Source organism: Siniperca chuatsi, linkage group LG3 (genome assembly GCF_020085105.1).
Source record: "Siniperca chuatsi isolate FFG_IHB_CAS linkage group LG3, ASM2008510v1, whole genome shotgun sequence".
NCBI classification, from domain to species: domain Eukaryota; kingdom Metazoa; phylum Chordata; class Actinopteri; order Centrarchiformes; family Sinipercidae; genus Siniperca; species Siniperca chuatsi.
Genome location: NC_058044.1, coordinates 25,369,777 through 25,427,491, shown reverse-complemented (window position 1 = coordinate 25,427,491; position 57,715 = coordinate 25,369,777). Strand labels below are relative to the sequence as shown.

The following is a 57,715-nucleotide window of genomic DNA, read 5'->3' as shown; positions in this document are numbered from 1 at the left end:
ACAATTTGGGATGAATAACTTGTTTTGAAGGGGAATACCGTGCAGTTAAACTATTTATATTGTCAGGGGCAACCCAACCAATATTTGTGAATATCAACAACGCTCCTCCAAGGTCATAAATAAAACCAAAGAGACATGCAACTCTAGTTGTGACAACCCAAACTCTATACCATCTAAGGGAACTTTCCTGTTGCTGATATTGCACTTTGAGATGTCCAGTGAAAACTATTTTTTTTAACCAGGAAACATAATAAAGAGGACTACGATATCATGCAGACTGATTTTGGCATCAGAATCAGTTGTAAGTAATGAGTAGCTGCTAATAAAGCTGATTAGAACTTAAAGCTGGAGTGCAGAACTTTTGTCTTCCCCTTCTGGCAGTGTGAGTAATTACACAAACACTGTTGATGCGTGCTCATGATGTATGCCTACAGTGAGCTGCCTACTCCAAATATTTTACCAACCTTTCCAAGAGCATTAACGTGACATCAGTGTCTGCCCTCAGGCCCTTCTCTCAGCGCTCTCCAACAAGGAGAAGCTAAAGCTGCCCCAGTGGTTATACCTGTTTGTTCTCGCCATTGATCGCTTTCTTTTTTTGACTGTAATTCTTCCTCTGAACACAGAGTTTCTTTTTTTTCTGGAGCATCAGAAACTTCTCGGACGCTTCTTAGGTTTTACTCCTAGTTGCTGTAGCCTACTCTGTCGCTACGGTTGCTCCAGAGCCATGTAGGAGTTCAATTTCAATTCAAGTGGCTTTATTGGCATGACTGCATACAATACAACGTTGCCAAAGCATATTAACACAAACTGTACAATCATAATTAACAAAATAAAAAATAAACAATTCTCAATAATAAAACATTCTCTCCAATGAACCTTTTTTTTTACAGCAATGGCGGATCACAGCGTTCTCTACATGGCTCTTGTTTGCTCCCTGCTTCTGCTGTGGCAAACCAATCACTGCTGGTTGGCTAAAACGCATCATTACCAGTGCGCCAGCACGGGAATGTTGCCACAGACACCAGCTTTAAAAACTCTGGTATTTAAATCCCAGGTTGGGGGCTGTAGTGGCAGGAGTATATAATAACTGTGCTTATCTCTTTGGTGTACCCAGAGGTGTTGCGCAGGAACACAGGAAGAATATGCAAAATCCATGCAGAAAGGACCAAGGCCTGATAATCAAACAGAGGTGACAGTGCTACTGAGCCATCACCCTAATGGCCCACTGTTCTTCCCGTGTTCTTGTGCATTTCCCTGAATGCTCCAGTGTCTCAGTCTCTTCCTTAGGTGTGAAAGTGAATATGTTTGCCCTGGGATAGAGTCCAACCTCTAACTATGACTCTGAACTGAAATAGGAGGATATAGAATATTTATGAATTGAGCATTTAACTGTACACATGGACAGGGCTGGCCCATTGCATAAGTGAACAACAACCACTACAGCTAAGAGACTACAAACATTTTAACAGAAAGTCTGCGTTACAAACTGGGGGTGTGGGGTTTTTACCTCTGTTGTTATTTTACAGTACACACACAGACTCGAAATACACAAACAGGACCTATACGCATGCATTAATGTATGGATAGATGTCAGAGCGAGGGGGCTGCCACATAGTCAGGCGCACCAAGCAGTTAGGGGTTCAGTGCCTTGCTCAAGGGCACATCGGCAGTGCCCAGGAGGTAAACTTGCACCTCTCCAGCTACCCGTTCACACTCCGTACTCACTGGTCTGTGCTGGATTTGAACCGGCCACGCTCCAGTTCCCAAGCCAAGTCTCCTCGGACTGAGGTGCTGCCACTCACATTGGAGTCCCCCAGCTTTATAGAAGTGCAACACTAAATGGCTGGAGAACCCTTTTAAAGAATAATTCATGTTTTTTTCACCCTGTGCAATTTCAATTTTCATTGCTTTCTTCACTGTAGGTGTAGGGCTTTACAGTGCGAGAGAAATGCCCTCCACTACACACACACACACACACACACACAGGGCCAATTCCAAGACTTTGAAAGTTTCCAGTTTGAAGTGATGGAGATGTTGACCCCAAAGCAAAATATCATCAAGGGCTAAAAAAGGCTAAGGCTGGCCCTGCTCATAAAGCGTTTAACCAAATTCATTCTTTAAAAAAAAAAAAAAACATTTGAGGAGAGGGTTGTCAAGAACAATATTACGTGCGTAAGTGCAGACACTGACGCATGTTGCTGTCATATATTCTACATCTGGGTAAATAACTAATTTAACTTAAAATCATGCACACCGCACACCCACACACAACCTTTGGGTGTCCCACCAGACCAGCCAGGGACCAAACGAGACAAGACCTATCACGTCTTCTCTCAGCGAGAGCAGACATTGTTGACTCACTGTAGTCTAGAGGCGCTTAACCTTGCTCCCACCACAGCTATGCACTGTCTGACCAGAGCCTCGGAGCAAGGGTGTGCATGAGTCCATGGATGCATGCAAACATTACACAAACACAGTCATATATACAGGTACATAGACAGTCATGCCAGTCTCACTCTTTCTCCAGCTCTGTGGTTTGCTCTTTAATCCACTCATCAGTCACAACACACTCAAGTACAAGAAAACATGCACTTTCTTTTGGTCTTTCCTTCCTTCAGTTGCGCTGCCAAATTTTAGACTTAAATGTTGATTACTTCATATATCCGTTATGTAGTAATCTGACAGCGAGTGTTTGCTCTTTGGGGATAGACGTTACACCTGTCGGACAGTTCTGCAAAGCCTTTCTGAAAACCACTTGTGTTGAAAGGCTCAGTTTTCTCTCCACAAATCCTCCAACTATGTGCCCTGAGTGTGCCAGACACTCCAGTCTGTCCACAGACATCAAGCCCCAGGACTTGACATCATAGTTAATCAAGTTATGTTTAGGTGTTCATCCCCTGATTCCTCGACCTATGCCTGGATAAACCTGTTAAGGGGCCCCAGGCAAAAATTTGCTGTTAGGCCCCCTTTGGCCCCCCACCTCCCCTCCTTTGTGCTCTGTGTATGTACCCTTTCGCCTCCATAACTTACAGTGCACACAGCAGACTATAAATGGTAGCTTCATTATAAGCCAAAAAACCTAGAAAACAACTACAATCCCTATGTGTGTAAATTTGGGATAATTTAACTAAACACAATTTTATTTAGGAATGTGCACTATGTGAGGACAATATAAAGTAGAATAATTAAGGTCTTAAAGGTCTGCTGCAGCAGTTAAGTCTGCACTTCCGCAAAGTTGGGAGGCTTTCAAGACACACATTAAAGCGGCTATAATCAATACATTTGTATGCATGTATCAAATGACAATGTGAAAACAATGTGACAATGTGAAAGCGGTCGCTTGCAGTGATGACCCTACAGAGAATTATCACCGAAATCTGCAGCTCCCCTCAGCTTTATAACAAGTTTCAACTCATTGTTTGGCTGTCTGGACCACAACTTCACTGTTTTGGTTCACACTTATCTCTTTCATAGTGTCGTTTCCGGCAGGCAGCTGTTTTCAGAGGAAAAAAAATCTTAAAATCCAAAAACAGAGCTAAAAGAGAATGAATACTGGCTAACAAGTTCACCGTATCAACTTAAAAGGTGATGATATGGGGCGCCCCAATAGCTCACCTTTACAGCACGCACCCCATGTACCAAAGCTAAGTCCTTACCACAGTGACTTGGTTTTGAATCCAGCCTGTGGTTCTGTGCTCCTTGTCATACAGTCTCTCTCTCTCACTCCCCACCCCTTTCATGTCTATCCTCAACTGCACTATCCAAATAAAGGCAAAAGCCCCCCACCAAAAGGTGATGATATGTCAATGTTGTGTTCACAACATTTATGCTGCCCCCCCTTTAAAAAAAGGTCAAAATTAAGCAGCAGAGACCGAGATAGCTTGACTGTAAAGGCCCTTTCAGACACCGCAGCTGCGCTTGCCACTGGGTTCAGCGCTAGGTGTTCGGGGAAGTCATGGAAGACAGAGCAAAAAAGTAGTTTTCAAAACTTCTAGTGCTACTAAGTCATTTTGTTGTTGCCAGCAACAAAGATGCATCTGTCCCAGGCTATGTTTGGCTACACATATTGCCTACCTACAAACTACCTGTTAAAACAAACCTGATGTGCCTACTTGGTTGGAAATGTGTTTCCAAGATAGGGCTTTCCTCCCGAGGTCTCGATACAAGTGTAAACTTGTGTTGTGCAACTCAGGGAATTCAGAAAAACACAATATTAGCTTTTCCTCCATTTTTCCTTCCGTGCATGGCTGGATGTCTTGTTTCTATTGCTCGGGCGGGTATTCGTCACTGCGCGCAGCGCTTGGGTGCGGTCAAGCAAAAAGCTGTCATTGCGCGGTGCAATCCCTTGGAAATAATGGGTTTCAGAGCGCAGCGGTGCTGTTGTTGCTTTGTGTCTGAAACATAGACTGTATAAAACACGTCTGAAAGGGCATTTAGTACCAAATATGGGTCAAGCTCCAAAAAACGCTGGATCCTTCATTTCCCATAGTGCAACTCTATAGCTTTAAATTACATCATCAGGGTCATTTTCTTAGACTTTAGACAGCTTGCTCCAGAGCCACAGTTTTTAACTTGGTACTCCCCATGACGAGCACACTGAACTTCATGTGTAAAATCAGTGGAGTGCCCCTTTAAAACTAGATTGTGACCAATGGCCCCTTTAAAAGACACGGCCACAACAATAGGCAATAATACAGGACCCACCTTAGTTGATATTGTGCTTCCTGCTGAACCGCATCCACACGCACCTGGACAAGCCGGCAAGCATGGTGAGGATCATGTGTTTTTACTTCTCCAGTGCTTTCAACACCATCCGGCCAGCACTGCTGGGTGAGAAGCTGGCAGCGATGTACAGGGCTGTGGTGGGAAACTTTGTCTCATGGTGTGAGCAGAACCATCTGCAGCTCAATGCGACAAAGTCTAAGGAGCTGGTTGTGGATCTACGAAAGGCCAAGGCACCAGTGACCCCGGTTTCCATCCAGGGGGTCAGTGTGGACATTGTAGAGGAGTACAAGTACCTGGGAGTACACATGGATAATAAACTGGACTGGGCTAAGAACAATCAAGCTGTTTACAGGAAGGGCCAGAGCCGCCTCTATTTCCTGAGGAGGATGAGGTCCTTCAACATCTGCCGGACAATGCTGAAAATGTTTTATGAGTCTGTGGTGGCCAGTGCCATCCTGTATGCTGTTGCATGTTGGGGCAGCAGGTTGAGGGTAGCGGACGCTAACAGGCTCAACAAACTGATCCGTAAGGCCGGTGACATTGTGGGGGTGGAGCTGGACTCTCTGTCGGTGATGTCCGAAAGGAGGATGCTGGCCAAACTACATGCCATCTTGGACAGTGTCTCCCACCCACTCCATGACGTGCTGGTCAAACAAAGGAGTACCTTCAGTGAAAGATGCATCCCCCCAAAATGCACCACACAGCGCCACAGGAAGTCATTCCTGCCTGTGGCCATCAAACTCTTCAACTCCTCCCTCTAAAATGTAGTCTGTCTGACTCTAAGTCATTAAACTGGACATTGATCATTATATCTATGCAATACTTGACATAATTGTGCAATATCCTGTGTTAATACTCCTGTGCAATATACTTAAATTCCCTATTTATTGATATTGATATTTATTCATACCTCTATTACTGCTGTGCAATATCTTCCGTCTCATTATAAATAAGCTACACTTAACTTGGCAGTTCATGCACTATAACTTTATACCATATTATTATCATCAACCGGTAAACCTACCTTGTACTTCACACGTATTTTATTTTATTTTATACTTATACCCACTTGGTACTTAATTTATTTTCTAACCTGTATTATAGTGTATTATATTTTTTTGCCTAGTACTTCTATTCCTGTGTGCACTGACGTGATAATGAACTGCTGTAGCAGAAGAGTTTCCCCTCGGGGATCAATAAAGTATTTCTGATTTTGATCCTGATTTAGTGGTGCAAATTCTGAAAACAAATGAGCAATTAGTTGAATTACCAAAAGCTAAATTACACGCAGTGAACCCAGGGCTTCTGGGGCCCCTGGAGGTTTGGGTCCCTAGGACAATTGCCCACCTTGCCCTGTTGTTAATCCAGCTTCGCCTACACCTGTGACCTGCACACACACTCACGCAGAGAGGACAAAGGCAACCCACACGTACTGATGTGCAGCCACCCACAGTCAGACAGACAGATAAGGAAACACATAACCGGTGTCTCACCACAAACACACAAAGACAAAACCGACACACCCCTCCATTCACTGTCCTGGCCTTGTTTACTCATGACCATTGCAGCTCTGCAGCAGTCAACCCCATCATTCCACAGATTCCTGCGTCCCAGCACTATTTTAGGTGCATTGCAGAGGGACTTGTCTGTTTTTCTGCTCTTTAAAGACAGGAGTCATATAGGCATTACTAAATAATGCTGACTACTATAATGAAAATGAATGATAGTGACAGATAATGCAGAAGCTCTGCACAAACTATTTTGATTTAAGGCTGACATTTTCACAGATTTTGTTATTTAGGTTTTTTTTGCATTTGAAAAGGTGAAATCTAATTGTTCTGCATGCTGTCTGTCTGTGTTTGGAGGGTCACACTGCAGTGACACATATTTGACTGAAACTGAAATGACAAAATGAAAATTGGGACAAGCTGGAGTTTACAAGGTAAATCTGTGCAACACTGCCATCTGTAGACCACAGACAATGATTGGGATTGCTCAACAGACTCCCTCATTTTCTTCGCTTAATTGCCTTATTGTCAGGTTTAGTCTTACATAACAAGCCTAAACAAAAGATGCACTCATGATTTGTTTGACACAGAAAAGCATAGTGTCTGGCCAAAAGGTAATTTTCTGTATTTACTTTATTCTTTTAAATGCTTGGTTTCCTCTTACAGGCCAAAGATATGCAGGCCAGGTGAACTATGTGAACACTAAATTGCCTGTTAAGTGTGGATTTGTTTATGTTTTGTTATAGCCCTGTGGCTGACTAGTGACCTGTCCAGGATGCTGACCCTGCACAGAAATAAGCAGTTACAGAGACTAGCAAGGGTGGCAGAAGTACTCAGATATTTTACTTAAGTAAAAGTAGCACAGTGTAAAAATACTATGTTACAAGTAAAAGTCCTGAATTCAAAATCTTACTTGACTAAAAGTACATAAGTATTAGCATCAAAATATTCTTAAATTACCAAAAGTAAAAGTACCCACTATGCAGAATGGCCCGTTTCAGAATAATATATATTATATCACTGGATTATAATTATTGATGCATTAATGTGTATGCATCGCTTATGCTGCAGGCGGTAAAGATGGGGCTAAATTTAAGTACTTTATATACTTCTGGGTACCTTAATCCATAATAATATATCAGTTGATTTATATTTTGTATTAATAATCTGAAGCTACAAAGGAACTAGTAACTACAAAAAAAGTAGTGAAGTGAAAAGTACAAAGTAGCATAAAATGGAAATACTCAAGTAAGGTACAAGTACTTTTAAATTGTACTGAAGTACAGTACGTAGTTACATTCCACCACTGGAGACTTGATGGATGATTATACTGTAGATCCCTCTGGGTCCTTCTGATTCATGCAATCCATATTGAAAATAATATTTAAAAACATTATGAAAATGTATTCCTTTTTTTTTTTACTTCATTTACTGTCCCCATAACTTACATAAAATATTTTACGCCTACAGATTTGTTATTTACCTGTTACTTCTATAGACTAATATTATATAGCTCAGTTTATTTGTGAATTTGAGCATTGCTTAAGTCTTTAGGATGAACATTAGAGAAACGTAATGCCATCTAGTGACAAACCCTGGAGCTGCACAGGCCGACAAAATATGAAAAATTAATCAACTGCCACAGTTGGACAGCAGACGTGGTGATTTTACTAATCCGTAGGGACATTTATTTAGCTGTAAAACCATCATTCACGCAGACGCAATTGGATGTAACATCTCACAAAACAACAACAAAAACTCCATAAACTATCAGAGTCAGACAATAATCCACTATCAAGAGACGTATATCAAAAAGTGCCTCCTGAGACTGTTGTGTTTTACAGGCTGACATCATATAAATGTTGCGACTGTTTGTAGATTGCTCATGATGGTGGCAGAGTTGTGCGCGGCGTGACGCGGTTACGTCATACGCCTGCGCCACGTCCACCTTCTGACATTTTCAATGACAGTTTGCACACATTTTTCTACGTTTGTTTGGTAACACAGGTAGTTAAACCATAAACTGACTACCATGCAAAGAGCCGCGCATACAGTTTTATATGACTGGTCTAATGTTGTCGGTCCAGCGATGATTCGCCAGTGTTTAAATTGCAGAGGTAAGCAGTACGTTCATAGTTTACTTTAGCAGCGACAGTTCAGAGCTAAAGTGCTAAAATGCTAAAAACACTTATCTAATCTGGTCGGGATTTAAATGCATCAGACTTGTTAGGTAACTGGTAGTTGCCGCAGTCTTTGAGATTTTGTTTGTTGTAACGTTATAGTAATAATTTCTTTAACACGGGAGATCATAAATCACTAGCTATGTAGCTACAGTAGATTTCCATCAATAACAATTTCTTCAAATGATCATGACACTATTATTTTTAAGCAAAACGCATCTAAGCTTAAAACGAAACACATTTTTGGAGTATCTTATACAGGGTTTCAGGTGTAACAAATGTTTGAGCTCCCAAGACTTTGAGCCTTGAGGTCCTTAAAAGAGCAAAAACTAATTCCTTTATGGCTTCAGTGTCGTTGCGTGTTTGTTATTGTGTTGTAACCATAGACTGTATGTAACAGTGCCCCTGCAGCGGAGCTCACGTGCTTACAGTGTGATCCCGCCCCCACGCGACAGTGAGGAGAAGGAGATGTTGGACCGAATCCTGCGCGTGGACCATGCGGGTGAATACGGGGCCAACCGCATCTACGCCGGCCAGATGGCAGTGTTGGGTCGATCTAGGACCGGACCTCTCATCCAGGCATGGACAGAGTGTGACACATGTCTCTGTCCACTGGCAACAGTTTCTACTTGATTTGTAACATGCATCACTGTTCTTTAACAGTTCACATTGATGGCTCCAAATGTCAAAATATTTGAAAACTGATCAATACCCAAAAATGATGTGAGCTACACAAAGAACAATGTTACCAATGAGGCTGGTTTGGTATGCTTTCTACTGAAGGAATCCTAATGGGTTAGTCTCGTCTTCAACAGAAAGAGAAGTTGCTGTTTAGTAGAAATATGAAATGTGTCCCTTGTATGCTGATAAATGATCTGACACTAGAATTTAATTTGGTCAACAGAGTGAATCTGGAAAGTTGGGTGTATTTTCACTTAAAAATCTTGCCGGTTGTGACTTTAATGTTTCATCTAAAATTATAGCTATTGGACTAAAGAAACGGCACCTTGTTTTGTGATTTAAAAAAAAAAAAAAAAAAAAAAAGAATCATTTGTATGTGTGTTCAGCATGAGTGTAACTGTGTAATTTTTGGCACTCCATGTTCATGTTTGTTTTTCTCTAGGAAATGTGGGATCAAGAAAAGAAACACCTTGAGAAATTCAATGAAATTCTGGCTGAGAACAGAGTTCGTCCCACAGCACTGTTACCCCTCTGGAACATCGCTGGGTTTGTATTAGGTTGGTACAGCCCATAAGCATACAGCAGAGTTTCTAAAGTTATACTTACTTAAATACGTACAATAATAATGGTTTTTGACACAGTTTTGGATTGGCATTCCTTGTAATGTAGCATAGTTTAGTTTGGGTTATTATCATACTTCATTTAACGTTTTTAAAGTTAAAGCTGTATCTGTTCACCTATGTAGGTGAATGCTAAAATGCCTTTGTCTTCATGTTGCATTTGTCCACCCGCATACTAGAACTTGATGTACTGAAAAGTGTAAACAAGTTATTACAGGTTGCTGAGCTTGAATCCGATTTCACTAGTAAGTCTGCAGCAGTTTTTAGGCAATATGTAGTCAGGCGTTGCTTTATTAAATCTGAACTGTGTTTGTCTTTTGTTTTTAATCCACTCCAGGTGCATCCACCGCACTGCTGGGAAAAGAGGGGGCCATGGCCTGCACTGTGGCGGTGGAGGAGAGTATTTCAGAACACTACAACAGCCAGATAAGAGCTCTGATGGAGAAGGACCCTGAGAGATACACTGAACTGTTACAAGTGAGTCAGCCACTGTTTTCTCTGTAACTCTGTCACTTACATTGGCAAAGGCCTTTTTGTGGTGATACATAAAGGACGTTATTTTTAACTCTTGGTATAGTATTACACAGAAACAAACAAGCATCCGAACAAAACAAAGCATACATTTCAAACACATTTATACAGGGGATCAAGAAAATATATAAGAAAGAGAGGGAGAAGTTCTCAAATGAAGGTGTGATTGCTAGTGCAGCACTGTGTTTAGCTTTGTTGCAGCTCGTGTAGGCTGGCCAGGCAAACTTGTCAACATGTGTTGCACAACGTGTTGCCTTTAAAAAGTGTCATGTTATTGTTTGTGGGTTGCATATTTTCCGTTTTCATTGAGCTGGCTCACGTTTGCGATCACAATTATACTGGTTTTAGTATAACTGGTATTTACAAGGTTAAAAAGTATGGTTTTTGCTATTTTGTCTTTGGTGTTTTTGCTTTCACTTACAACACCAGGTGGCTATTGACATTTGTCACCAGGCACTGTCACAGGTTACAATTTATGTCTTTCCTAGTTTGGACACATTCCCCAAGCCACAATAGTGTCTTTAAATTGTAAACATCACAGCACATGACTAATTCTCCATTAAAATGGATTTGTCATTGGATATCATGGGTAAATGGGAAAGGCTGACACACATATTGTCAGAGCTCAACAGTGACTAGAATGCCAAGATTTTTCCCATATGTCTCTGGATATTTTCCAGATGGGTCAAACCAGCACTCAACACATGAAGATAGACCTCCTTCAAAGGGGGTCTTTGAAAGAGTGATTTCATCTGTTATTTTGCCTGATCCAACTACATAAAATATTTGGGCTTCGTGGTTGATTCATGCAATTAATTTGAATGGAAACAGTGAAAATGATTTCAGTGTAACTGACAGTTTGGAGCAACAGTCAATGGTGAACCATTAAAATAAGACAATAAAAAAAAAATAAAAAAAATGAACTGCATAAATGTTCTTGTTGCTGGCCTTTTATTGTCAGTCCTATCAGAATAGCTTGAGACATTTGTCTAGTTAGAGTAGAGCATCGATGCAGTGAAATCTCAATAAGCTCATTTCCTTAATGAATGCTCTTGTATTTTAATAGGTTATAAAGGAATTCAGAGATGATGAGATGGACCATCATGATATTGGATTGGAGCATGATGCTGAAACAGTAAGTATTCTTTTTAAATCATGGTCTGAATCTTGGCTTATTGATAATATTTGTGTGGCTGTGCTTGATGTTTGATGTTTTGGGTTTAGCTTACTGAGATGTGTTATGTATGTTTCACTGCACAATCCACAGAAATACTTTGATTTCACAAAACCTGATCAGAGGAATCCTTATTGTATCAAAGCACACTAAAATCAGTAGAAAACACATAAATATCAATACTCATTTATTTATTTATTTATATTTACTGTCTTTGCAGTTTTTAATGAATGTCATTTAAAGAACTGCAATCTAAGTATGTTTTATTTGTGTTTTGTTTTAGGTTCCTGGATACTGGCTGCTAAAAAATGCAATACAGCTAGGCTGCAAAGCTGCAATATGTGTTTCTCAACGTGTCTAATGTATTTAGAATAATTCCAATTTTTCACCAATGTTTGTTTTGATATGTTAACTTGGTTTGTATAAATACATTTATTTGAATTTGAGTATCAGTTCAAGTTCTGCTCCATTGTAAATTAAACACCTTGTGACTATTAAAAGTATTGTATACAAACATTCGCAGTTATCTACATGAACCTACATTTTACTGCTTTGTACAGTGTATAATACATGGAATGTTTAAGTAGGTGGAATTAGATAGCAGATCTCTACACTGTTGTGCCAACGTAAATCCTGTCTCACGTTTTTGTTGCAATTGTTACCCCTGACAGGCAGCCTGCCTGATAAGTGATGTTAGGGGACTAACCACTTCAATGATTCATTGAACTAATGGGAGTTTACAGGAGAAATACTCCAATCAGCTAACATAAACTATTTTTAATGCCCGTTTTCTTCCTTAAGATACCTGAGTGATCAAAGATCTTATGCTTGCCAAAAGATAAATACCTAAAATACATGTAATGAGGACATATTGTTACTAGCATACACAGCCATCATACCCTTCAACAAACCCTCCTGTTTCATATGTAATAGTTCATATATCAAGCTGAGCAATGACTTGTCACTGGCCTAACTGCTAAGCGCCCTCACACACCTGTTCTGGGAACATTAGGTCACTGAGAAAGAGGGATTGACAAGAGGCTTGTCCAGGGGCCCCTAATGTATTAGGCCTTTCAGCAGGTAGAGCAAAGTGTTCATTCCCCTCCTAGCCAATATCAGTATTGTCCTCACTGTACATTGAGTACTGACCCAAGGCCTTTTTACCCATGGTTTAGCCTTTTCATGCACTTGGGACATGATGATGCAGTGATTTATGGCCAGTGGCGGGGGCTGATAGGATTTAAATGCAATCCTTTGATGGTTATTTGTCTCTTGGCTCTAGCAGGCGGGTGACAAATTAAAGGAAAAACCAACATAATATTTAGTGTCCTAGCAAGGGGTTGGGCCACCACGAACTGCCAGAACTGCCTCAGTCTACAAGCCCGTGGAACCGTGGAGGCATGAAAACACCGTGGAGAACTCTGTCTGACACGTTGGTTCAAAATCTCCCATTGGTGTTTAATAGGGTTGAGATCTGGTGACTGTGAAAGTAATAGTTTATGATTCAGATACGTTTTATCTTTTCCCTGACTTTTCATATAGTGCCACCTTCAGGTCAAAATTTCAACTTGTCCAATACTTTGGTTTATGACATTCCCATCAGCATCAGCTGTTAGTATGTGTTTAATACCAATTAGCAAATGTTAGCATGCTAAAACACTAAACTAAGTTGGTGAACATGGTAAACATAGTCTGCCATGATGGTTATTGTTTTTACTATTTTCTGACATTTTATAGATAAACTTGGTTAAAGATTAATTGGTTAAAGAAAATATCTGTCAGATTAACTGAAATATGCAGGTCTTTACTATAATTAATCACCTGTCTGTACATCTATATCTGTAGCTACTAGAAGTGTCTCGTGGAGGTGAGCTGTTACCCAGGTTCACAGGCTCTGATCTATTTTGCCTCGCATGAGGTCAGAGGAGTTATTTTAGTGGGGGTGGGTTTGCATATCAGATCTGACCTCAAGGGTTAATGTGCCGTATGGCCTCCATTCCTTAAAAATAGGTTCTTCTTTACTATCCAACAGGCCAAGTTAAACAACCCCATTCCCGCCATGTTTGTTGATGGTGGACAATGTGAGCTAATTGTTTAGTGCATCAAATAACAAATAACATGAAACCTGAAATAAAATGCAGTGTATTTTAGTGTTTTAGTCTAGTTCAATGATCGTAGGCTACTCTTCTTAGCATTTCTGCACACCATAAAATGTTGATCAGCTAGTCAAAATTAGTCAGTTCAGCTCTATGAGGGCTCCCTCAGGGTAGTGGCTATCCCACTCCTTGTCTAGTACACCATCAATTTTACATCTACAGTACATTACCTGCCATCGTTGAACTATAGATATAATACTTTTTATATCACTTTTAATTTTAATTTCACTAAATCAGAAAGCTACTTTCTGCCATCAGGAGTTGAATTGTTTAGGTTTTCTCAGAATCACGTCCAAAGGAATCTGCTGAAACACTGACTGAGATATTGGCAACAAGACTTTGAAAAGGGCAATAAAACTCAACTAAACTGGGACTGTCTTGCTACCCATGAATAATTGCAGTTATAAATTTTGAGCAGCACGAATAATACAAATCCCTATAAGTCATAAAAGCTTTCGGATACAGATTGTATTGCTTCTTGGCTTGGAAATATGCAGACTGTCAGTCAGCAGGCCTTTCTGGGGTTTATGGTAACTAATAGGTAGCATAAGGTCCATCTGTAGCATTGAGTAGCCACAGGGGATTGAGTAGATATTGTTTCACTTTAGAATCACCAGTACTGTGATAGTCTCATAGTGATAGTATTCAATTAATGTCTGACAAGTTTCAACATATTTTCTTTCAGATTTTATAAAATCACTAATATACAAGGATTTCATCACATTAGTCTCTTTAAAATGATGGAATACACAGAATCATCATTTAAACAAACATAATCTTTCCTTTTGGGAAGTCAGATGTGAGCTGTAAAACAAAGCCATTATCTCTAGCATAGTTTTTGACATATGAACAACCAATTTAAAAAAGTAATTTTTCCAGGCAAATCAGAAAGGTTGGATTAAAAAAACAGCACACTGTATTGAAGGCCCAGTGACAAAGTTTGAGGACATGATGTACCTTTGTGTCTTTGTGCACTTTAAGGTGAGTGCTTATATTTCTATTAAAACTCATTCCTGCCATATGCTTATATGCGTTGTCCCATTGCAGAGTGGCCTCTGCAACATAAAGAGCTTTTTGAATGTTAGACTGTAATATTAAATAAAGGTTTAAGCTGTTGCTCACTCTGGCAGGATTTAAAGGAATAGTTCAACATTTTGGAAAATACACTTATTTGCTTTCTTGCCGAGAGTTACCACTCTCATGTCTGTACACCAAATATGAATCTACCACCAGCAGTCAGTAACTAAGCTGATTTCTGAGTCTCTATGACACCGCAAGGTTGCCAGACAACCAGTGACGACTTCAGCAAGTTACTGAGCCCGGCCAAGAAATAGCCTGGCACGTAACCCCCTGTAAAAACCATAACATGTTTTTACAATTTGAGTTTTGTACCGTTTAAACAAACAAGATAACTTGTTAGTTAGTCAGGTTTAGAGGTGCTGGTAGGTGGATTTGGTTACCTTTGGACAGAGCTAGGCTAGCTGTTTCCAGTCTTTCTGCTAAGTTCATGTTAAGCTGACATGAGAGTGGTATCAATCTTCTCATCTAACTCTCGGCAAGAAAGCAAATAAGTGTATTTTCCAAAATGTCTTACTATTGCTTTAAGGTACTGGCCTACATCTGCTTGCATTTCCCAATCCCTAGTCTCCCTTAATACAGAATAATGATCTTATTATTACTAATTCATGTCCACATTCACTTTCTCTATTTGTTCTGCCAGCGATTTCATTACTAACCTTGGGAATGACTAACTTTGTATCTTGACATGATATGGCTGAGCATGGATCTAACCTGAACTGATATTATGTTTTGTCTGATGAGCTCAGCCCAGCTGACTGCCTGGGGTAATAAAGCTAACACAGATGCAAACTCATGTCATGTCACCATAACTTTTATGTACAAATCATGTGCATGCTTATTAAACTATGCATTGCCTTGACACTTTAACAAGGGGTTCCCAGAAGTGAGGGGCCATTAACTCGAACTGACTCAGTAGAGCTTTTCATATACTTCTGGTTATCCAGGCCAGCTATACAGCAGCATGGGCTGAAAAACAGCCACACTCAGACAGGCAACTCTATAAATAGTAAACAGTAAACATTTTTATTGTTCTGTGGAATACATATAAATACCTGTAGAGTGATGTCACTGTATGCTTTAGATTACAGTGTTACACAGAGTGGAATTTTGTTCATGGTTTCACATTGTTGTTTTCTTTGTTTTTTGCTTGTGACACATAAGTAAATGTATGTTAAATTGTAGTGCTGAAAGACAGCAATGCATATGTGCATGTTCACATGCATCTAACTACTTACACCCATGATAAATCTTTAAAGTGATTGAGGGGTGTGTGGCCTGAAAGAGCTGTGACCACATGTCCACATGTCTTCACGGTGTGGAGCGACAACACATGATGCAAAGGGCTGACATCACTTCAGCTGGAATCTCTGATTTACGGTCTGTCACACAGTGCCATCTACCAATCGCTTTGGAGAAAGAAAAAACGCACCAAGGTCAGTCTCTGAGGAAGGTTCATCAGTGCAAAATTTCTACAATTTTATTTAATGATGAAAAACTGTGCTGCATCATTTTCATTAAATCACCCCCTGCCCATTTTAACAAACATGCATGCAGAAAATAACCACAACCACAATACACTGACAAATCACTTGGCAAATAGATTTTATGGAGCATCTACAGCATGTATAAAAGTTTTTAGGGTGTAGATTTTAGTTTTATTGTAACGTGAGGTGCATGTAATAAAATCATGACATTAAATTCACAAACAAAATGGCATGTACACACATTTTCTGCCTGATCAAGTTGTCAGTCCACCACTTTAGTCCCAACAAAAATATCTCAACAACTATTGGAAGGATTGTCAAGAAATCCTGTACAGACATTTATGGTCTCCAGAGGATGAATCCTGATGATCCCCTGACATTCCTTCTACAGCTGTAGCACCACCAGCAGGTCAAAGTTTTCACTTATCTAGTGAAATATCTCAACATCTACTGGATGGATTGGTACAAAACTAATGACAACCTCACAGAGGCACTAGTGCGGCTGTCCTTTTCAAGCGTTTAGGGTGTGGAATTTATATTTTACAAAGATCTGAGGTATATTTAATTAAACCATTATATTAAATGTACAACTAGACATCAAGGTGACATTTGTCCGTATCTTCTCATATCAGCTGGGGCTTGTGCAGCTGTTTCCACTCAGTGTTGTGTGATAGTTGTATTGTTGATCAGGTGTGAAGACTTATGTAAAGGACCTATTGTCGAGTGCCGGAGCTGAGCATGGCGTGACCCCACCGCTGGTATCCATCACCGCACTGACAGGCCTGGTGGTTCATCCAGCATGACTCCAAGGCCACGTTGCTGCTCCACTGTGTCATGAGCCTCAAAGACACTTCAAGCTGTTCACTCAAGCACAGTATGCACATTCCCCCCACTTCACCCCCCTTCAGAACCAGTGGCCCACTTAGGCAAGAGAACAGTATTAAAGGCTGTGAACTGAAGCCTGCAGACCACAAGTGAAGTGAATTTAGGATCTTTAATACAAGGTGAACGACAGGTCACGTACCTTAAGTGCTTACGTTTTTGATATATAGGTAGTTATTATTTGGTTTTTATGTGTACAAATTTCCACATGATTAATTAGTCCATTAGAATAATTACAATAAATACATATCAAGTTGCATAACTCCCCCATATGCTATGTTTATTCCCAAAAGTTTCCTCCACCCTGATAGAGAAGGTAACATTTTCACTGCCAAAATTGTTTGGAGAAAAACAGCATATATGCAAGTTGCATGTGATGTGATGCTTTTAGTTCTGTAATCTTACAATTTGTCCTTTACATATCTTTGACTGTTTAGGATTGTGGTTGTGGCATTCATACTCGAGGCTGAACATATTTTGCCTGGATGAAGGTGCGTCTGGCACGCCAATAAGGTGGACAGAACGCATAGTTGGTTGTGAGAGGTTCAGCAGAATGAGCTGCAGCTTCTCGCAGCGCACAAAACTTGTCAGCTATCCTTTTCGATACCTGTTACATCACCCCCCCCCACCCAAACTCCTGAAGCCAACACCTTGTATCCCTGCCATCGACCCCTTCTCCATCTATCACACTGATGCATTGGCAGTCTGCAGAAGGTTACCACGCAAGGCCTCTTAACACCTGGTTTTAGGGATAGTTTTGCCCACCCCACCTGCTAGCCTCCTGCAATGGCCCAGCACTTTACACCGATCCCGCTAAGACCCTGTCTGTCGTCCTTACTGAGTGAATGGAGAGCTCTGGCAGTGTTACTCTGACCATGTCTCATATCTCTCGCCGAAGGCTCGTTTTCATGTGGCTTGCAAAGATGCCACTCTTATCTCCTATTAATCATGGGCCTCTTTCCCCAGCTATGCCCTCCACTGCTGATGACAACATGGATTCATAGCGATGCTGTTGCAGATTGTCAAATTACACGCAACATGGCAAGGGGAGCTGCAAGGCATGATTGTAGCATGGATCACAACACTATAGAAGGTTTTGTTGTTTTATTTTGGATTCAAATAGGTGTTTTGATTAGTATTAAAAGAAGGGTTTGTTGATTGAACCGCTCTATGGTTTGAATCTGTTGTTCATACAGTTGGATTTTGGAGTTGTTACCTGTGAGTCGCAACCTTTCTGCGCTGTAGTGCGTGCATAAGAATCCAGCATATGACTGCTGCTGTCTCTGGCTCGTTGTTCTTTGAAGCTATCAGCCGACAAATATTCTAGCTTGCGGCCGGGCCCTCAGCTCCTGAGGCTGGTGATGACACACATGCTCAGCAGACAAAGTGCACAGACCACACAGGCTTTAGGTGTCCTGACCTTGGAGGTTGGCTGTGAAAAATAACAACACAAGGGGAGAAAGAATGCCTTCTATGCTATACAAGCTGTTGCCCCTGTCAGGGTGAAGTTCAACATGTCTCATGAGCCCCTTATGGGTTAATGTTTGTTTTTCAAAGCTAAAGAGACAAATGTAATAGATTCCAGAAGTGTGTCAGGTCTCACTTTTTGCGTATGTGTGCAGTGATGTGTGAGTGTTTCTGTTGTAGATGCTAAGAGGGACAATGTTTGACCCATGACAAGTTGTGGGAGTTGGATCACTGGAGGTGTAGAACACAAATTCACTTTAATCCATTGATCTGAAGCCTGCTGTGAAAAACGTATCATTCAGTCCAATCCCATATCAAAGAAAAACAAAATAGCAGCAATGCCATCTCTCTGTTCGTGACATTCTAGCGAAATGGTGATAGATTTACAGCAACTTCTTTCGTTTTTCAGCTATTTGAGGTATCTGTTAAACAGATTGTTGCATTGATTTCTGGGAAGACAGATGGTGGTGTGCATGCTTCAAGACAACTGAAGGAATGAAGAATTGTTCAGCTCGGTAGATCAAATTCAGTATAGTGATGTCCTTATGGTACCTTTTTAGTGCACGTAGGTGCATACGATCTCACAGACATATTTTTGAGTAGCTTTGTTTTCTTTCTGGCCATAGTTGAAAGTAGCTAAAATAGCATGAAATGCTTGAAAATGAGACAAAAATACCATTTTTTCTGCCAAAGCAATAAGACAAATCTGTCTGCCTTGTTTAAATCTTTAAATGGTAAGGTGATTATTGCAGATAACAAATTGTATGATCTTTATTTTCTTTTGCCAAAAGGGATAGATAATCCTCAACATACCCATAATAAAGAAAGACATTTTGCTGCCCATTTTACAGTACACCTTTGACCTATTCATAATGTTTTTATGCGTGCCTTTAAAATTGAAATCATTGTACGGCCCTTTATCTGTTTCATATTCAAGTCTGATTGTGGAGTGTGTGTGCTGTTGTCAGTGTGTCCAGTCTCCTAAGGGGGATGTGAGCTGAAGGTTTATTGCCTTTATTATAATGGATTTATTCTTTTCTTCTGTGCTTAACTCATTCTCAGACCTCCTGCCACCCTGCAGTCCTGACAGCCCCAGCAGCCCAAGCAGTCCCATGCAGCCTCTGGCCTTCCAAGCATCATCATTATTTGCTGTGATTGACACGTCGGGATGGTGGGACGGTGTGCATTTCATTGATGAGAATTTTAGAGACCTGGGGCTTGTGATCCTTCAGCGATCAGTGGTACGTCACCCTACAGCCATCCCGGGAGGACAAGGCTGGATTACCAATCAGGCAAAGCAGGCGGGGGCCCCTGGGCAGTTGCCCCAGGTTTACTACATATAATTTGGTTCTACATAATTTGATTCATTTGTTAGAAATGTATTAGTATCATAGAAAACTAGGGAAACCAGCAATTATTCACATTTGAAAAGCTGGTAGCAGTACATTTGTTAAATTTTTGCTTAAAAAATGACGATTACTCAACTATCAAAATTGTTGCCAATTAATTTTCTGTCAATCAACTAATCAGTTAATCAACTAATCATTTCTGCTCTAGAGTAGTGATTGGTTTCTGGGTGCCTGGAGAAATAATGAAACTGTCATATGCAGTGGGGGTCAATAGAGGCCCAACGACAAATATTTGCCCTGTGTCCGCCACACAACTGTAGGTAATCACACACACACTCATCACACACTGCACAAAACCTTTCATTCTGCAGGATATAATTGCTTTAACTTCACTGTCATCCAATCTTTCTGAACTACTGAGTTAACATCCCATTGCAACTCCCTGTTTGAACTACTCAAATTTGGATCCCCAGTGATGAACGTAAGACTAGAATGGTAAACAGGATCTAAGGGCCAAAGAGTGGAGGTAGCAGGATATCTATTACATCCTCATAATCTAGAATGGCTTCAACAATCCTCCTTCAACTGTAATCTATATATCTGGATCTCAGGAACAGCGTGCATTTTATTTTATTTGCAGTATGTACCAGTTTAATAATAGGTTAATAAAAGTCTGAACTATCAATAGATTGAACTGTAATTTCTCAATGGCTTGTTAAACAGAGTACTAAATAATGCCATCTAAAATATAAACTATAAAAATGTATTTGACAATTATGCACAGATATTTCAAATCTTGTTACATTTAAGTTTGTAACATTTTATACTCTGCTGTCATATTTTCTCATGATGTGCAACAGAAACTGATATAACTACCTTAAAGAGCATGTAAAGTATAGTAGCAGGCAAATATCACTCGAAATATCCATAAAACAGGACTAAATTTCAATCTGACCATGCTAATTAGATAATTGCCTAAGCTGGATTTGATTACACATTATTTTATTTATTTATTGTAATTTCAGTGATTAGAGACATGACAATTCAAAGTACAGATTTCCAATTCAAGCGTTTAAACATGTGTGTTACAATGGTGTTTATTAACTCTCATTTTGGCTTCTTCTCTTGTAGTGAAATTATAATTGTATTATGTGAGATCAAAGAATACAAAAAGCTTTTGATTTCAATCATTGTGTATGAATCACACAATGTCACAATGTCACAATGTAATTTTTCAGTTTTTTTATGTGCCTTTAAAAAAAGAAACAAAATCAAACTCCTGCACTTGTTATGCAATGACTGTTCTCCAGTAGATTAACACATAAAGGCTGTTATGAAGAAATTGTTATTTGGCAAATGTCTGTTATTGTTACTAAACAATATGGAAACTTGTTGGGGAATTTGGGGAACATGCATAATGTGCTTGGTGCTGCAGCTAACTAGAGAGTCCACCACCTGTGCCTTGAGAAACTGCTAAATTGTTGACCATGCGGGAACCTTACGGTACTATTCATTCCCGCGCGGAAAATGTTTGAGGTGTGTGCTCCAATGACCTTGAGGTTGCATACCACGCAAAGGGGCTATGCAGTTATGCTGACCACGTAGATGTTTAAATCAAAACACTGGCAATCAGAGGTGGATGGTGGGAGGGAGAAGAAGAGGGACGATACGGGGAAGGAGAGCTCGTTCTTGAGCCATGGTCAGATGGGAGAGAGCTAGGTGGTGGGTGTGTGCAAAGACTTGAAATATGTTGAAGAGACGCGTGTGTTATCTTTTCTCCTCGCCACTGGCCATCCAGTACCTCCCCTCGCGGTGTGTCGTCAGCAGTTTATCTCAGGGCCTGGCAGGAGCTGCAAGGGAAAATGGGAGGAAATCTGATCCATATGGTGGCACTATAAAGCTCACCGCTGATGTGCAGGCTTCATCAAAACCTGGTCAAGGCTTCATCACTACTTATGACTGGCATCCTCCTCTCACACCTGGTTACTGCGCTCTGAACTTCTCACTCTCTCCTCAGCAGCACCAATTATCTGCCTGATCCCAGGGGTGCCTTAGCAACAATCTTCAAAGCTGATTCTTCTCAGAGAGGTAAATTAGTTTCCAGGTTGAAAAGTTATGGATTTAATGTAGACAACAAGTTATGGGCAATTAGATTAGAATATGAGGAAGATCTGGTCCAACTAAGAGTGATTTTTCATGTTTTGAGTATGGATATATGAAGCCAGATTATGAGTGAGTAATGATACACTGCATGTATCTTTTTTTCTTATGACGCCTCAGATATGAAGATACTGGGCCAGGTTGCTTTCTTGCTTTTGCTCGGGGGAATCTGGTGTCAAAACAACCGTAATGCTAAAGCCAGTGGCAAGTCCACCAAGAAGACTGGTGGGAACCAAGGAGGCGATGTTGGCCAGTCTCCCCCCGCGGTTGATCTGACTCCTGGAAGCACTGAAAGCACTGGAGGCACAGCTGAAGCAGGACGGGAAGGTGCTGCAGGAGCTCAAGCAGCTGGACAACAGACAGATGATATGAGGCTGCACTTCCTCAAGAACACCCAAGTTACATGTAATGATGGAACAGCAGCTGGGTGAGATGTTCTGGACCTGACATTTTCTCTCATTTGTTTTCCTGAAACTCTTCATTAAACTGTGATATTTTTGCCTTTTGCTGTCTGCTGATACAGTGATTTTAGGAGCTACATAGAGCATCAGTGTGTCCATACATGCTGCTTTATCTTCACCCTCTCCTCATTCCTGTTTATTTGTGGTGCTACAGGTTTTACCTAAAGGAGTTCAGAGGAAGCCGCCGATGGCTGTTATTTCTGGAAGGTGAGTATTTAAAAACCCAACTGGTTAATTTGGTCCCCAAAGGTCAGCTTGTTTTGGTGTGACGCCCCCATTGGAATTTTTAAGGAAAAGTCATCTTGTCCCGTCATTTTCTGTTTTTCTCTCCTTTTTTGGTTGCTGCCTGTCACTTTGGTTTTTATGTGTTTTATGGAAATGTATGTGGATTGTCCTCCAGCTTGACTTATGTCTATATTCTGAGAGCATAGAAGAGGTGTTCATCACATTTCCCAAACACAAACATTTAACCTGGCTGAAGTGACTTTCTCTAACAGGATTTAGAATTCATGACTGCCTTATTCTGAGCAGTAGAGCCTAATAAATTGGTTATTGGTTTTACTCTCCCCCCATATATCCCATACTGTTGTTGTATTTGGAGGAGAAACCACTTTGCACAAGCTGAAAGTCAATCAACAAATCAGGTGCTGACAGTTTGCAAATTAAAGGAATCATTCGTCTTTTTTGTACAACTCTGAGTGAATATATAGTCTCGTTGGCAGACCAGGTTACAGGTGCATTCCTTTCCCTCTCCATTCCTCACAGGCCTCTGTGATGGGCTAACAAGGGTCTCCCTTGCTGTGCCTGATGTGAATGTCTAATATTAGTCTCTATTATTTTTAGGTGGCTGGTGCTGCCACAGCAAAGAGACCTGTGATTCCAGGTACCAAAATATCCCCCGACTAATGAGCTCATCGGGGTGGCCCCAAACAAAGAGAGGTAAGTCAGCCAGCCATGTTTTAAAATGCATGTCATGCATGTTCCCATAGCGTTATTTGTTTTACATAATCTTTAGTGAGACAAAGGACAGCTGTCTGATCTCTGATTGCTGGATTTACAGGAACTGGAATTTTGTCTTCTCAAGTGGAGGAAAACCCACACTGGCATAATGCAAACATTGTGTAAGTACTTGTATATCCTCACTGTGTGTCTCACTACTGGAGGTGTCACATGCAGACAGTCCTCATTTGTAAATGTTTGTGAGACATGGACTTCTCCCCATCTGTGAAAAAACTTCCTGCTGTGTCTGGAAGAGGTTGATGGGAATGGTGAGAGTAAAGCAAAACAATAAAGTTGCAGGCTGTAAAACCAAAACAATGAGCTTAAAGACGGTAAACTGCTCCACAGAATTGAGGGGAACTGCAGAGTCTCTCTGGGTTTATCATTTTGAGTGTCCTAGTTACACGTTACACATGGTCACTTGATCCAGTGTTAACATGAAAATATTGATTAGTGCAGCTTTAAAGCAATCATACAATCATACAATCTTCCTCTTACAAAACTGAGTTCAAGAGCAATAAAATGCACCCTTACTCAATATTCTACACTCAGGGGGTTTGCTGCTTCAGCCTTACGTGATCTGGTATGATCAGTAGCTTATAGTGGCTAACACAGGTCTGCCAATTGCTGTTATATGACAGAAGAAGTCAGTTGCAGCCTGAGTTGATTTTCATGGAGGAGAGAAGGAATTGTCTTGATGGCCTCAAGCTTTAGTCTAACAAATGTGAATGTCTCCTTTTCTACAGATTCATCCCATACTGTTCCAGTGATGTATGGAGTGGCACTGGGCCTGCCCCAACCCCTCCTCCAAGGCCACGGCAAAGCAGAGAAAAGGAGAGAGATAGAAATGCAAATGCAAGTGAGTTTCTTCAGATCCTTCAAGATTTTGAATGACAAAGCTGTGCCTCCCTTGGTTATGAGAAAACATGATCAATCTAACTTTCTGCTTAGTGTGGTGCTCCCAGTCATTTGGTGTGTGTATCTGTTATCAGCTGAGTACACCTTCATGGGATCCCTGATCATCCGAGAGGTCATCAAAGACCTCGTCCCCAAAGGAATCAACCAGGCCAAGGTTGTCATGCTGTCTGGCACAAGGTGCGTTTGTTTTATCGCTCGCTTTGATGCTGACCACAGCTTTTGGACAAGAGCCTGCATCCTCTGTACCATCTGGACCATACCCATGTCTAACATTAAACAAGAGAAGACCTATTTTGGGTGCATCCTTTCAACAATAACAATGTGTACAGTCAACTGTGAACAACAACATAATGTCTATTAAAGGGCCTTGCCCTGTAATGGTGAACATTCCTCCCAGGTTAGCAACATGGTTGTTAGGACACCCCAACCTTACTGAATGCAAAGCTGCTAAAGTTTGACTTCCCTGCTATTAGCTGGCATGCACCATGTCATTTTGATACCCCTAATGAAAATGTCACTCTCAAATCCAAATTATTTATTGATTTTCTTGGCTCTCCTGCAGTGCTGGCGGAACAGGTGTTTTGCTGAATATTGAGAGGGTGGCCAGTCAGCTGGAGCAGCTCGGTGCAGAGACTCAGGTCCGAGGCCTCGTGGACTCTGGGTGGTTTCTAGAGAGTAAACAGCAGAGATCACCTAACTGCCCCGAGACTATTTCCTGCTCACCTGAAGACGCTATCAAGATAGGACTCAGGTAAAGTCATGCATTCTTCAGTCAGTATATAGATTTTATGTAAAACACTTAAAGGCCCGATATAGAATTTGAAATGATCTCACTTTTGCTATACAGTGCTGTTATGCTGTTATATTTGGCTTTATTGTGTAATGTGTGTGTGACTGAGTAATAAATGTGTGTATTGACAGTGTGTGTTGTTTTCTCAGGCTGTGGAATGGGGTTGTGCCTGATAGATGTCAGCAGCTCTATAAGAGAGGAGAGGAGTGGCAGTGCTTCTTTGGCCACAAACTGTACTCTACCTTGACCTGTGAGTGCTGGCTGATGCCTAAGTTTATCATGATATTGGATTAGCATGCTATATATTTGACTTAAGGTGTTCAAAAGTAATGTGCACTGAAGTGTGAGTTGTGTGAGTGAGTGAAATGTGAGTTTAATTTACTCAGAAGCAGAAAAGCGAACAGACTCTTTGCTTCTGCTTTTGCTTCAGCAGAAGAAGTATGTGGTCTTTTGCAACACACAAGAAAAACAAAAAACAAAAACCTGTGGTTGGCTAAATTCAATTCATTCAATTCCTGGACAGCTGATATTTTGTAGATCTGACAACTGTGATAGTTTTATAGGGTTTTGCCATTATGGGGGGGTAGTCGTGCTGAGCCATGCTGTGAAGGGCCATGAGCAGGCAAGCCATGCTAGCATAACTCGACTGGTTTTTCCATTATAATGTAGTGGTGCGATGAAGGGAGTTGCCTACCTTGCTCACCTTGATCATGTGTGGGGAGTTTCTAGCCACTGACGTAATCAGAGCAACGCATTTCTCCTCTTTGTTAGCATGGAGCTCTTGGTGACTGTGTCGACATGGCTGTGCTGGGGGCATGCGTGGGATTTGACCATTTCTGACTTTGGTGATTCCCAGTGCTAGTATCATAAAAGACACTATGGAGACAGCAAAACAAATTCAACCTGGGAATTTTCTCATTATTCTACAGACAAAATAATAGATTTTTCTGGCCATTTGGGGGGGGGCAGCTCAACAAATTGTAAACACAACACTGACATATTATCACCTTATAAAGCTGATATGGCAAACTTGTTAGCAAACAATTTACACATCCAGCAGACACAGGGCAACATTAACGTTCATTTGGAGTCATGTTTCTGGCCACCTAATGAATGTAAGTCCAATATTCACCCTCCTTTAACTCTGTTTTTGGTCTCCACCAACTACTGAGGGAAATATCTGGCTCTTAGCAGCTAAATGCTCCAATATGTTCACCATCTGGTTGCTAACTTTGTCTGTCTGCTGTTTGGTGCTGAACAGTTAGTGTACAACACGTTTATCAGAGCTTTTGCCCTAAAAACAGTTGCTTGCTGCGTCTGATGAGAGCCATGAGACAGAGCCAAAACAGTAAAGTTGCGGGCTGTCAAACCAAAACAATGAGCTTAAAGAAGCTATAAACCTTCGAGCTGAGGGGAACTGCAGATTTGGGTGACACTTCTCTGTAGGTTCATCACTATGAGCATCCCATTTCACATTACACATAGTCATCATCTTGTTAATATAAATATATTGATTAGATCATCTGTAATATTGAACTCTTTGTTTTCCCTGTAGCCCCTCTGTTTGTCGTGCAGTGGCTGTTTGATGAGGAGCAGCTGAGAGTGGAGAACATCTACATGGGAGGACAGAGTCTGTCTGAGGAGCAGTGGCAGTACATACAGAACCTGGGCAGGGAGCTCAAGAACTCACTGACAGATGTCACGTAAGTTCCCAAAAACCTGTTTGGAAGAGTAACATATATTGATAACAGTAGATCTAATATGCACCAGGTGATTAAAATAAAAGATGGACTAAAGCTTGGAGATGACTGTATTCTTGTGTGTTTTTCAGGGCTGTGTTTGCTCCGTCCTGCCTCTCCCACACGGTGATTACCAAAAGGTAAGAATGGATATTTGACTCTTGTGGTGGTAATGCACTTTTATGTCTTCCACCCTTCATTTTATTCTCGCCGCTACCAGTAGTCATCTCCACCGAGTGAGCTCATGCTGCTGTTTTTGCTCGCTCATTCATCATGTCACATTCTTCATGTCACCAAATGCCATTTCACACTTTCCCTAACCCCTCGGTACCCCTTGAACGCACTCATTATTTTGCTGCACAGATGGACACTGATGGGTCAGTGCAGTGTTAGCAAAGGTTTAAAGAGTCAGGCTAATAAGGTGTGTTTATTGAGGGTGATAATTCTTAATGGTAGGAGCTGACGGTGGCAGTTCTGTGATGTTACACTTGCTGTACCAAGATAATGAGCCACAAATGGCCAAAGCAAATTGCAAACCTTGTGATCAGACCATGACATTGCTGATTACACTTTCCTGGTCCTCAATTACTAACCCCATCGTCTTACCTATCCATTTGCTTTCTGACAACCTGTTTCTTTCTCTGTCTTTGCCTCTGTTTATTTCTAATCCCTACCTTCCTTGTCTTGTTGTTCTTCTAGTAACTGGATGAGTTTCCAAGTTAGAGGTACCTCTCTGCCACGGGCCCTGCACTGCTGGGACAGGAGTCTAGAGGCAACCCGCAACAACAGAACCCCTGCCAAAGGTTGTCCTTTCCACTTGGTGGACACCTGCCAGTCGCCCCAGTGCAACCCTACCTGCCCAGCCTTGGTGGACCAGGCCACCCAGCAGGAGCTCACCCTACTCGAGATGCTGGTAGCCATGGGCCTTGACCTCCAGAAGCTGGGCCTGGATCCCCAGGGAGATGCAGATTCTCTTGCCAGCATGGTCAGCAATGGTGGCTAAGTGTAAAAGTGGATAGCAGCTTAAGAGATAGCCATGCAAAGAATTAATAGAGGAAAGAAATGTGTTGAAATTTTAATGTAACCATAGAAATAGTACAGAAATCTGGTTACTATGTCTTGTGCTGCTCAGCATTCCATTATGCTTCATGTGTCTGTTAAATTGGTGACTTGACTGGTGGGTATGTCACTGCGTCACTGAGTCTGAGTGGTTTGGCTGTCCCTCTACTGGGCTTTGGGTCTAAACCAAAGGTGTTTCAATTGTACTGGTTGAATAGCTTTGAGTTTTGGCAGATGGCCGGACATACCTCCTACAGCACACTTTCATCCCGATCACTCTACATGAAAAGTAAACTTCAGAGCATGGTAGTAGAGTTGAATACTTTTAACGAATAGAGGCTCCCTCAATGTCAGAGGTACAAACATGTTGCCTAGACAGAACTCATAAAAAAGAAACATTTGCACACCATATACTGTAGTTGTTAGCATTTGAAATTTTTAGCACTCTGATTCTGATTCTTACATAATAAAATACAACTCAGAACGCAGAAAAACTGTATTCACACTAACTCACTAATCATTTCTTTGCACACAGTTCTAAAGACACTGATTGTGCTATGCTAACATATATATTACATATTATATATACATATTGTATGTGCATGTAAGACAAAAGTGTGACTAGTTATTGATATTTTTCTGGAGTTTACCTATTTGACATGTGAAGTCTGCAATAAAAAGAAAAAAACTCCCTAAAAAAACAACACTGCTGTGGTTATTCACTGGTCAGTTGTCAGGATGATCTATATCTAGTGACATACATGGACATAATACAGACTATGTATTGCAATCCTTCATTGTTGTCAACATTTAAAACTCATGCTTCTTTCACATGTCATGCTAGTTTTACAAGGCATTTAAAGATGTTACTGTAACTGTCTGGTTGATTTTAATAACTGTGTCAACTGATAAGGATTTGACAAGGGCTGTACCTGCTGTTAATAAGTATCAGACTGAGTTGAAACAGGAAATAAAGATATTAATGGGCTCTGACAACATGAACTCTTGTTCTTACTTTTGTGATTCATCCAATTCTGTTTGTTCATTCTCTTGACATCTTTATTATAACGCAATCATAATCTATATGTGAGAAGGTACAGTGAGAAGATGCATTAGACATGTGCTTTGTCTCTGTCCTCTGGCCTAGTTTTATTTCAGACTGAAATGCAGTGCAGAGCTTCTAAAGGAGCACTGATAACTACCATTTGAGGAGCCACAGAGACTAAATGCTCTCACATGCTCTTGTTTATTAATTATTAATATTACCACTACCATGACATTATTATTATTTTAAAATTATATGTGGAATTTGCATTGTGCTGCTGTATGCTCTGTTACCTCCTGCTCTCTCTCTCTCTCTCTCTTTCTCAACCCAACACGGCAGCCCACCTTTGGGTCTGATCCTGCTCGAGGTTTCTGCCTCTTAAAGGAAGTTTTTCCTTGCCACTGTTGCCAAATGCTTGCTCATGGTGGGATTTGCTGGGTCTCTGTGAATAATATTATAAAGAGTACAGTCTAGACCTGCTCTATAGGAATAGTGCAATGAGATAACTTCTGTAATGAACTGGCGCTATATAAATAAAAGTGAATTGAATTGACTGCAATTCATCCACATCACTGGGTGGCGCTGCTTTAAATTTGACACATACTTACTAAAGCTCCTGCATGTATTTGACAGTGACACCTGGTTCCAAAATTAAGATTTTTATAATTTTGTCTAGTACAGACTAGTCGAGAGGAGTTGAAGGCAGGCTATAAATGTATTAAAATATAGAATTTAAGATTAAATCAAAGTAACCAGGTCATATAAACCCTTGCTGAACAAATTTAAGCCACATTACCGAAAAGTTTCTAAATATGAAAATACTCTCTGTGTCGTTTTATATTGGCACAACGGAGGCACAGTACGTTATTTATCGAAGACATAGGCTAAAAGACAGTAATTTCGTGGTGGCGTGGGTCATCTCGAGTTTAAAAAGTCTCGGATTTTTTCCCCCATATTGCATTGCAGTTTTTTCTACTTCCTCTTTCCGCCATATTGCAGAACCGGTAAGATGCCTTTTTACACTGTCACCTTCAATCTTTTAAGTATCTAAAGCATCTGAACGTCAAATCTTCCATTTATGTGATCATCTTGAAGCGAAAGTGCACGCTAATGACTTGGAGTGATTATCGTCTCGATTGGTGAAACGAGTTAAACACATTTGGGCTACAAATTTCATCGAGCAGTCCCTCTGCCCGGCCCTGGGAATCGGTGCGTTCAAGACGCCTTGATAGCTGTTAGCTTTACGACCACATACTTGTCTTTTGATTTTAAACAAGTAAGACCTGTAAACTGTCCGTTGATGTCCCGTGCGTTAAACATTTTTTACGCGGTCGACACTGCGTTGACCATTCTTCAAATGTTTGGAGATACTTTGCTTTGACAATGTAGTCTGCTAGGCTAGGTAGCTAGTCTGTGTGCTCATTAAGGACCATGCTTTAGTGGGACCCCGTATTCAGTGTAACTCCAGCAAAAGCAGCGTTACCTGCTGCGAGTAAAATTCGGCTTCAGAAGCTTATTTATTATTTATTCAACGTAACTTGCTAATGTTAGCTAAGTTGCTAATACCATGGACGCGTAGTGACTTAATTAGGGCTAACCTGGCTTTGCTAACTAGAGTTCCATTTTGTAAGTAATAAGTACAGGGTTTAAATGTATGTCCTAGTAAAAGTATGATCCAACTTTAAAAGAAACTGCTTTTAAGTCATTAGATGAATGAGGGACATCATTTGGCGATGTGAAAATACAGGCTAGGTTTCCTCTCCATAGTCTGTAAAGCACTGACTGCAATGAAATTGTGTGGGGACGCTGGATAAAGACTCCCAGGATAGGATAGAAACTTAGGCACAGCTTAAGTTATTTTTGTTCAGACTCGCATAAGTCATTCTAAAAACCTAATATTTATCTTTGCATGTGTCTGCAGGCATCATGGTGCGCATGAACGTTCTCGCGGATGCTCTGAAATGCATCAACAATGCTGAGAAGCGTGGGAAACGCCAGGTCCTCATCAGGCCCTGCTCCAAGGTTATTGTGCGCTTCTTAACCGTCATGATGAAGCACGGTGAGTGGCTGTTAGTACTCTGGTTTGAGTGAGTGATGAACCGGTATCGTGAAACGCTTGCCTAATACTTTGGCCATGTAACAGTGGCAGTACTTTGGTCCAGTCAATAAATGTGCTGTTGAAGAGTTAGTAGAAGCATGGTCAAGATGTCAGCATTTAGCTGAAGAGGTTCTGGCTGTTGAGCTTGGTGTCTCAGTCCAATCAAATCTGAGACATCTAGCTCATCTGGTCAAAAAGGTAATAGTTTGAATTAAGTGTTTTACTTAATGATGATCTTTGTCATTTGTACCTCCTAAGGTTACATTGGTGAGTTTGAGATCATTGACGACCACAGAGCTGGAAAAATTGTCGTCAATCTCACAGGCAGGCTGAACAAGGTAAAGTCTATTGGTTGACCCAGCTCTGCAGTTACCACTATACCACTGCTTGTAAAACAATTTCAAATACATGCTCACTGTGTTTGAGCTAGCTGTGTTTGTATTAGGTTTAACAAGAATTACACAAGATATTTTGATTTTGAAAGCTCTTACAGCTGTTGGCAGCAGTTCCCTCAGGTCTGCAAAGAGTTGCTCTTCCAAATGCCTCCAGACTTAAACTATAACACAAAATACATTTTCTAAACAACTGCTTTTGTTAAACTTGCTATTTTAAAGAGTTGGGTGCCCTTGGTCACATTGTCTAATTGGCCAGATGGCAATTTGATGGCATTTTTATACAACACTTAGTTTTATTTTGTTTGGAAAGTGGTAAATGCAACATCATTCTTTCTGAGCTGAGGGGAATACTAAAGCTAACACAGATGGTGCATTTTGTAGCTTTTAGTTCTTGCTTGCTACCTTATGTGTGAATGTGGAGGGTAAACCAGTGTTTCTTTATCTTTCAGTGTGGTGTGATCAGTCCACGTTTTGATCTCCAACTCAAGGACCTGGAGAAGTGGCAGAACAACCTGCTGCCCTCAAGGCAGTTCGGGTGAGAATATACACACATACAAATTTTTTTCAAACTGCACGGTGGCAGTAATGTAGTGTTGAACCAACTGAAAAGGAGAGTTTAGATGTTTTAGTCCTAATGATTTCCAGTCTTGCTCTTGATCAGTTATTACTGCTGTGATGCTTGCTTTTGCTTTGGGCCCTGTGGTTGATTTGGAAAAATGTGTTTTTATATATATTTATTTATTTATTTATTTATTGTTCAAGATTTGAAGATAGTGTTAATGCTTTTATGCTCAGAATCCCAATGTGCTCTATATTTGAAACTGTTTTTAATGTAACAAAAGTTAAGTGCTTCAACTACTGGACACAATTACTTGCCTCTTTTACCAACAGTGGTTAATGGTGTCTTGTACAGAAAAGTTACTGCTATTATTTTGATCAGTGGTTGTTAAACATTGTTACTAAGTCGGAGTAGGTGCTAGTAAGAGGCAGGCTGTAAGTAGTTATGAATGATGGGAAGAATCCCTCAGGCTGTGTATATCATTCTGTATCTGCAGGCAGGGATACAGAATATGAGAGAGAACCTCAAATAAACCACGATTTTATCATTTTGAGTAGAAGTTGTTAATTTGTGTGGCAATAATGACTGGTGTTAATACATTTCTTATATCACTGTAATGCAAGGAGGTTAAATTCATCTTGTATGTTAATTGTGGAGTTGCCTGAACTATGAGCATAATTGTATGTTGATAGCGGGCAATTAAAGTGATTTGATTGTGTACAGAATCATAACATGTAGCTCAGACAGTGATCTATTTATCAATATCAAATTTGACTCATTCATACCATTTATTAAAATTAATGACAGGCTTCTCTTACTTCGAATACACTAAATTGCTGTTTCTATGCAAGTGTTTTAGTTTCTAAACAGAAAATGTGGGATATTGCTGAGCTGTAGAAAGTTTCATTTTTGTGGAGTAGAGCTACAGGAAATATGGTCAATACTGTTGAAAGTGAGTGGTCATTTTTTGTAACTCATCACTATTACAGCAACTATGTTCTCTACACTTATTGACGCTGTCCAAGATGATTGTTTATTATTATAGATGGCCTCATGCAGTCATAGGAGTATTAAATAGTCCTCTGAAGTCTTTACTCTGCAATTCAAGAGGCACTTTTGTTTTATCAGAGGATGTAGCAGAGACAACAGGGTAAGTAATGGTCATGAGCTGGATTGAAGCAGGGTAGCTATTATGCTGGCATTATGCTTAGATTTAAAATGAATTTTGCATGTTCTCTCAAGCCAAGTAGCAGGTTTGTAACCAAAAACCGTTTGAGTTTTTTCACAAATTTTGTTAACTGACCCTGTTCCCTGTAGTTGGTCATGAATATAGTCGTTGGTTCCATGATGCATACTGCCTTACTTTGATAGTTAAACCACTTTATTTGGTTATTTTTGAATTGTCTGGTCCCACCATACTCAAAAAGACAGCTTTTCCATCTGATGTGCACACCATTTAACCAACCCCCCTGGAGTTGTTTTGAGTTAGCAGTTATTTACCTGTGGAGCTGTATATGACAGCTGTAGTTGCAGTCTGAGATGCACTACACGTAATCATCCTTGGAGAGTATACTGCCTGTTGTAACCTTTTAGACTAAGAGCATCACCCTGCATGTTACACGTTTTTTCCTCATACAGTTGAAGTGGTCTTCATACAGTTTTTAAACTAAGTGTGGAATGGCATAGCAGTTATTACTTTTTAAAACTTATTAAAAGCTGTTTCCTCTTAAATGGAGTAGGAAATGAATATATTCTGTGGCTTTTTGAAGTCTTAAGGGTAATGTAGATGTGTTTTGAGAGGCCTCCTTATTTTGCTCCTCTACACTAGCTAAGCTTGACAGTATGAGTCAGGACTATCTAAAAAATGTTAAATTGTTCAATTGCTGCTGCTGTTTGACTTTTTTGGTTTTATTTAATAGATGGTACGTGTTTTTCTTTTTAACAATTCCATAGTACCACTTTCTATCTGATAACTGTATTTATGATTATTTGTGAAAGGTGTTGAATCCTGTATCACACACTAGCTGTCTTAATGCTGTCTTGAACACTTGCGGTTTGTTGGATTCATGTGAGTTGTATGGTGACCTGCTGATTTTTTTTGTGTCCGCAGATACATTGTGCTGACCACCTCAGCTGGCATCATGGACCATGAAGAGGCCAGACGGAAACACACAGGAGGCAAAATCCTTGGATTCTTTTTCTAAAATGTAAACTGCAAATAAAAAACAACCAGGGGAAAGCTGGTAGTCTGCTGTGGTCATTGCTCTTAAACCTGAGAATAAGCAAGAACAAGACTAATCTTTACCAACCTGTATTGCCTTTGCTACGGCTGTAAGTGGCTTTGTGTCGAACTGAGAAAGTGGTAATACATTTGAGTCAACCCACCGACAGCGGCTGTTAAGGAAAAGGGTACATGAGAAGCATGCGGATGCCTATTGAGACAGCAAAACCATTACAGAAACTGTACTACAAGTGGTTGAATTTTGTGACACGACCCGGACGTACACCTCAGAGCAGTCAGGTATATAGTGTTTATGGATGTGGCCCTCAAAGTCCAGACAAACCTCTAATAAGCACATCCATGTTGCAACTGTGGCCCCAGCGGCTATTAAGAACTGCCACATCTTTGCTACACGGTTTCCAGCTTGTAAAAAACCCAGGCTTGCAATCCTCTCACCAGTGTGACCTTTTCTGGGGTCCTCAGTGTATTTTGTCTTGTCTCCAACATCTTTGGAGTCTGGCTGCTGAACTCACATTAGACTCTTAGGAGGAGAGGTAACAGCCTGCTAATGCAACAGCTCTGTCCAAGGGCTCCTTGTGGGCACACACACGGCCTACCTCCCTCATGGGTTCACAGCACTTATAAAAGAAAAAAACTCTTACGCTGCTGCTGTTTTAAAGATCGGGGATACTGGCCAAGATAGCAAGCTCAGAGTTCAGAAGGGCTGCAGGAGTATGGCTTTCATGCTCTGTTAGCAGTGAGCCTCTTGACATTAAACCATATGGGGTCAGCTGTCCTGGCAGCAAGAAATAAACCATATAGCTCAGGTAGCTTGTAAGCAGTTTGATAATACTTGTAGTTTTTGTGTGTTTTTAAGTGGGGAGATGCTGTAAAGTATCAAAGAGCTACTTTAATGTGCAGAGACTTGAAGAAGGAAGGAAGGGGCAAATTCTCCCAAAGAGCAATTTACTGACTGATTTGGTCAAAGGCTCTGACCATATTGTGAGTTTGAAATCTTTCAGGAACCTTGAAAGCCTCTAACCCCCCCCCCATTCTCTGCTGTCATTTTCTTCACTATGAACTTTCTAATAAAGCAGAAATGCCTTTAAAGAGAATCTTTGAAAGATCATATTCTGTCAGAGAATATGCTCCCCTGGGGAGAAATTTGTGAAAATCTGCTTTTAAAAACAAATTTCTGGCAGGCCTTGGATAGTGGCATTTACATACCCTTTCAAGGGGATAAAAAGCAATAGTTTTATTTCTTACAGCTCATCAAGATTAGAATGTTCTTACTAATCTTAGAGTAAGTACAGGTGTGAAATAAAATGCCACAAGAAATTGTAGAAATTTGAAATATCAAATGTATGTAATTACCAAAGAAATTCCAGAAAGTATGACACATTATTTTACACAAGATAAGAAAGGTCAGTATTTCTAGATTAATTTTTTTTGTATCCAGTAAATGAAATCTCACTTTTAACCAGAAGTTGAACTGAGTGAATGAAGACAGCCAAAGTGAAACAGGATTTTATTTCAGAAGACAAATTACTACAAATCCAGCCCTACAACATTACATTACTCAGCAGTATATCGTGTAGGTTCATTACATAATGCTAGATAACGATAGTAAAAAAAAAAAATTGAAATGATCTGGTATTGTTAATTTAATATTTCTGTTTTTAGCAGCCTTTAATGAACAGCATTTCCCATAAGCCTGAGACCAAATGTCACCAGCTTCACTGAATGAAGCGAATCTCAAGCACCTGTGGCAAGTTGAGACATGGCCAGGGCCATAGCCAGAATTTAAAAAACCAACAAAGCTGAGGTCATGAGCCCAAGTAAGCTAATAGTAACCTAAAAGTAGTCATATTTAAATATACAGAGTCTAAAAATACTGTAGTAATCCAGTAAAACGCCCACTATGTGTTATAGTCTTTTGTTGTCTTTTTACTGTAAAATATGATGTCCTCAACCGTAGCTGCGGCCCTGGACATGGCCGTAACAACAGCAACACAGAGAAGGGCTGAAGGGTGTAGTCACTTTTTTTTGACCGCAGAGATTAAAGCTAAAAAGTTGGAAAGATGACTTTAGAAGAGATCGCTGGATATGATGGATTAGAGAGAAGCCAAGTTACCATGACAGAAGTATGCGCGCCGTCATGCTGGTTAAAATGTTCATGTTTTTCTTTTTGTTTGCTAACAAATTAATTATTGTTCGACTTTGTTAAAATTATGAAGGTTTCAACTTCAGACAACGAGAGCTGTAGTGTACGCTAATTTGTCTAAGAATATGGAAAGTAAACCCCAGGAACAGGTTTAATATTTTCAGAAAGACAGATGAAACACATGAGAGACAGCATTGAGCTAGAGAAGCTAGTGGAACAGCTGCTTGTTATAATTAAAGCATCCATGTAACCTTACCTGCATTCAGCTGATGAGTGAATGTTATTCCATTATTTAGCCTATTAGCCTATATTATGTGTGGATATTGCAGTATAAACACACAAACCCATTTTAGCTCCCCATGATAAGTAGCATAGCTATAAGTAGCACTGACAGCACCTCTGTAGCAGTGAGCAGAGACTGAACTCCTGAGGCTCTTTCAAACTGAAAATGGCCTGAGGAGGAAAAGAAACGTTAGAAAGAGAAGTTAGAAACGTCATTCCTCCGAACCACTCAGTGTTTCTGCCACAGTGACAGAGTCTGTTTGAAGACAATATGCCACCGTACATCTGGGGATAGGGGTCCACAGCCTGGCAGCCTCCCAACACGTTTCTCCAGTCTTCACCATATGTCAGCTGGATCCCTGAGATGTCCCTGAAGGATTTAAAGTACCGCTGTGGAGTAGAAGAGGAGACGTGCAGCTCTCAAAACAAATAGAATACATTAATACGAAACAAAAAGTCTGCTGTTTGGCCCCCTTTGTTAGAGAGAGAGGCAGAGGGGGCAAGGGATCAACTTGCTTGTGTCTTCATGAGCCTTTGTTGAACATAATGAGACTTGTGATTGCACTTGTGAAAACACGATGACATGCTTATATGTTAAATATTTTCTTTAGCACAGAATCTAAGTAATAAACTAAAATAAAGACGGTTGAATCGTTCACCTGCTGGTGGAATGAAGCAAAAATGGTGGGAAAGTTAAAGGGTGAGTTCGCCCAAATCACAAACAACCCAGTAGAATAGATGTTAACAGAATTCCCAATAAATCAACGACCTGCAAATCATCAAATTAGGCAATTTGCAAGTCAAAAGAAACCGTAGAAATTGATTCAACAACTTTTGAATGACTATATTTCCAATGTGATGTAGGTTTAAAAAACACAATGAAATATAGTTACTGGCTGTTAAAACAACTGTTTCATGCAACAAGTACGATTAAATACTTGAACTTTTCAGCCATATCTAGCCCAGTTTTAGCCTTGATGTCTAGTTGTCTTTTGACATGCAAATCCCCAAATCAGTGCAGACTGGGTTTTGTTTGTGCTTCTCAAAACATTTAAGTCATCTAAAAAAAAAAAAAAATAGCAGCATGCCTTTCTTTCTTTTTTTCTTGCAACATGATTTTCTAGAAACAGAACTGTCTCTTTGGTAGAAAGTAGTTCCCATGTAAAGGTGGAATGGTCAAATAAAACCATAACTCTTTTGTGCAAAACTGTTTTGTTGTTTGGGTGAAACGACCCTTTAAAATGTATAATTTTCTGTCTCGGAGCTCATCTTGATGCAGTTCGCCAACAGTGGTTATGTTGCAGTTGCATTGCAGAATGAATGAATTTAAGTGTTTTTTATTTTTATTTTTATTATTGTGTTGATGTTACTGTCAGTGGCAAGAATTCCAGTCAACATTTTCTCAAAGGGTTAAAGTGTGGAGTACATGGGAGATATTTTGTTGTGTCTCTCCAGTGTTGAAATAGTGCTGCTTTAACCACGTTTTTTTTGTTCTACTTGCTAACCTCTGTCATTCCTGTAGACAAAATCTCCATTGCCTCAAGTAATTGTCTTTTCGACTTTGGCTGAGAAATGAGAGTACTGTGAAATGATTTGGTCTCTCGGTGTTCTTTCCCAGTGTGATGGTGATGGAGCTTGAGCAAAGCAATTCAGTGCTGTAAATTCCTAGCAGGCAGAAAGCATTTTACAGTTGACACCGAGGTCCTTGTGCAAACATCACATCCATTACCACGGAAAGCCGAGAGACTGACCATTGGAGTCTGGAAACTTATTAGCTGCTTGCTATCATGGCATCAGTTTTCATAAGAGCCCCCTTGTACAGCTGTACTGTGGATAATTGATGGTGTCAGTAAGGTCTAATACCAGTAGCACTATTTGTACTTCCATTGACGTTCCCCTACTGAACACTTGAGGGCAGTAGAAATATGTCTCATCTTCAGTATTGCTCCTCTGGTCGTGGTCCTCATACTGCATTCAGGCCAGGCTGGTCGGCAAGCAGCAAGACTAATTATGATTGATTCAGAGATAATAGAATTAATGTTGGAATAACAGTAAAAGTATGAAACGTGGATCCAGTCAAAAGAGAGAAATTTCTTTTTACTCAGCTCTACATTGTCTGCGGCCGCCATAAAGCACTTAGTGGGTCACAGTGAAATGACGGAGAAAAACAAAGACGATTAGAAAAGTCAAAGTGAATGTGCAAAAGTGAATTGAGACAATTTTTGGCTTGGCACTGAATATACTTTTAATACCAAGATTCAAACACAGGGTGGGAAACAAAGTCTGTTGGATATTAAATCTGAGTCCTTGACGGATCTTTACAAGAGTTGTTTCAGGAAACAATACAGCTCAGTCAGGTTTTTTTCCAACTAAAATTGTGATAAAAGGAGTGGAATTATTTTTACTTTGATCAGCGCCGTCTTCTGTCGAAATAAATCTGCATTTATGGGAAAATAAAAGTAGAATCAGAAACCCCAGTCCAAAGCAGACAATACCCTTTGCATCAGTGTAAACAACAACATAAAAATAATTTCAGTTTATGAGGTTACACAGTCTCAGGCAGCGCTGCTTCTTGTACCAAAACAAACACATCTTGTTCATGTTTCCATAGTGGTGTTGCATGAGATCATATTCTGCATTGCACTTCTACTTCCAGCCATGTGATTTATTCCACCACCCAACGCAGCTCTGACAGACGCCGTATCTACAAAGACCCGAGGAAATTCTGGAATAAACGGTGACCAGCTGAGAAGAAGATATGAAAATGTATCTTTTGTAGAGAGAGAGTGGGGGACTTTTGTCTCCCCCAATAGGAATGAATTATACACATTCCAAGGTGATATAGAGGGCTGTGCATTGTCATATGGTCATTTCAGTGATACACTTATCTCATGTTTTTCACTCTCTGCCCTATCTCTATCTGTATGCCTTATTTACTAGGACGAACCAGGGAGGTAGGACTAGTGGCTGGGATGTGTGTGTGTGTGTGTGTGTGTGTGTGATTGTGTGTGTGATTGTGTGTTCACGCTGCAGAGGAGTCTGGTGTGCATATGATGAATGAGATAGTTAGGAAGCAGTGAATTTATGGCTGTGAATGCAGCCATCCGTTCTGCCCTGCAGTGCCTGGCTGTCCTCAAGGGCATCGTGCTCCTCCCGGTCCCATCTTAGGTGGCTCATTGGGGATCCCACCGCTGCTGCTGCTGTGTAGACAACGCCCGGGTCGTCCAGGTAAACAACGCAGCAGCCATCCTCCTCCTCCCCTCACTAACCCCAACGGTTAATTAGCAGGCAATGACCACAAGCTGCTAATATACATATAATAACAGGGAGGCCAAGAGGTGCCAGAGAGAGGCTGCTGTTATTAATTAGGCCTCTCATTTGTCCGCTATAGATCACCTTGAGCATTACTGTGCAGTTTGGCCTCTTATGTGGAGAATGCCGTAAATCACAGCATAAGAAGTGATTACTGTTTAGGCTTAAATAAATAATGAGTGAGTATGTAACGTTAATTAAAGGTCCAGTATGTAGGATTTAGTTGCATCTAGTGGTGAAGTTGCAGTTTGCAACCATTCGCCTCACCCTCCCCTTCCAAGCGTGTTGGAGAAACTACGGTGGCTGTGAAATTCGCGAAAAGCGCGAACGGCCCTATCTAGACCCAGGGTTTGGTTTGTCCGTTCTGGGCTACTGTAGAAAAATGGTGGTGCAACCTGGCGACCTCTGTAGAAGGGGACCGCTCCCTATGTAGATACAAACGGCTTATTCTAAGGTAAGGAAAACACATCGATTCTTATTTTCAGGTGATTATACACTAATGAAAACATACTTATAAATATTATATTCCATTTCTGCCAATAGCTCCTCCTAAATGTTACACACTGGACCTTTAAGCTTTTAAAACGACCCAAGGGAACATTTCCTGATCTAATGACCCCATCAACAGAACATTGTTTGGAATTGCTTTCCAAAAACACCATTACAAACGTGACTCATATGACTCATTTCTGATCTGTTACCATTCAAACATGCTCACAATGTCAACATTAATATACTGATGTTTAGCAGGTATAATATTTACCATATTCATAATCTTAGTTTAGTGTGTTACCATGCTAACATTTGCACATTTGAACTGTACTGTAGCTATCTGAACACTTTAGTTGTTTATTTGGGAAGGTTGCACTTCCTGTTTTTTAAAATTTTCTTCATCCTGAAGAAGGCAGCTAGACTAGCTTTCCAAGGTTTATCTATCTATTCATTTTTATCTTTATTCATTTTTATATATATAAATGTTCACCAATTCATTACAATTCATATTGTGGGGAATATGAATATCTGTACCAAATCTCATGGCAATTCCAATAGTTGTCGAGATTATTTCAAAGTAAAATGTCAACCTCATTATGGCACTACAGGAAAGGTTGGGGAATCACCAAAGTCATTCGAATTCACCTTCTGGTGACCATGAATGTCTGTGCAAAATTTCATGGCAATCCATCAAATAGTTATATTTGATGTATTTCAGTCTGGACCAATGTGGTGGGCCGACTGATCGCCAGCGTGTCTCTAGGGTTGTTGGTAGACGGGATGCGAATACTGATCCACATCCACATACATCCACCCTGACCTCCTCCCTATAAGCTTTTGCAGCGTTAGAACTACATCACCCTATTTCCACCTCAGCTCCTCACAGACAATGGTTGTAATTTGCACAGCCACAAGAGGTATTTGTCAGACAAATGTTTCATGCATTTGAACAAATTATCAATCAAATCTTATCCAAAGTACCATATCGTACAGCACTGCAGTGCATCTCGTCTCTGCATTTCATTACATCATCAAATATTAGAATCTACACTCATCAAACTATACTAGACGATTATTGCATTATTTTTGCTTTGTAAAAAAAGTGTCCTTGCATCTCCTGCAAGTCCTCAGCTTCTATTTGCATCATATACTTAATGGACATTTTCTGTGCATTTACCACTGCAGGCTCCCATCTGCCAATATCCGAGTCCATTTATTATTCGCAGGTGGTGAATCATTCTCTTTAAGGTTGTGTATTCTCTGTATCTCAAAAATAAAACCTTTTTTTCTACTATGCTCCCTGAACATAAGCATTTTGTTTACAAAGATTATGAAAATACCTATCAAAATAAAACAGGGCCTTCTGAAAGCCAAGAATTTTTACTAAATGTTAATAGTTTCAACATCCCTCCAAGCGATCTGTGGATTCGGGGCCAGAACAGAATAAAATCCTTACAATATTATCTCAAAAGGCAAAGATAGGAAAACTGCCTCCTTTATTTCACCATAATTTGCCTTATGTTTGCTTTAGAACAATCTGCTGTGGGTAAACTTGTTGCTGTTTTGGCATTTGCTGTATTTAGTAACATTTATTGTGAAATTTGTTGATGCTTTTTTTCAGAATAATTTACAGTGAGCTTGAGTTTGGTGTCTTGTTGAAGGACACATTGTCTATAGACTGGCAGTTGATGGATACACAGGAATTGAACCTTATAATAACTGACTCTAACCACTTAGCCAGACAGAGCACTGCTGCCGAGGCTATTTGTGGTAAGACTTTTCAGTTAGGATGCTTGTGTAATTTGGCCTCTGCTCTGCTGTCAATGCCCTCTCAACACCAAAGACTTTGAGAAGTGACATCACTTCCCAATTACATCATCCTGTCTTTGCGGGCAAAAGAAACACATAAATGTTGCGGGCCAGTAAAGCCGATGAATACTTTGACTTTGTGTTTGATGAGAGTGAAGAACACTAACGGTCTAAGGGCCCTTGTGACAAGAAGTGTGCACGTACACGCACGTTAGCAAGTACAACTGGAAGGATATTAGTGTTCTGGGGCACATGTGAATGTTTGTTCTTTTGTGAGTTTTTATGTAAGTGCGTGTGAGTGTTCATGTATTTGTGTGTGTTTGACAGAGAGAGAGAGGTAGCAGCTGTAGGAGCCAGGGGGCCCCCGGGCTCTAGAAGACGTCAGACCCAGCTGGACGCCTCCAGGGGAGGTCAGGATGTGTTGACAGTTTCCTCAGGCAGATGAGAGAGCAGAAGTAGGTCTGCCTCTCGTCTCCAGCTTATGTGGATGTCTCTGAAGATGGCACAACACATCACACCAAGCTTCTCTGTAATTATCACTTTTCAAGGGTTTGTTGAAGGGTTGGTGTGTCTGATGGGGGTTGGAAGGTGTGTGTATGGGTAGGCAAGTGTCATCAATTTGTGTAAAAATGGCCAAATTTATTGTATGTGGGCATGCAGAAAAGATGTGCATCCTTACGCCTTCCTCTTTGATGCCTCATTGATATGAAAATGCCCTTGTTATTTTTGCTTGCATGTAAAAGTTACAAGGTGGACATTTATGCTATTAAAAAAATCACTCCCCCTCTCATGCAAATGGCCATTTTAAAAGATAACACTTCATTTTGAACATCAGCTCCCAGGTTTCATTCCCCTGTTCAATTATCTCAATGTTGAAGCAGCTGAGTAACGCCAGATATCATTACCTCGCCTGTCTCAGAATTGCTCCATCCTTCTCTCACAAAGAGATCTACCGACCATCAATGCCACTGGCCCTCATAATTTACAGCTTTGAAAAACTACCTCCAGGTGCAAAGGTCAGAGGCAGCTGTGATCCAGGCAGCCATCCCACGATCTAGGTACCTTCTTCTTCTCTTGGCAGCCTCCATATTGATTTGATTAGTTGCTAATTAAAACTTGGCAAGCTGGGCCGGGCACAAAGGAGATCGCTCAATTAGCGGGGTGTCAGAGAATCTACTTCTCTCTCTTTCACCCTCTCCCTTCCTACTCTATCACACATCTCCATTCTGTTTAATGAGTATAAAGGATGAGTGAAAAGGGAGGGAGGATAACTCTCTGAGGAAAGAGATCGAGCACTCTCAAGGAGCTAAAAGCATCCAGCCCTGTAATCCTTAAACTAATCTTTGCTTAAAGATGCAGTTTGTAAGTTGTAAAGAAAGCGCCGTCTGCCAGTGGACGTTTGTTTGGGCATGTTGCCTCCAGCATGCCTTGATGCCTGCTACCTTCTCTTGGCCTAACAAGACAACCAAGTAACACACAAGCTGTTGCAGTTTTAGTGGCATGCCTCTGGGAGAAGGAGTTATGAGCTTTAACATCCTTTTTTTTTTGTTTTTTGTCAAGACTCCAGATTTTCAAAGCTCTGTAGATGGGAATAGTGTTCTATTATGAAGGCGGTTTTCACTGAGGAGTTTCATGTGTTGATCCTGCTCATTTCATGATGACATTTGAGATATTTTTCTGAACGTACATCTCGCAAACTGCACCTTTTTCGGAAACATCTCTGTTAGAATAACAAGCTGTGGCTCCAGGTCCTTTTGGGGTTGAATGTGTTCCTTGCTGAATTCATCCTTTTATCAAAAATGACTGACTGCCTGCTCTATTAGATCCTTGTCTGTCTCTGTCTGCAGCCTACAGAGAGGAGATGACAAGAGGAGAAGGTAAACTCTGTAATACCATTTTTATTGAAGAGATATTGAAGAGGCAGTGAATCTGATCAATTTGAGGCTACAAGTGGATACATTTTAGCATGTGCAGACTCTTCTCAACGTTTGAAATGTGTCCTCTTATTCGTTCATTTTGTTAACCACATACAGTCTTACATATGATGCAGAGAGGAAGGCAAGAGGGATGTATAACAGGGACTATTTGTTTATGTTGTTATCAGTTAGCAGCAGGAGTCTTGGCTTTTCAGATTCTTCTTTGCTTCCAGCGACTGCGTCTCCGGAGTCAGCTCCCACATGGATCCCGGCTTTCCAATCAGCTCCCCACCAGCTTATACGTGGAAAGTTATCATTGTCAAAACATATTTAGATACTGTATGTGACTCTAATGTATGTTGACATATACAGGCACACACATTCATGGGCGATGCTCTCTATAGGAGGGAGAGCTGTTAGAGATTTCAAGACGGATAAGGAGATATTTTTGGCTGCTGTCAAAAGAGTGAAAGCGTCAGAGAGCAAAGGGCAGATGAATTTTATAAATCATCCATCAGATCTGGTTTATGTAACATATGAATTTAGTTCTGTTGACTTTATAAGCCCGTAAGGCCACAAATGAAGAACACCTCCAAACTCACACCCACACACACAAATACATAACAGTTCTCTTGAATATCTGTATCGTTAAGCCTGGCTGTCATCATCATCCTGCTCCTGGCAAACTGGACAGGGCTCGCATTCATTAGTCAACTTCACACTCTTACATAATATTTACAAGCAGAAGTGTATGTGTCTGCAGAGACCGGGTGCTTCCAGAGAAGCCTGGACGCTGCGCTGACTGCAGGAGAGCTGGCTCACTTTGGACCTGACTGACTGTGGCTTTTATACCATTCCTCCATTTTGTAGTAGAGCAGCGCAGCCTAAAATGTCAGCAGTCGCCAGTGGCTGCCAATGGCAGTTGCTCATAGGTTGGCATTGATTAGCTTTGAATAAGCCTGAATGGCAACCTGGTCTGTGGTGTACATAGTAGGCTATTGTCTGATGTCTGGATGCACACTAGGAGGATATCCCCTTGACATGCATGGATAATGTGGACAGATTAGTTCTATCATTCATTCAAAGGGACTCCTACAGATTATGTTACTGCAATGTACCCTTGAAGCCGAGGGCAATATACCGATATATTATCTATACTGTGGTGTGAGACTATATTTCATCTGGGATTCTGATTATTATAACATTGTAATGTAGCTTAAATGTCATGTTTTCTCATCTTAAAGGCCCTGTACACCTATTTTCTCAATGAGCTTCGTACTATGAGTGATTGAGCACAAACTATTCTGCATAAGTTGGAAGAGTTTTGGTTATTTTGCATGAGCGATTTCTGTTTGTGTGGGGTTTTTTTTGGTGTTCTTCTCACTGGTTTGCAGTGGGCTTGGCTCAGCTGGAAAAAGATGATGTCACATACTTCCATATGCCAATCAGGTCTCAGCGATATTTGAATCAAAATGTGATCACAGGATGAATGTATTATAAGAACTGGATACTGGACTCCAAGATGGCCCCTATTTATTTCAATGAAAACTGCTTGCCCAGCACATAAGCTAAGAAAGATTTCTAGCTTCTGGGTTTACTTATGCGTTGTGTAGCCCACTGCATATCCATAATAGGGTTTTTCCTGCTGGCCCCGCCCGCACATTCCCACTCAGTCCATAGACATTACACTGGGATGACGTCACACAAATACAAATTGCTTTTCAGGCTCCTTGAATGTTTTGCAAATATAAAACTTCCACGGTTTAAGAATCATAATGCAAAGAGTTATAATTGACCTTGACGTTGTCATTCGAGATGTACTGTCAAATGTTTTACAGTCTCATTTATAATGGTGGTTTATGGGGAAAATGCTTTTTGGGGCTCAGGGGATTTCTTCAGTTCCAGTACCGTGAGTGGCCACTGGGGCAAATTGGCTGCAAGGCTGAGTGGCTGTATCCACCTCTCTTAATACATCCATGAATAACTGTTGAAGGATTGTTTGGTCATGTTGCCAGGCCAGTGTCAGTCAGATCTGATCAAACCACAACCACACAGTCCTATTGAAGCATATTAGATGAGTTTGTGTCTGTTAAAATTTTAATAAATAACACCTAAGGATGTTGTTTTCCCCAAACTTTAACTTTGATTGTTGCTTATTTAGTCATGGAATATTTAATTTCAAAGAGAAATTAAACCTGCAATAATTTATTTTTTGTTGTGAGAACTGCATTGACACATCATCACATTGATGATATGGCAAAGAGTTGCTTATTTTCACATCCAGCAGTTACAGAGAGATATTATCATTCATTAGGAGTTGTGTTTCTGTTCACCTGGCGAATGTAAGTCCAATATTCACTTTCATTTGGCTCTGTTTTTGGTCTCTACCAACTCCTGAGTAAATATCTGGCTCTTTAGCTGCTAAATGCTCCACCAGCTAATCAGTCGTGTCGGTGTTGGTTGTGTCGGTCGGCTGTTCGTTGCTGAGTAGGTAAGCTTTAATGCTTAAAAGCTTTAGAGCTTTTTCACTGAAAACAGGTGCCTGCTGCGTCCGAAAATGACATTATGAGAGTGGTGAAAGTGAACCAAAATAGTAAAGTTGTGGACCGGGAAGCTAAACCATGAGCTGAAACTGGCTATAAAGCTCTATAAAGCCGAGCTGCGAGGTCACCTGATGAGTCAGGGGGTTTAATGGGTTGATCTGATCACAAACAAAAGGCTATTGACCTCACTTAATGTGTAATTTTTCTTGTTATACCAGTCAGAAGTTTCCTAGCCTTACAACTCAACAGCTACACATTAAAGATGAGAGGAAGAGTGCACTCTGGAAGGTAAATCCATGGTGTATAAAAGTAGGTTCTTCACTACGAGCGATCCCTTTCACATTGTCACGTTGTTTTCACATTGTCAATTTGGTACATTGTTATTATGAAAATATTGATTATAGTCGCTTTAAAATATGAAATCAAGTTTTCAGGTGCTTTAAAGGCCACAATTAAACTGTTGTAGCTGTGTGAAATCAAGAATGTAGTCATATCCAAATTAGTAATGTTTGCTTCTCGAAATGTATTTTATGCAAAATTTCCTCAGAAAATACTCATCCCCAAAATATAATCACTTTATCAATATCAAGAAATTCAGTCAACGTAATTATTTTTGTGACAATCGATTATTTCAACAGCTGTGAAAAAGATGTGTTGTTGGCCCATCTGTATCAAAAAGTTCACCCAATTTTTTTTAAAGTTTAAAAAAAGAAAGAAAGTGATATCCAACTATTCAAATATCTTGTGTTTCATTTGGCAAGGCTTTGAGATTTCTGCCTCACCCCAATACCTAGTAAAATTAAGATGAATTGTGTTTCTTATGCTCACAGCACTGGGAAAAAAAATCCACAGCACCATTTGTTTTCAGAAACAGTGTCTCCATTACTCTGCATAATCCCCAGAACACATCATCAACAGGTTTCTCAGGAACTATTCACATTTGTGTGTAAATGTAATTGGTTGTAAAAAACACAGATCAGAACACGTACACTGTAATGTCACTCTGGGTGTTCATCATCTTTGTTTAAAAATACAATCTCTAAGACACATTTGTGTGTAAATGTAATTGGTTGTAAAAACACAGATCAGAACACGTGCACTGTAATGTCACTCTGGGTGTTCATCATCTTTGTTTAAAAATACAATCTCTAAGACACATTTGTGTGTGTGACAGAGAACAAAAGGATATGTGAAAAGGACAGAGACTAAGAGAGAGTGTGTGTGTCTGTGTGTGTGTGTGTGAGAGAGAGAGAGAGAGAGAGAGAGAGAGAGAGAGAGAGAGAGAGAGAGGGAGAGAGAGAGAGAGAGTCTATGGGTATAATGGAGATGGTAAGAGAAACAGTGAGCCATATTCAAAAAGAAAAACAGACTGAGGTGGGTGTGTGTGTGTGTGTGTATGTGCGTCAGGTGACAGGGAGGGATGGGGACATGGGCAGGTCCTGGTAATGAAGGACTGATAAGTCCCTATTTCCTGGGCCTGGGTTAATTGTGCCTACAGATAAAGGGTAATAAATTGTCACGGGGTAATGGCAGGAGCCTGGGCTGGGCCCTGTTCCACATTCATCATGACTGGAGAGCAGGCAGGACTGAAAGACTAGAGCCTGGCAGGCAGGGAGGGAAGACAAGAGGGAGAAGAAACCTCACAGGGATGGAAGAGGAAATTATGTTGGTCTGTCTTACTTACAAGGCTTCTGCAGTGGGCTGTAATGTGTTGGAACAAGGACAAGAGATGACCTGGTAATGGAGCTTATGAGAAAAATGAGAAGATATGATAACTACTGTGAAGTGGATCATTTAGATATTCCAGCATTAAAGGATTAATAAAACCCAGTCTTATCATAATTTAAACTAAAATTACAGACATATTATCAGCAAAATGTACATAAAGCAGTCCCTATTAATATTATTATAATATTATACATTACCTTAAAAGAGTTTTACGTCATACAAATATCATTTTACTGTTGTTCGAGGTGTAGCAAGAATAAAGTACTTTGTATATATTTAGGTAATTTAATATTTAATAATGCATTGCAATTTATTAGTGTATCACATGTTTTCTTATATAAAAACTTCATCGAATGGATCTAATCTTAATGATGTAGTGGAGTAAAATGTACAATGTGGATTAGAAGTATAAAGTTGCATAAAATGTACAAGTAAAGTACAAGTATCTCAAAAGTGAGTAAATTTACTAGTACACTAGTAATATACTAGTAACTTTACTAGTAACTTTCCCCCACTGGCAAACAGAAAGGTCTGTGTACTAACTTTCATGATATACTTTCTTGCAGTTATTATACAAGAAATCAACTTTTGGAGAAACACAACCCGACTTCACGTTGCGGTGGCCAATCCGGCGATCAGACCGGTCAAACTGCTCAACAGTCAGCCTGAAATATCACTGAGTTCATGGACAAAACTATGATACTCTCCCAGTTGTGTCCTCGCATGTTTTTTTGTGTGTACCCAGCTTCGAAGTCTGTGTCTGGCTTGCAGTCTATGCTGAAAAAAGAAGCTTCCTTTGGTTTGTGTTCATTTGTTTGAGAGAGAGAGACAGACAGAGACACAACGGTGGTTGAGTGACCTAGAGAGTGAATGAGGAGAGGGAGCACCGGTAACAAGAAAGCCAGTGAATCAGAGAAATAAAACTTTATTTTCTGATTGTTTCACAGCGATTACATTCTGAAGCACAAATAAACTCGCCCACACCCCTCCAGAAACATTTCAAATGCACAGTAGGCTGCAGATTCTAGAGATTATTTTTTTCTTAGTTCTGATAGTAAGTTAGTTCAAATCGCCTTAATATCGGTGTAGGAAAAACCAAATGTCGATCATCCTTTCAATCGTTGATATAGGATCCGATCACCAATCAGCACAAGCCTACAATACTTGTTACTCTCATTTAGCATGTGTGTGCATTCAGGCAGCAGTGGTGCACAGAATGGTTGCAGCTGTGGGGAAGGATTATAGGTGTCTATCTGCTCACAGTATACCACAATGATGTTGCTGGCTGTTGAAAACCTTGTGTTTCCAGTTTCTGTAATTGTTTTCAGGTTTTCAGATATTATAGGAGCACGTGTAAGAAGTTTATGTGAACCACTGTGCTCATAAAATGTTTCCAAAGCTCATTTAATAATGTCAATAATGCATTTTCATCCAAGTAACATCAAGGCTGATTCTTAGTTCCTGAAAGGTGGATCTTGGAAAAAGGTGGCGTCAGTTAGATGTAGCTCATCACATAAAGAAACAATTCACAGTGCATGTTTTAGTTGGACTCAGAGTGCCACCTTGCCAGCATGACAGATCACTTCTTCACACTGACAGATTGTGGTGGTTGGATGTTGGTGCAGAGGCTGAGGAATGATGCATCCCACACATTATACAGCAGAGCTGCTCCCACACAGAAAGTTGATGTCCCCACCATGCGATGATGACACTCAGTGCGGCGTGACATATGATATGTGTACAAACAGTAAGCACATAGGCTCTGGCCGTTGTTCCTTCTGACTGTTTTATGTGGGTCACACATGGCGCAGCGGGGGGAGAAAGGACGTTTTTCATGCAACCTATAAAGGAAGGAAAAACAATGCCCTTGAGATGTGACTTCTTGTCTCAAAGGAAATCACCATGCAGAGTTATGTGGTACACGTCCGTGACATTGAACCATGAAAAAAGTTGTACTCATACATGTTCTTCTTTTTCTGCCCTGCATTCAGTAACATTTTCCCCTCTGAATTTTCTCTTTTCATTGAATCTCATTTTGCTAACCAGGAATGTTACAAGAGTCTTTTAACGAGAAGGAAAACAGTGTGTAAAGCAGAAGGGAAGTTGCATTGCAAGTGTACGCTTTAGATTTTCCTGTCATATGGTTTGTGTTTCTCTCCAGGGAATGAAACAGAAAAAAAATACTTTTAATAATGGCTCTATTGAAGAATTAAAATGCAGAAATTTCATGGCGAAATATATCCATTTCAAAGGAGGTAATGATGAGGTAAATCCATGTGAATTTTTTGCATGGAATTCAACTTTGGTGAACTTTGACACGCACATTTGTGCGGTGGACCAATAGCAAGCTGTCTGGACAGTAGCCTACTGAACTCTGAGGGAACTGAGAACCGGAGAGTCCAAAGTGAAGCTAACACAACTTATTAGCTGTGTTGCACCATCCAGTTTTAATTAACTTTCTCTGTCAAAGTAAACTACTCCATAAAAGAGGAATGGTTTTCATACAATTATGAAACAGGAGTCGATGGCACTAATACATCTTTTGAACAAAGTGTGTGGACTTATTGTCCCGTTATCAACCAAGCTAACTATCTTGCTAACTGACAGTTAGCTACAGCTTGGAGAGCTTTTTCCCTCGTTCAGTGACTCTTTATTGAATTAACTGAGAAAATAGAAAGAAGCTTGGTTTTTGTTACTGACTAGCGTTAGCCTGGCAGGCTGTAGCTCGCCATCAGCTACAGTAGTTTACCAACTAGCCCAGCGAGTAGTCACCATGTCACCAAACTGGTAGAACCACATGTTTGCAAAGACATGCATTTGAATTTTGACATGCCACCTTCTTGTGTGACCAGGCCTTAAGTCTGGCAATATTCTATATTTTTCTTATTGTACACAAATTACATGAAAAGACCAAAACCAACAATGAATGAATCCTACCAACAAGTATTGTCTGTGTAGTATTGTCTGTGTGTATTGTCTGATATATCTTGTCCAAAAAAACTATCAATTATACATCAAATAGCCACACTGTTGCACTGGGTGTTCTTCATTATATGGGCTCTGCAGCTTTGAGTCAATCCCACATCCATCGTCCTGTTGCTGGAAATACTCACTAGAGCACCTAATGTGGATTTATCCACAGCTGAAAACAAGGGCGAAATCCTCACTCATGCTTTAGGGGGGACTGAGTGGGGAGTGAGTGAGTGAGAGAGAGAGAGTGTGTGTGTGTGTGTTAGTTATCTAGCATCACCAATGTTAGTTTTAGTGAAGCAAGTAACCCAAAGAGAGACAGAGACCTCAGGATAACAGCTAGCAATGTGGAGGTTGGCTGCTAGCCAAGTTCTACAAACTTTTTTTTTCTCACCCCAGACAAACTCTGAAATAATAAACTTCAATACAACACGCAACTTGCTGCCAACAATATTGTTATGCGTGTGTTGTTTGAGTAATCCTACAATGTCTTGGTGCTCACCTCGAACCCACATCTTATCAGTCCGCTTTCTGTCTGCCTCTTTTGCTTCGGTTGTCTCTTTTTACCGGAAGGTGTGCGCGCAGAATATGAATGCTTGGGGGGGCAATAACAAATATATGTTTATAATAGCAAATATAAAGACTATTGCCGGCCTTATCCTTTAAATAACAATTGAGGGAAAAGAAAAACATAAAATGCAAATTTTCATTAGAGAAGAGAAGCTGAAACTGAGAATCAGTTGTTTTGGACAAAAAAAAGGACTAGACCAGAGGGGAGGAGACTTTCACTGTACAGAGAAGATGACAGTGGATATCAAGGAAAGGAAGAGGAGATGAAAGTTCAAAAAGGAAAGCGAGAAGATGGCGCACCAATGAATGCTCAAATTAATTTGTTCTCTGCCTCTCTCTACCTGGTTGCATGCACCTTCTCTCCGCTCCACCAGCCAGTGTTCACAGCTATAAATCTTGGAGTGGCATTTTGGCTGGCGAGTCCCACGTAAACACGGCCAGCGAAATGTCAGTGCAGAAGGCAGACAAGCCTGACTTAGGAAGAGGGAGAGTAGAGGCAGTAATGTCACCACACTTTAACACACCCGCCATCAGTCTTCATGACATTTAAGAGATCTATCCCTCGATCCCTCTGGCCACGGCGCACAAAGGAAAAGTTTGGAGAGGAAGCTGCGAGGACCTGATGAGTCAGGGGGTTTAATGGGTTGATCTGATCACAAACAAAAGGCTATTGCCCTCACTTAATGTGTATTTTTTCTTGTTATACCAGTCAGCAGCTTTCCTAGCCTTACAACTTAACAGCTACACATTAAAAAAGAGTGCACTCTGGAAGGTAAATCCATGACGTATTTTTATTGTTATTTTTACAACCATTTTCTTTTTTACAACCCTCTCCCTTAATCCAGGCAGGTCATTTAAGAACACATTCCTCACACAACACTCATGCTCCTTTGTCTTTCAATTGTCAGCTTAACTCTATCTCTCTCTACTCACTCTATCTGAGAACAGTCTGACCTCTCAGGCCACGACATCCTTTTCCTCAACATTTTCTTTAAATAACTCTGGGGCCAACTCGTGAGAAAGTACAGTAAAGCTGTTTGGAGATAACAGGCATCCAAAGCAAAAATAATTGATCACAAATTAAAAACTAAATCACATGAAATTCTATCATCCACCTTCTTCTCCTCTGATGTTCTTTCTTTTTTTACCTCGCTCGCTGCTGCATGGGGGTTGTATTGATTTCTAAATGAATAATTGAGAAAGTTGGCTTAACTGCCCTTTTCAAATCTCCTTTGCCTCTTCTCTAATTCACTTCGCCTCCCTCTCGTCTTTCCTCCCCCGATCTGCTTATTTCCCTTATCGTTCCATCTCCTCCTTTCTCACACATTCTTCTTGAACCCTTTTCTCTCTGACCTTCCCTTCCCCTCCTTTTCCCTTTCTCATCTCTCTTTCCTTTCCTTCCCTCTCCTCTCGTGCACTGCTGATGTGGATCCTGTTCTGTGACGGGTTGTTCAGGAGGGAATGGGTTGCTCGCATGGCTGGCCAGCCGGCCTCAGCGTATCATCCGTCAGCAAGACGCGCTGTTGTTTTAGAGTTCTGCTGGGAGCTGTCTCCTTGTCGCTGTCTCTTTCTCAGTTTCTTCACTCTCCTCTTTCACACACACACACTCCTTCCCTGTCTCTCTCTGTCTCAGTCTCTATGCTTCCTTCTCAGTCTCCCTCTGTCCCCCCCTCCCCGACTTATTTCCATTGTACATCTTAACTCGAACACACAGCTGATCAGCATTTTAAAATCGACCTCAGGCTCTTTGCTCCAGCTGAATCAATAGCTGAGTTAGACTAGGACTGAATAATCCTAATATGTTAATTCATCAGTGTGGGCTTGGGGAAAATGTCTGCTTTGTTTTAGGATAAAAGCTGTTAAAAAACAACATTCTCCTGTCTTTCTCCTGTACAGGTTTTTCAGTGTAATAAGTGGCAGCGGTTTTTATATGTGTATTAATTGTTTTTACAGTTTATTATTGTATTGTTTGGTGTTATCTACAGTGGGCTTAGGTAAGACCCTTCCTTCTCAGGTTGACTTGTTTCTCACTGTCAAATTGGGCATTGGACAGACATGGCCACCCCTTACAATAATGTACACAAAGTCCTGGGTAGGTACTAACTAAGGACAAAATCAGATCAAATCAAATCAACTAATTAATAAATATCCAACAAGTAGTTCCTGAATAACTCTGAATCAAGGACTTTGTAGTTGAATGTGATAAGTTACATACAAAAAGACGACTAGATACTATGTTAATGAACAAAAAGTCCTCCAACCTAAACAACAAAACAGGCTGTTTGTTAGTAATTGCCTTCCAAAATGACCAATATGTGTGTTTTCTGATCTGGCACTGCTAATGGCAGGCCATTACAAATGACTATTATTACAATTCATCTGAGTATTTTCTGAACTGCAACCCCTTTTCTGGTTTAGTTTAGTCAACTAAAACTACTTGACCGCTGTGAAACAATCAGAAAATCACGTTTTATTTCTCTGATTCACTGGCTTTCTCGCTACCAAAGCTCCCTCTCTTCATTCACTCTCTTAACTCTCTCAAAAGATTGTGTTTAAAAGAAGAATACTGACCGAACAAATGCTGTCATGTTTTCCAGTGAGGACAATTTAATGTCTAATTACTTCCTTGATACTCTTACAGACTATTTGCTTCATTAATTGTTCCTCTCACTCTGAATCAGTTGCTTGATGGCACAAAACCAATAATATATTCATACTTCATTACATTAGCACCGTTTGTGTGCCCCCTCAAGTAAAGTAAAGCTAAACTTAGAAGTAGCTTTTGTTGAGAATGGACCATTAGTATATGATCAAAAACATGTTAATGATCAAAGCACAAGGTCTCAAGAATTCAGATGGATTGGATGGTTTACATTACCCAAGTATACCTAAGTAGCCTATTTAGCTAGCTGGCATGTGACTAGCCATGCTACTTAACCTGATAAACTCAGGAAACAGCTTTACTTGTTTGAAAACTGTGAAGTCATTACGTGTTAATGGAGTGTCAATGTTACATGGAAATCGTCCCCTTCTTAAGTGTGATGTCATTTTTCCCAGCCTGGAAATCAACTCAGAAACATGTAGAGAGATAAATATAACAGTTCATTAAAGTTTGGGACAGCATAGCATTACATAATATCCTGAATTATATATCTGTCAGCCACAGCCACTCTAGAGTATGACATGCACAAATATAAATGCATATTTGTTCATCATGCTACAGTTTGCCATGACATAAAGTAGTTATTATCATTCGAATTAACGACCCATGGGTTGGAAAACATAAACATAAGTTAGAAGATCAATGTAAAAGAAACATACTGTTCCTTTCCCCTCTTGATATTTAGGGTGGTGCAAGATAGCCTCATTGGTTACTACTGTCAAGAAGTGACCAATGTCCCAATCCTGGGACAATGTGTGATCTATACAAGTGTGTGCACAGGTCAAATTTCCAGCACAGCTGAACTGGGACACACAGGGGGCAGACTGGGTGAAGAATGGGTTGGCAGGGGGAATTTAACTGCCAGACTTGTGTTTCTATGCTGCTTCCCCTCATTGTTTTTCATGATTTGGGTCCAGACTTTGAAATGTATGACTAGCACTGAACCAGGCAGCATGATAATAAACGACAGTTTCTTGTATTTCTTCAAAGAAAATGGGCTCTTTGTCCAACACCCATAAACCTTCTCCACTGTTTTTTTTTTTTTTTTTAGATTTCATGTCTGCTTGATGTACAGCAGATCTTAAAAGACACTTCCCATTCCTCTTCTCCATACATAAATTTATGAAAACCGTGTATGAACTCACATTATTCTCAGCTGGGTTTCCTCAGCTGCGGTCATGTTGTCTGTGAGAGTAAAAGCTCGTCTCTTCCTGCCTCACTGCCACTCATGCACACCTTGTACCAGCAGGTGAATAAGTGGAGACTCGATGGTTGCCTTTTCCCAGCCTCTTTGATCAACGTGTCGTGTGGCCTTGGCCCACTTCTCGCTCTTAACGTTCCTGGTGTTGTTATGTGGCCGATTGCTGATGTTTTCAGACACTTCCTCATGTAACACCAGTACCAACCTGTCACCCCTCACTGCTGCTCCCACAGCGTCTAGCACCAAGCCATGCTGCAACTCCTGCTCTCTCACTCTCTTTCTCACTGTCAGTGAGCTGTTATTGAAATATTTAGCACCCACTCCAGCTCACAAGCATGTTCTAGCCTTTCTTCTGCCTGGCTGCAAATATATTGGCTTGGCAGTATAAGTTGGAGCTGTGCAATATGGAGGTGCTTCAAATCGGATTTGTCTGTTAAGGATTTTTCTTGCGTTCAGCAGATGTGCAGCTGAAGCCTGCTGCTCTCTATGGAGTAGCAGGAGCATGTTGGCCTTAAAAGATGATGTCATTATTCTGTCCACTGGAAAGAAGATAGGAGAGATAAGTGTCATTACCAGCCAGCTTGTGATCAAATCTAACCATTTCCATTTCATTTAAATCTCTTAGTGGCTGGTAATAGTGGCTTCAAATGGTAGTTTCCCCAACCCACGGTTTCAGATCGATTCTCATCTCAGCTTGAGTGTTTCACTGGCAACAGTGTAGATTTTTAAAAGTCAAAAGGAAACAACATTTTCAGCGGTGCTGCTGAATGTTGCAAGTAGAAATTGTTCAAAAAGGCATAACAGTGGGGTTGGACCATAACAAACACGCAAGGAGAAAGTCAGTGAAGCTCATCGCATATTCAGTGTAGCTGATGAAAGAATACATGCATACCCTTGAGCTGTCACAAATTCTTCAAACTGAATAACTTTCATCCTCTCAAATGCATCAATAGTGTCCTAGGAAAAGGAACCCGAGTTTGGGGGTGTTCAATGAAAAATGCAGCGTCACTTTAAAAGCTTTAGGGTGTATGTGATTGAAGGGGATTGTTAAAGACTGTAATAGTGGAAATGACTACTGTGAACATTTCCAGGAAGTAAATATAATGGCATTTTGATATTAAAATACAAGAAAATAAACACATTGTAGATCATGTGGTTGGGTAGTATTATAGTATTATACACTTGTAGTGTTTATTGTTGAAGTAGATGCAGCCAGAGAACAATAGGCCTGATTACTGATCACTGGGCCATCTTGAAACTATTAGGTCAGTTTCAGGTGAAACTAGCTATTAACAGATACTCAGGCAGATTCCCTCCTGAGGGCAGGGCTTATGTAACTCAGATTAGCTTAAATTTCCAGTTCCCGTCCAATTTTTTCACAATTGAGAATGACTTCCGGATGGGAGCCGAAACGTCTTGATTCTGAAAACAGTGTCCAGATGACTACGACTGAAACCTTTTCTACGAGAGTGTTTATTGTTATTAGTGGATGGGTTAGGGAATGCATATAGGTAAACTTTTTAAGTTAAAGGATAAGGCTGGCGATGTTTTGTATATTGTCAACAAATACCATGAAAAGACCAAAACCAACAATGCCTTCATCCGTCTCCCAGTTCTTTCTGACTTTCCTACCCTGTCTATGGCACTCAGTCCCAAGTCTATTTGTTCCTATCAAATCTTTAAAAATGTGCCACAAAAATAGAATTTCATTTAAAAAACTAGGCTAAATAACTTCCTAAGACAGCTGGGCACTGTAGTTTTTATAAAACGTTAAACAAACAGGAT

The 57,715-nt window shown here is 40.4% G+C and overlaps 3 protein-coding genes across 4 annotated transcripts; all 3 read left to right on the top strand.

Annotated features, from left to right (window-relative positions):
- Positions 1 to 8,147: 8,147 nt before the first annotated feature.
- coq7 (coenzyme Q7 homolog, ubiquinone (yeast)) lies at positions 8,148 to 11,935 on the top strand. The gene is made up of 6 exons (XM_044190896.1): positions 8,148 to 8,350; positions 8,814 to 8,992; positions 9,537 to 9,651; positions 10,052 to 10,191; positions 11,312 to 11,380; positions 11,703 to 11,935. The coding sequence occupies exons 1-6, from the start codon at positions 8,266 to 8,268 to the stop codon at positions 11,778 to 11,780; spliced, it is 666 nt and encodes a 221-aa protein (XP_044046831.1). The 5' UTR covers positions 8,148 to 8,265; the 3' UTR covers positions 11,781 to 11,935.
- A 9,654-nt stretch (positions 11,936 to 21,589) lies between these two features.
- On the top strand, positions 21,590 to 28,945 carry notum2 (notum pectinacetylesterase 2). Its single transcript, XM_044189897.1, has 12 exons — positions 21,590 to 21,925; positions 22,118 to 22,424; positions 22,613 to 22,665; positions 23,302 to 23,397; positions 23,519 to 23,579; positions 24,204 to 24,316; positions 24,450 to 24,552; positions 24,938 to 25,126; positions 25,315 to 25,415; positions 26,721 to 26,868; positions 26,997 to 27,044; positions 27,604 to 28,945. Exons 2-12 carry the CDS (start codon positions 22,120 to 22,122, stop codon positions 27,905 to 27,907), a joined length of 1,521 nt encoding a protein of 506 aa, XP_044045832.1. The 5' UTR covers positions 21,590 to 21,925; positions 22,118 to 22,119; the 3' UTR covers positions 27,908 to 28,945.
- Positions 28,946 to 29,615: 670 nt separating this feature from the next.
- rps15a (ribosomal protein S15a) lies at positions 29,616 to 34,299 on the top strand. Of its 2 annotated transcripts, none has more exons than XM_044188881.1 (5): positions 29,616 to 30,012; positions 30,930 to 31,067; positions 31,365 to 31,444; positions 31,951 to 32,036; positions 34,171 to 34,299. In XM_044188881.1, exons 2-5 carry the CDS (start codon positions 30,935 to 30,937, stop codon positions 34,262 to 34,264), a joined length of 393 nt encoding a protein of 130 aa, XP_044044816.1. In that variant the 5' UTR covers positions 29,616 to 30,012; positions 30,930 to 30,934; the 3' UTR covers positions 34,265 to 34,299. The 2 variants fall into 2 exon arrangements, with proteins under 2 accessions (XP_044044816.1, XP_044044817.1); XM_044188882.1 differs by lacking the exon at positions 29,616 to 30,012 and adding an exon at positions 30,082 to 30,217.
- Positions 34,300 to 57,715: the final 23,416 nt, after the last annotated feature.

Coding starts and splice junctions, on each gene's coding strand:
- coq7 (XM_044190896.1), top strand. CDS start 8,266: ATGCAAAGAGCCGCGCATACAGTTTTATATGACTGGTCTAATGTTGTC. Junction 8,351..8,813: donor CCAGTGTTTAAATTGCAGAG/GTAAGCAGTACG, acceptor TGTATGTAACAG/TGCCCCTGCAGCGGAGCTCA. Junction 10,192..11,311: donor GATACACTGAACTGTTACAA/GTGAGTCAGCCA, acceptor GTATTTTAATAG/GTTATAAAGGAATTCAGAGA.
- rps15a (XM_044188881.1), top strand. CDS start 30,935: ATGGTGCGCATGAACGTTCTCGCGGATGCTCTGAAATGCATCAACAAT. Junction 31,068..31,364: donor AACCGTCATGATGAAGCACG/GTGAGTGGCTGT, acceptor GTACCTCCTAAG/GTTACATTGGTGAGTTTGAG. Junction 31,445..31,950: donor TCACAGGCAGGCTGAACAAG/GTAAAGTCTATT, acceptor TTTATCTTTCAG/TGTGGTGTGATCAGTCCACG.
- notum2 (XM_044189897.1), top strand. CDS start 22,120: ATGAAGATACTGGGCCAGGTTGCTTTCTTGCTTTTGCTCGGGGGAATC. Junction 23,398..23,518: donor GTGGCCCCAAACAAAGAGAG/GTAAGTCAGCCA, acceptor CTGGATTTACAG/GAACTGGAATTTTGTCTTCT. Junction 24,317..24,449: donor AGATAGAAATGCAAATGCAA/GTGAGTTTCTTC, acceptor ATCTGTTATCAG/CTGAGTACACCTTCATGGGA.